The sequence below is a fragment of the Triticum aestivum genome, chromosome 1B (genome assembly GCF_018294505.1).
Source record: "Triticum aestivum cultivar Chinese Spring chromosome 1B, IWGSC CS RefSeq v2.1, whole genome shotgun sequence".
Taxonomy (NCBI): Eukaryota; Viridiplantae; Streptophyta; class Magnoliopsida; order Poales; family Poaceae; genus Triticum; species Triticum aestivum.
The window spans coordinates 408469229-408541317 of NC_057795.1; positions in this window are offsets into that span (position 1 = coordinate 408469229).

Below are 72089 nucleotides of genomic sequence, written 5' to 3' on the forward strand. Positions count from 1 at the left end.
ACGAAGAAGCAACCTTGTCTATCCCACCATGGCTGTCGCCCACGAAGGACTTGCCTCACTAGGGGTAGATCTTCACGAAGTAGGCGATCTCCTTACCCTTACAAACTCCTTGGTTCAACTCCACAATCTTGTCGGAGGCTCCCAAGTGACACCTAGACAATCTAGGAGACACCACTCTCCAAGAAGTAACAAATGGTGTGTTGATGATGAAATCCTTGCTCTTGTGATTCAAATGATAGTCTCCACAACACTCAACTCTCTCACAAGATTTGGATTTGATGGAAAGAAGATTTGAGTGGAAAGCAACTTGGGGAAGGCTAGAGATCAAGATTCATATGGTAGGAATGGAATATCTTGGCCTCAACACAAGTGTGGGTTCTTCTCTCTCAGAAAATGTATGTTGGAAGTGTAGGTTCGTTCTGATGGCTCTCTCCATGAATGAAGAGTGGGTGGAGGGGTATATATAGCCTCCACACAAAATCTAACGGTTGCACACAACTTACCAATCTCGGTGGGACCGAATTGGGAAACTCGGTCGGACTGATTCAGCAATTGATGTGACCGTTAGGATTTTTGGTGGGACCGATATGCAACTCGGTAGGACCAATATGATTAGGGTTAGGGCATAATGTAATCTCGGTGAGACCGATTACACAAACTCGGTGAGACCAATTTTGGTAATAGACACACAGAGGGTTGGTCAGGCAAACTCGGTGGGACTGATTTGCTCATCTCGGTGAGACCAAAATGTTACGAAAGGGAAACAGAGAGTTTGCATTGCAGTCTCGGTGGGACCGATCGCTCATCTTGGTTGGACCGAAACGCTACGAAGGGAAACAGAGAGATTACAATCCCATATCGGTGAGATCGAGATCCCTATCGGTGAGACCGATTTACCTAGGGTTTATGGCAGTGGCTATGACATCTGAACTCGGTGGCGTCGGATAGAAAGAATCGGTGGGGCCGAGTTTGACTTTTGGTTTAGGTCATGTGTGGATGTGAGAAAGTAGTTTAGGGCTTTGGAGCATATCACTAAGCATTTTGAGCAATAAAGCCATTAAGCAACACCTCATCCCTCCTTGATAGTATTGGCTTTTCCTATAGACTCAATGTGATCTTGGATCACTAAAATAGAAAATGTAGTCTTGAGCTTTGAGCTTGAGCCAATCCTTTTGTCCTTAACATTTTGACGGGTCCACTTTTCTCATCCATGCCATGCCAATCATTGAGCTTTCCTGAAATATTTATCTTGAAGTAGCATTAGCTCAATGAAATATATGTTGTTAGGAATTACCAAAACCACCCACAGATAGTTGCACTTTCACCATCAGATATAAATCGGGTGGCCTATATTGCAGGATGGCAGGCACACCATCATCACCAACTCGTCTATACTGTGTTAAAAAAACTCCGTTTTTATAATTATATATGTTATATATATTCCCCTTGATTTTTCTTATGTATAAAGTTGTGATAATAAATATTTTTATATTTCTTTACAGAGGGAGTATCTCTCTGTCCAAAATGTATTTATGTGTAACTAGTTGCTCCTGTCTTTCTACTTCCTTGCGCTGATATGTGGGGCATCCATCGACGGGGTCCCCGTGCCATATGCACCAAATTAGAGTGCACAAATGCACGGTAGACACACCCCGGTCGTAGCGCCGCAGTAATGCCCAATGAGCCATCAAATCACAAAACCCCCCACCTTTCTAGCTTTAGCAGTAAGCTGGATAGACGAAGCGACAATATTTCACTAGGCCTGAATCCCCTTCTCCCTCATCTGCTTGTTTAGAGAAAATCCCCTCTCGGCGATTGCATAGGGTTTTCTCATGGAGAACCAGGTACGAATTCTTCATCCATCCCTGATAAATCAAAGTCCCTTGGTCGCGGGTAATCCTAGGATGGCAGCCGTCGCCGTTGATGCATTTTTCTTCCTACTAAATCTAGTGTGTTTCATTTGCAGTGCCCAAAGTGCAAGAACCCTACAAGCTTCTGCGCCCTCGGTGAGACGCCACACTTGTTCCTTCTCATCCTAACACAGGATTTTAAAATGCGCACGATATGTTCCTAGAATCCTCTTTTCTATCCGGGAGGGTGGGTTTTTTGAACATGCTGTCAACTAATTTGGAAATTTGGATTGCTATATTTGGATAAAAGGTACTAGTACGATGGTCAACACTGACGTGAATGAGGAAATTATTTCTACATTTGGATAGGGAATACATTGTCTTCTCATATTATTTTTCCTGTAGTGCATTATTTTCTCTGCCACAACACATGTACTCAAGATGCTCGGCCTTGCCATAACTGAATACACCAGTTTAATGGTCACAGTGAAGACAAGCCATGGATATAAGTTCCGAGTTGGGTTCATGAACCAAGAAGATTGCTGCTTTTTTGATGGCCGAACTTGGATAAACTATCTCAAGTGTTACGGACTAAAAGTTGGCGCATGAATGTTGATGGAAATAGCAGAACCTGGTCTCATCTTCACTGCGATCTTCCACCCCGACGTTGTTCCAATTGTTCATCCATGTTAGTTTTGTATCTGGTTCTTGCTTGTTGCCTCAATTACTTCTTAATCCACCTATTCTGTCTAACTAATCACAATTTAACTTTAGAATTAGCAACGAATCTCTCACAAAGATGCTACTTCTAACTAATATTTTCTTATAATTGGTGGCACGTGTAGTTTTTTTTCATTGTTAAGCAGGATGCTCGTTTGTTATTCTGTAAGAACTCGGCTGTTACTGATGGCACTGAAGTTGACTGGGACGACATCCACAAGTTCCTACACTTTATTGATCGTCTTGAGGTCCTTGTGGGTAGTTTCAATGGTGGAAGGCCACGTGGAATATGTGCGCCACTGCTGCACTCGTTGAACAGGTCCAACTGTGTCGAGAAACTTATGGTACGAGCTGTTTTCTATTATATATGTTGTTCATGAACTATTGCTTATACACAGTTTTACAGTTGTGGTCTTCTTGAAACAGAAACTGCCTAGTTCTATTGTTCCTATACAGATGCGTGACCATGGTCGGGTCAGGCTTGCGCTTGGTCACACCATGATGTTTATGTCGACCTACTCCATTCGCCTTGGAGGTGAAAAGATACTTATTGATGGGTGGTCTCAAATAATGAAGGCCCGTCCATCTTGGAGAATAGGACAGAAGATTATGTTCTGCTTTTCCATGGCTCTAAAGCAAATATCATGTTTATTGACCACATTGTGAGATGAAGCCGCTTTCAGAAGGTTGTGGATGCACGGGGTGGCGCCTGGGCCTTGTCCTGGGGCTTGGCGGCCTCACCCTTGGTTAACTGTAGGCAAAGTAGCACTGTTCGAGGTGTGCTTTGTACGGTTGAACCTGTATAAGTACTCATACTGCTTTCAGCTATGGTTGTTAAGTGCTCCTACTGCATTTACAGTCTGTCGTGTTTCTTCAGTCCTCTCTTCCTCCAGCCGCCAAAACCAAACCAGCACCGGTGGGGCAGCCTGCTTCCGCCTCCCACGGCTGGTTGTGCCTCAGTGCACACATCGCCGCCCCACCATCTCCTAAATAGTTAATGCTGACCTCCGAGGTCTTGGCGCCGTCCTCCGCGTGCTTTGGTGTGCTCGCCACGGAGCCGTCCTCTCACGTTGTCAACATGGTCAACAAACAACAGGAATCGACAGAAGTACTTGGAGAGGATGACAGTAGGGGCCAACCATGTCAGCGTATGGAAAAAGAAAATGCTTCCTCCTAGTGGTTTCCTGACATCTGGGACCCATGACATTGTGAGCGTATATAGTCAATAGACAAGAGAACAACACAAGATCGGCTAACACCTGGGACGTAGCTGCTCGAGCAGTATTTTTTTGGGACAATTGCATGTTTACCCCTAGTTGGTTCCTACCCACGGGTTTTGCCCTTACTTTTCGAGCTTGCTCAGTTTTGCCCTTACTTTTTCCGTCGAGGTCCCTCGAATGCCCTTTGACCGTTTGACCAAAATTTTGAAAATTCATAACTAATTCATATGAACTCAGAAAAATGCAAACAAAATATCAAAATGTTCAGATAAACATTACCTTTATGTGCATATCATTTGCATTCAGGACAAAAGCACCCTTTAAACTACCTGAGGTAATTAATTTTATTAACATTATTAAAAATAAAAAGGTATAAACACTATTTTTTCATGAATAAAAATTACATGCAAATGTAGGTGATGTTTTCTGAACATCCTGATATCTTATTTGCATTTTTATGAGTTCATATCAACTTGTTATGAAGTTTCCAAGTAATGGTCAAAGTCGTTAGAACATTCTTAACAAGATGATATGAACTGAGAAAAATGCAAATAATATATCTGGATGTTCAAAAAACATCACATACATTTGCATGTAATTTTTATTCATGAAAAAATATAGTTTATGCCTTTTTATTTTTAATAATGTTAATAACGTTAATTACCTCAGGTAGTTTAAAGGGTGCTTTTATCCTGAATGCAAATGATATGCACATAAAGGTAATGTTTATCTGAACATTTTGATATCTTATTTTCATTTTTCTGAGTTCATATGAATTAGTTATGAATTTTCAAAGTTTTGGTCAAATGGTCAAAGGGCATTCGAGGGACCACGACGGAAAAAGTAAGGGCAAAACCGAGCAAGCTCGAAAAGTAAGGGCAAAACCCGTGGGTAGGAACCAACTAGGGTTAAAAATGCAACTGTCCCTATTTTTTTTGTTATTGTTGAGAAGGAGTAGGGTTTCAACTGGGCTGTGGCCCGTCTAGCCCAGGCTTATATTTTATGTTTACCATATGACCAGCCCAACTATTTCTTCTTTGTGAAAATGAGCCCAGTTTATTTTTTCTAAAGAATACCCAATCGAGGCCTACTTATTTTTCTACGCCCTGATGGGCTGCAACTCTTTCAAGACGCCTGCAAATCTTGAAAGTAATATGAAATGGGTTGTAAATATAAAAATAGATGACAAATTGGCAATTACTTTATAATTTCCGAATTTTTCACATTTTTAGATTCTTATTTCACTGGGCTTTAACCTAATTTAAATATATCTTCAAAGTACTTTAAATCTGGCTCGACATTTCGGTATTAAAAATAGTTTGGAACCCACAGAAATATGCGAAATTTCGTTTAAATTTTTAACCCTGGCTCTGGCCAACAAAAAAAAGGACTGCAACAAATTACACAAGAAGTTGCAATGAGCTATATATAAATTATTAAAAAAGAGGGATTGGTTTGACTTGTGGGCCTATTAAGTTGACGCGTATGCAAGATTTTTTTAGTTATTATATACGTCAACAAACAATTCTAGCAGACGTAACCATTGGATGTCAATACAACGGCCGTCGTGTTTCTTCAATCTCTAATCTTCTTGCTCTAGCCGCCAAATCCAGCGCCGGCAGGACCGCCTGCTCCCGCCTCCCGTGGCCGGCTGTGCTGCCGTGCAGGCCTCACCGCCCCCTACTACTCCCACCGCTGGCTAGGGCATCCCCCTACTCACCCACACCCCCTGTTATTCTGCGGCGATGGCAGCCTCACACCGCAACCGAACCAGTGAACCCTCGTACTCCTCTCCGTGCGGGCTTCCACTGCCGCATCTTCCCCGGCTCCGTGTCATCCCCTTCCTAGGTCTTGCAGTTGTCCACCGCCCTGGTTCTCTCGGCGCGGCGTGGTCAACATGGTCAAGGAATGACTTCCATCAGAAGAGTACTATACGTGGAGAGGCTGACAATTGGGTCCACGGCGGCCACAAGGAAGTGCCTCCTTATTATGCGCAAAATAATTATTCCTCCACCTGACAGCAGGGACCCACCGGACGGGCCACCGTATTTCGCGAAAAAAATGTTCCCGCCCTGACTGTTGGGACCCACCAGCTACATCTTCGCACGCAAGGAAGTGCGTCGATATTACGGGCAGAAAAATGATTCGCCCCCTAACTGCTGGGACCCACCAGCTACATCTTTGCATGCAAGGAAGTGCCTGACAGTCGGGACCCACCTAGTCGAAGCGTACATAGCATTGTCATTATGGTCCCGAACGTGTATGTACATACTGGTCGATGTAGAGGCGCGCACGTGTCGTAGTAGAGGTGTGCATGTAGCATGTACACGTATGTACAGCGACCAGGGTGCAAGAAAGAAAGTATGGCCACGTACGTACATATGGGCAGGGTCTTGAATGCCTACTCGCGCATACGTATGGCCAGGGCTCGCGTACATGGCTGGTTCGGAACGGAGAAACTACGTCGCTGTGTGTTCATGGGGAGCCAACCGGCTGGGTCGGAACGGAATGCGTCGTCGTGTTCATCGGGAGGGCTTGCACAGAACAGCCGATGGAAATGAGGCCTGGCGTACCGCAGAACGGAGGAAACGGCCTTGTGTTCGACCGCCCACGGTTGAAACGGGATCATGTTCATCGGGAGGGGTCTGGCGTACTGCAAAACAGAGGAAACAGACTTCTGTTGGACCTCCTACGGTCGAAACGGGGTCCTGTTGATCGGGAGGGGTGTGGCATACCGCCAAACGAAGGAAACGGACTTGTGTTGGAGCACTACGGTCGAAACAAGGGTCCTGTTCATCGAGAGGGGTGTGGCATACCGCAAAACGGGACTCCACGGGATACTGTTCATCTCCACCGTCGACCTCCTCCAGCCTCCACCTATGACTATTCATCCACCGTCGATCTCCTCTAGCCCCCACCTGCGACTGTTCATCCACGGGCTCCTGTTCATCCAGCCTCCACCATGCGCTCCTCCACCGGCTACTGTTCAACCAGCCCTCTCCACTTGGTCCTGTTCAACCACCCCTCCACGGGCTACTGTTCATCCAGCCCTCCACCAGCTACTGTTCAACCAGCCCTCCATGGGTTTGTCCTGTTCATCCAGCCCCAACCGGCTCGATCGGGGTCATGTTCATCCAGAGGCAACACCCCATTGGGAACTGTTCATCTAACCCCCCCGCCAACAACGCTCACTGTTCATCAAGGGAAGGAGGCAACAGGGTTCGATCGGCTTCAGTTAATAGCAGTAGCGAAGGAATCACTCGGGTTCAGTAACGTAGCTAGTGCAATTGCTCGGGTTCAGTTAGAGCCCAACGCCTTGCTCGGGTTCAGTTAGAGCCCAACGCCTCACACACACGCACGTATGTGTATGAGAGAAATGTGCATCGCTTGGCCTGCGACCACCCATCGTAACCGGGAACTCCCTGAAATTTTCCTCGCCCCCGCTTCTACCACGGTTTTTTCCGTCATGGACGGCCCAAAGAATGTCATGCAGCTGCGTCTTCGGTCCGCCCAGGATGAAAAGCCCATTTTCTGTCATGATTTTTTGTCATAGAAGTAGGATCCCACCACATCTATGATGATACCAGGTTTTGTCACAATTATCATCATAGAAGTGTCATAAGTATGATAGGGGAAAAATTCGTTCGGCCCAAAATGTTATGGATGTGTCTTTTTTTTTAGTGTCGCCACATGGCAGCCATTTCCTACAAAAGAAACTTGCAGATGACACCCGTCCTACGACGTATCAAGAGAACAGGTGCATAGCTAGCAAGATAGCCCGGCAAGCCTTGTCGGGCGACCAGTGATGTGACACTAAGCGGTGCATTTAATGCACCCTATCAGCACACAGAGTTAGGTATGATAGCACTGTTTGCTATCATACCAGTGCATAATGACACCTTTCCATTGTGGTGACCCCTTAATCAATAAAAGGAGGCCCATGGTACTTGTAGGAGGGGTTAACTAGTTGGAAAGTGGACGAACCCAAGCCACCATACGCGCGTAGTCATTGCGGCCCCGAGGCAAACCCTGCCGGGCAAGTGTACTACGCATGACCACACTCATTCCACCATCAATTCCCCAAAGCAGGAGTAGGGTCTTACACCTCGTGGCGGCCTGAACCTGGGTAAATTGCTTGTGTGCTCTCTGTCATGCTGCCGCATGCTGATTTGCTCTTTGTGCAACGCGACGTCCCCCCTGCCAAACCAGCAAGGGGCCACCCGGTCCCATAGGTTGCCGCAGACATCCCGCGACAATCTATTTTTAAATAAAATACCTTGAGTTAAACAATGGTCAAATGAGTGTAAAAATACCACTCATCATTCCCTTTTATAGATGTAAAGTAGTTGTATTCATTGTTTCTAGGTAAAGCAAGCGTTCGGTGTCGATTCGGTAGTATCATTAGTAGATAGAACATGAGAGAATACGAATCCTACCTTTAGATCCCTTTCCTTTGACACTCCAAACTTATCACCTCCAATATGAAAAGTGCTACAATAACACCCTGTAATTGGGGATTATCGACCTTCCAAACAATATAACTCAAGTCAAAACACATTGTGCACAATAAGTTGAGCAAGGTTTTTTTAGGCCACCACTGTCAGTGGTTGACACTGATTTTTCCCATAGTTAGTGCTTTCACTTCATGGAAGAAGATATTGATGATAAATATTGTATTAATGTATCAAAATTAATGCATTTATCTCCCTATACAAAATTATTAATTTCTCAAGAAATATATATTTTATACATGTTAAAACTAATGAATTCCTTTGATACAAAAGATATGGTATTAATTATTCACAAATAATGCATTCGTCATGTGCCAAGTGTTATTGAAAAAAATATGTTGTCCCATTTAATGATTGATGTGATAGCTAAAATATTCATATTGAACATATTTTCCTTATTTTATTTTACCCCACATTGATACACAAAATATTGATTTGATGTACAATATTAATCCATTTATCTCACTAAAGATATTATTGATACATAGGACATTTGATTTACCTATCAAAACTAATGTGTTTAATTGATACGGAAAGATTTTCTATGAACAATGTTGTATAATTGTACACAACTAATGCATTTACATGTGCGAGGTGCTATTAATACACAATATATTATATTACCCCTTTTAATTATTGATTTGATGTCCAAGATTTCTATATAGAAGATACTGGATTTATTTTCAAATAAGTACTCGAAAGATGCATCAATAGTCACCTATATAAACACCGCCAAAGTGAAATTTGTAACACATCGCATATTAGAACAACAATTGATAATAGAAATCACTTGCTGGCCTCACAAAATGGCAACCTTCAAGATGAATCTTGGTCCCTTGTTTTTGGCGGCTCTCATGGTCCTGGCTACTATTGTGTCCCCATGCCATGCGAACAATGAGGTTATGATATGTACATTCCTTTCTGAATCCCAAAAATGGAACTTTATTTTCAATATATAATGTTCAATTCTCCATAAAATAGTCTATATTTAGTTATGCTAAACATAAGATGACAAATTACATACCATGTTATAGGACTAACGACGTGTGTTGATTTTGTGCACATACATGCAGATGCAGTACGAGTACCTGCAAGTTGCTATCCTATGAAGTTTCCTAAATGCACTGAAAAGGCATGCTACAAGTATTGCATAAACCCTGGAGGCCACTGCAAAGATGTTGATTATTGTTGTTGCCCTATCGACTAAACACCACTCAACTCCGGAGATGGAACTTTTGGGTTGTCATGTTTAATCTATGACTAAAGAAAGCTTGCTATTTTCTTTCCATCATTGAAATGGATAGCCTTGCTCATGAATTGGATGGATAACATCCCTAAATTCAACATATGAAATACAAGATACATGAATGCACCATGAACATGCACCATTTTGTAAACCTTGTCTAAAATGAATCCGTTAAGAAAATAAGTAAATACTACCCATATAAATTGTTAAAATATCCAATTAAATCTCATGAACATCTCTCTCCTCCTCCTTGGCAAGAGTTTTAAAGGGAATTATCAACTCTTCCCTATTCACTGAGCTGGAGATTAACTTCCATAAAAGTACTCTCGTGCCTATTGGAGTAGAACACAAAGAAGCTATACAGATTGCTGAGGTCATGTGCTGCCCCTATCAACTTTTCCTTGCACCTACCCGGGAGTGCCACTATCAATAAACAAGATTTCCCACAGAGTAATGATGTCGGTTATCCAGCGTGTTCACAAAAGGTTATTCGGTTGGCATGCAACCTTCCTCTCTTGGGGAGAGTACATCATCATGATCAACTCCGTTTTGGCTGCCATGCCAAACTACTGCATTGACTATTTTCTTTGGCCCAAGGAATCCATTGAGAAGCTAAAGAGACCAATCAGAGCTTTCCTCTGGCAAGGGAAAAACTATGCCCATGGAAGTTACTGTTGTAACAGCTCGAGATAGACATTCCAGATGCCTTCCAAGTTTCCATGATAGACGCATTATATATATATATATATATATATATATATGTTTGTTGCATTCATCATCGCATCATTCACATTGGATTGGCACTCCGTTGTTGTCATTTTTTTAAAAACTTGCATGCGTTGGTAGTTGCCGCTTCTTTCCGTTATCTTCGTTGACCGTTTTGGGACCACAGTTGCACATGACACATGGCATCGTTAAAGAATTATTTTCCAAGTGGGATGATACGTCCATTTTGCATCATGTTTGCGTACTGTTATTTATAATGTTTTTATCAAGGTTGGAAAAAGCAGTGGACGTAAGTGAGGCGGTTGGCCATCGCCTAGTGCCTAGGCAATGCCTAAGCGCCCTAGGCGCGACCAAGGTGGTAATATAGTTTTTACTCGTAGTATATTTGTGATTATTATATGGGTGTTGATATTAGTTTAGGGCATATAAATAAGTTAATTACCATACTGCCACTGGAATATAACCCGTTTGGCATATCAGTGTAGTATGTGGCATGATTTCTTGCTTGGGTAGGCAATTCCTTGCTTGCTCTGCCTAGACCTCCATTTATGCCCTAGGCGAGCAATTTGGCCATTGCCTAGCGCCTAGGAGTGCCTAAGCGCCTCCTAGGCACTGCCTTTCCCAACAAAGGTTTTTATGCATAATAATGCTTTTTGGAGTAATTCTAATTCTTTTTCTCTCATAATATGCAAGGTTCACACAAAGAGGGAGAATACCGGCAGCTGGAATTCTGGACCTGAAAAAGCTATGTTAGGCCACCTATTCTGCACAACTCCAAATGAGCTGAAACTTCATGGGGATTTTTTGTCGAATATATAAGAATTATTGGAGCCAATAACTACCAGAGGGGGACCACGAGGTGGGCACAACCCACCTGGGCGCACCAGGGAGCCCAGGCGTTCCTGGGTAGGTTGTGCCCTCCTCGGCCCACCTCTGGCACTCCTTTTCTGGAATAGAAGTCATTTTGACCAAGAAAAAAATAAGGAGAGGACTTTCGGGCCGAAGCGCCGCCATCTTAAGGCTGAACTTGGGCAGGAGCACTTTTTCCCTCTAGCAGGGCGATTCCACTGGGGGAACTTCCCTCTCGGAGGGGGAAACATTGTCATCATCATCACCAACAACTCTCTCATCTTGGGGAGGGAAATCTTCATCAACATCTTCAACAATACCATCTCCTCTCAAACCCTAGTTCATCTCTTGTGTTCAATCTTTGTATCGGAACCTTAGAATGTTGCTTGTGGGTGGCTAGTAGTGTTGATTACATCTTGTAGTTGATTACTATCTTGTAGAACAACACCTAAGCATTGATCCACCCACATATCAAATTATCAAAGTAGCGAACACGAATCAAACCAACATGATGAAAGCGACTAGAGGAAATTCCCATGTACCCTCAAGAACACTTTACTTATCATAAGAGACTGCTTTGGCCTGTCCTTTGCCTCAAAAGGATTGGGCTACCTTGCTGCAATTTTGTTACCATTACTGTTACTTTCTAATTAAAAATTACCTTGCTATCAAACTACTCGTTACTTATAATTTTAGTGCTTGCAGAGAATAGCTTGCTGAAAACTACATGTCATTTCCTTCTGCTCCTCGTTGGTTTCGACACTCTTACTTATAGAAGGGACTACAATTGAACCCCTATACTTGTGGGTCATCAAGGCTCTTTTCTGGTGTCGTTGTCGTGGAGTGAAGCGCTCTTGGTAAGTGGAAATCGGTAAGGAAAAATTATTACTATGTGCTGAAATTTATTGTCACTTGTTGCTATGGAGAACAATCCTTTGAGGGGTTTGTTCGGGGTATCTTCACCTCGACCGGAACCACAATTAGTTACCCCTCGACCTACTACACCTAATGAAAATATTGGTTATGAAATTCCTTCGGGTATGATAGAGCAACTGTTAGCTAATTCTTATGCAGGAGATGGAACCTAACATCCTGATATGCTCTTAATATATGTGGATGAAATTTGTGGATTATTTAAGCTTGCATGTTGATACGTCTCCGTCGTATCTATAATTTTCGGTTGTTCCATGCCAATATTCTACAACTTTCATATACTTTTGGCAACTTTTTATACTCTTTTTTTGGACTAACATATTGATCCAGTGCCCAGTGCCCGTTCCTGTCTGTTGCATGTTTTATGTTTCGCAGAAACCCCATATCAAAAGGAGTCCAAACGGGATTAAAACGTACGGAGAATTATTTTGGAATATTTGTGATTTTTGGGAAGTAAAATCAACGCGAGACGGTGCCCGAGGTGGCCACAAGACAGGGGACCACGCCCACTCCAGGTAGGCGCCCCCACCCTCTTGGGCCCCTCATAAGGTGGTTGATGCCATTCTTTGGCCGCAAGAAAGCTAATTTTTGGAAAAAGATCTGGGCGAAGGTTTCAATCCAATCGGAGTTATGGATCTCAGGATATAAAAGAAACGGTGCCAGGGCAGAATCCGAGAACGCAGAAACGGAGAGAGACAGAGAGATAGATCCAATCTCGGAGGGTCTCTCGCCCCTCCCAAGACATGGGAGCCAAGGACCAGAGGGGAAACCCTTCTCCCATCTAGGGAGAAGGTCAAGGAAGAATAAGAAGAAGGGGGGCTCTCTCCCCTTGCTTCCGGTGGCACCGGAACGCTGCCAGGGGCCATGATCATCACTGCGATCTTCACCAACACTGCCGTCATCTTCACCAACATCTCCATCACCTTCCCCCTTCTATATTCAGCAGTCCACTCCCCCGCAACCCGTTGTACCCTCTACTTGAACATGGTGCTTTATGCTTCATATTATGATCCAATGATGTGTTGCCATCCTATGATGTCTGAGTAGATTTTCGTTGTCCTACCGGTGATTGATGAATTGCTATGATTGGTTAGAGTTGCATGTTTTATTATTGGTGCTGTCCTATTGTACCCTCCATGTCGCGCAAGCGTGAGGATTTCCGCTGTAGGGTTTGCAATATGTTCATGATTTGCTTATGGTGGGTGGCGGGAGTGACAGAAGCACAGACCCGAGTAAGTAGGTTGTTTGCGTATGGGATAAAGGGGACTTGATACTTTAATGCTATGATTGGGTTTTACCTTAATGATCTTTAGTAGTTGCGGATGCTTGCTAGAGTTCCAATCATAATTGCAAATGATCCAAGAAGAGAAAGTATGTTAGCTTATGCCTCTCCCTCAAATAGAATTGCAATAGTGATTATCGATCTAGTAACGTAGTCAATTGCTTAGGGACAATTTCACAACTCCTACCACCACTTTTCCACACTCGCTATATTTACTTTATTGCTTCTTTATCTAAACAGCCCCTACTTTTTAATTACGTGTTCTTTATTATCTTGCAAACCTATCCAACAACACCTACAAAGTACTTCTAGTTTCATACTTGTTCTAGGTAAAACGAACGTCAAGCGTGCATAGAGTTGTATCGGTGGTCGATAGAACTTGAGGGAATATTTGTTCTACCTTTATCTCCTTGTTGGGTTCGACACTCTTACTTATCGAAAGAGGCTACAATTGATCCCGTATACTTGCGGGTTATCAAGACCTTTTTCTGGCGCCGTTGCCGGGGAGTCATAGCATGGGGTGAATATTCTCGTGTGTGCTTGTTTGCTTTATCACTAAGTAATTTTTATTTGCTGTTCTTAGTTGTTTTCTATCTTTAGTTATGGGTAGGAAACGCAATACCCAAAAAATTAGTTGTACCAACTCCACCAATGGTTGAAGAACCACTCAAAATCTATCACACTACTAAAGCTTTTACTTGGATCATCTTCGATCCCTATGTGCTTGTGCTGAAACCCCAACTAGCTTAGTTGATGGCAAATCTTTAGATGAGCATGCTTGTTATGTGAGACACCGTATATCTGAAAAAGGGAAACTTTTACTGGATCAAATTCATCGTTTGCAATGCTATGCTTGGACTTTATGTGAACTATATGATTTTACTTGTTGTTCTGAAAACTCTAAGAAACACCTTACCTATCAATGCTTGTCTTGTGATAATGGAATCGTATCTTCGCATGTTAAGGGTGTTTATAATTACTATGATGTTCAATCAATTGAAGAATTTTTTGCTTTTAAGGGTACTTATGAAATTGCTTCTTTGATTGAAAAGTATGATGCTACTCTCTATAAATCTGAATTTTTTTCCATACTTGAATATTGTTATGATAATTATGCTTCTAATGCCTATGTTAAACTATATATTGAGGACTTATACGCTGTCCAAGAAGAGACTAATACTATGCAGGAGTCTATGGAAGAATAAATTGATGAAACTGTGAGCTCATTGGATGAAAAAGATGATGAGGAGAGTGAAGAACAAAAGGAGGAAGAGCGGATTAGCTACCCGTGCCCACCTTCTAATGAGAGTAACTCTTCAACTCATACATTGTTTAAATTCCTTTCGTGCTTAGCGAAGGATGATTGCTATGATGATTGTTATGATCCCGTTGATTCTCTTAAAATACCCCTTTTTGATGATGCTTGCTATGCTTGTGGCCATGATGACAATATGAATTATGCTTATGGATATGAACTTGCTATAATTCCTTATGTTAAACATGAAATTGTTGCTATTACACCCACACATGATAGTCCTATTGTCTTTTTGAATTCTCCAAACTACACTATATCGGAGAAGTTTGTGTTTATTAAGGATTATATTGATGGGTTGCCTTTTACCATTGCACATGATGATTTTGATAGACATAATATGCATGTGCTTGCTGCTCCTACTTGCAATTATTATGAGAGCGGAACTATATCTCCACCTCTCTATGTTTCCAATATGATAAAATTGCAAGAAACTGCTTATACTATGCATTGGACTTTACTTGGTGTGCATGAATTGTTCTCTTATGACATGTCGATGCATAGGAAGAGAGTTAGACTTCTTTGTTGCATGATATATGTTACTTTGTGCTCACTACTAAATTTCAAATCATTGTTAATTAGAATTGGCTTTGATATACCTTGGGATCCGGGTGGATCTATTACTTGAGCACTATATGCCTAGCTTAATGGATTTAAATAAAGCACTACCAGGGAGACAACCCAGAAGTTTTAGAGAGTAATTTATTTCTATTGAGTGCTTTTATATAGTTTAAAAACAAAAAAGTAAAGAGGGGAACCTAAAACTTTTTCAAAAAGGTAAGTGAAAGTGAGAGAGATAAGCATTGTTGAAGTGGGAGAGCTCCTTGAACTTTGTTCATGCTCACGGGAACTTTGTGAATCTTAATTTCAGAAAATTTTCATCAAAAATAATTATCCCCATGTACAATTCCATTGTATTATAAAAATAATGTGCCAAGGTTTGCCTTTAGGATGTTTACAATGCTTGTTGGTTTGTACAGTGCAGGACAGAAACTTTGGCTGTAGTGCGCGATTTTACATTTTTATCTGGAAGGTCAAACGGTTCTGATTCTTCTTGAACTATCTTGCTGTACAAATTGTTTATTTTTCCTAATTTTGGTAGAAGTTATGGGGTACCAGAAGTATGGTGAATGTTCAGATTGCTACAGACTGTTCTGTTTTTGACAGATTCTGTTTTTGATGCATAGTTTGCTTGTTTTGATGAATCTATCAATTTATATTAGTGGATTAAGCCATGAAAAAGCTATATTACAGTAGACACAATGAAAACAAAATATTAATTGGTTTGCAACAGTAATTAAAGTAGTGATTTGCTTTATTATACTAACGGATCTTACCGAGTTTTTTGTTGAAGTTTTGTGTGGATGAAGTGTTTGATCGAGGAGGTCTCGATATGAGGAAAAGGAAGAGAGACAAGTGCTCAAGCTTGGGGATGCCCGAGGCACCCCAAGTAAATATTCAAGGAGACTCAAACATCTAAGCTTGGGGATGCCCCGGAAGGCATCCCCTCTTTCTTCAACAAGTATCGATATGTTTTCGTATTCGTTTCGTTCATGCTATATGTGCAAGTCTTGGAGCATCTTTTGCATTTAGTTTTCACTTTTCTTTTATGTACCATGCTGGTATGAGATAGTCCTTGGTTGATTTGTAGAATTCTCATTGCACTTCACTTAAATCTTTTGAGTATGACTTTATAGAATGCTTCATGTGCTTCACTTATATCATTTGAAGTTTGGATTGCCTGTTTCTCTTCACATAGAAAACCGCCATTTGTAGAATGCTCTTTTGCTTCACTTATATTTGTTAGAGCGTGGGCATATCTTTTTTAGAAAGAATTAAACTCTCTTGCTTCACTTATATCTATTTAGAGAGATGACAAGAATTGGTCATTCACATGGTTAGTCATAAAATCCTACATAAACTTGTAGATCGCTGAATATGATATGTTTGATTCCTTGCAATAGTTTTGTGATATAAAGGTGGTGATATTAGATTCATGCTAGTGGGTGGTTGTGGATTGTAGAGACACTTGTGTTGAGGTTTGCAAGTCCCGTGGGATGCACGTATGGTAACCGTTGTGTGACAAATTTGAAGCATGGGGTGTTTGTTTGATTGTCTTCCTTATGAGTGGCGGTCGGGGACGAGCGATGGTCTTTTCCTACCAATCTATCCCCTTGGGGCATGCATAGTAGTACTTTGCTTCGAGGGCTAATAAACTTTTGCAATAAGTATATGAGTTATTTATGACTAAGGCGAGTCCATGGATTATACATACTTTTACCTTTCCATCATTGCTAGCCTCTTCGGTACCGTGCATTTCCCTTTCTCACCTCGAGAGTTGGTGCAAACTTTGCCGGTGCATCCGAACTCCATGATACGATACGCTCTATCACACATAAGTCTCCTTATATCTTCCTCAAAACAGCCACCATACCTGCCTATCATGGCATTTCCATAGCCATTCCGAGATATATTGTCATGCAACTTCCATCATCATCATATACATGACTTGAGCATTTATTATCATATTGCTTTGCATGATCGTAATATAGCTAGCATGATGTTTTCATGGCTTGTCCGTTTTTTGATGCCATTGCTACGCTAGATCATTGCACATCCCGGTACACCACCGGAAGCATTCATATAGAGTCATATCTTTGTTCCAGTATCGAGTTGTAAGTAAATAAAAGTGTGTTGATCATCATTATAGAGCATTGCCCCATGAAAAAAAATAAAAAAAAGGAAAGGCCAAAGAAGCCTAAATAAAAAAGGGGGGCCAAAGAAGCCCACCGAAAAAAAGAAAAAAAGAAAAAAAGGGGCAATGTTACTATCCTTTTACCACACTTGTGCTTCAGAGTAGCACAATGTTCTTCATATAGAGAGTCTCCTACATTGTCACTTTCATATACTAGTGGGAATTTTCATTATAGAACTTGGCTTGTATATTCCAACGATGGGCTTCCTCAAATGCCCTAGGTCTTCATGAGCAAGCAAGTTGGATGCACACCCACTTAGTTTTCAGTTTGAGCTTTCATACACTTATAGCTCTTAGTGCATCCGTTTTATGGCAATCCCTACTCCTCGCATTGACATCAATTGATGGGCATCTCCATAGCCCGTTGATTAGCCGCGTCGATGTGAGACTTTCTCCCTTTTTGTCTTCTCCACATAAGCACCCACCATCATATTCTATTCCACTTATAGTGCTATATCCATGGCTTGCGCTCATGTATTGCGTGAGGGTTGAAAAAGCTGAAGCGCGTTAAAAAGTATGAACCTATTGCTCGGCTTGTCATCGGGGTTGTGCATGATGGGAGCATTTTGTGTGACGAAAATGAAGCATGGCCAAACTATATGATTTTGTAGGGATAGGCTTGCTTTGGCCATGTTGTTTTGAAAAGACATGATTGCTTTATTAGTACGCTCAAAGTATTATCGTTTCTTATATCAAATGATGGAGTATTGCCTTGAATCACTCGTGTCTTACTATTCATTCCATGATTAGATATTTGATCAAGATTATGCTAGGTAGCATTCCACATCAAAAATTATCTTTTTTTATCATTTACCTACTCGAGGACGAGCAGGAATTAAGCTTGGGGATGCTGATACGTCTCCATCGTATCTATAATTTTTGATTGTTCCATGCCAATATTCTACAACTTTCATATACTTTTGGCAACTTTTTATACTATTTTTTGGGACTAACATATTGATCCAGTGCCCAGTGCTAGTTCCTGTCTGTTGCATGTTTTATGTTTCGCAGAAACCCCATATAAAAAGGAGTCCAAATGGGATAAAAACGGACGGAGAATTATTTTGGAATATTTGTGATTTTTGGGAAGTAAAATCAACGCGAGACGATGCCCGAGGTGGCCACGAGATAGGGGCCCACGCCCACTCCAGGTGGGCGCGCCCCCACCCTCCTGGGCCCCTCGTAAGGCGGTTGATGCCCTTCTTTGGCCGCAAGAAAGCTAATTTTTTGAAAAAGATCTGGGCGAAGGTTTCAATCCAATCGGGGTTACGGATCTCCGGATATAAAAGAAACGGTGCCAGGGCAGAATCCGAGAACGCAGAAACAGAGAGAGACAGAGAGATAGATCCAATCTCGTAGGGGCTCTCGCCCCTCCCAAGCCATGGGAGCCAAGGACTAGAGGGGAAACCCTTTTCCCATCTAGGGAGAAGGTCAAGGAAGAAGAAGAACAAGGCGGCCTCTCTCCCCCTTGCTTCTGGTGGCGCCGGAACGCTGCCGGGGGCCATCATCATCACCGCGATCTTCACCAACACCGCTGTCATCTTCACCAACATCTCCATCACCTTCCCCCTTCTATATTCAGAGGTCCACTCTCCCGCAACCCTCTGTACCCTCTACTTGAACATGGTGCTTTATGCTTCATATTATTATCCAATGATGTGTTGCCATCCTATGATGTCTGAGTAGATTTTCGTTGTCCTGCCGGTGATTGATGAATTGCTATGATTGGTTTGAGTTGCATGTTTTATTATTGGTGCTGTCCTATTGTGCCCTTCGTGTCGCGCAAGCGTGAGGAATTTCCGCTATACGGTTTGCAATATGTTCATGATTTACTTATGGCTGGTGGCGTGAGTGACAGAAGCACAGACCCGAGTAAGTAGGTTGTTTGCGTATGGGATAAAGGGGACTTGATACTTTAATGCTATGGTTGGGTTTTACCTTAATGAACTTTAGTAGTTGCGGATGCTTGCTAGAGTTCCAATCATAAGTGCATATGATCCAAGAAGAGAAAGTATGTTAGCTTATGCCTCTCCCTCAAATAGAATTGCAATAGTGATTATCGGTCTAGTAACGTAGTCAATTGCTTAGGGACAATTTCACAACTCCTACCACCACTTTTCCACACTCGCTATATTTACTTTATTGCTTCTTTATCTAAACAGCCCCTACTTTTTAATTACGTGTTCTTTATTATCTTGCAAACCTATCCAACAACACCTACAAAGTACTTCTAGTTTCATACTTGTTCTAGGTAAAGCGAACGTCAAGCGTGCGTAGAGTTGTATCGGTGGTCGATAGAACTTGAGGGAATATTTGTTCTACCTTTAGCTCCTCATTGGGTTCGACACTCTTACTTATCGAAAGAGGCTACAATTGATCCCGTATACTTGCGAGTTATCACATGTTTACTCGGAGATGACGCTAAGAAGAAGGTTTTCCCTTTATCTTTGAAGGGAAATGCATTGGCATGGTATAGGCTGTGCGATGATATTGGAATCGATTGAAATTGGAATTTCACCAAAAAATTTATCCTATGCATCTAGTTCATCATGATAGGAATTACATATATAATTTTTGGCCTCGTGAAGGCGAAAGTATTGCTCTAGCTTGGGGGAGGCTTAAGTCAATGTTATATTCATACCCCAATCATGAGCTCTCAATAGAAATTACCATTCAGAATTTTTATGCTCGGCTCTCTCGTGATGATCAATCAATGCTCGATACTTCTTGTACTGCTTCTTTTATGAAGAAGACTATTGAATTCAGGTGGGATCTTTTAGAAAGAATTAAATGCAACTCTGAAGATTGGGAACTCGATGAAGGTAAAGAGTTAGGTATTAAGCTTAAGTATAATTGTGTTAAATCTTTTATGAATACCGATGCCTTTCAAAAGTTTAGCACTAAATATGGACTTGACTCTGAGATAGTAGCCTCCTTTTGTGAATCATTTTCTACTCATATTGACCTCCCTAAGGAGAAGTGGTTTAAATATCACCCACCTATTAAAGAAGAAATTAAAGAACTAGTATTAGCTAAAGATGAAACTATCCTATATAATGTTGACCCAGTTGTTCCAACTGCTTATATTGAAAACCCACATTTCCCTGTTAGGATAAAGGAACACGCTAAGATTTCAACTATAGTCAATGAAAGTTATATTAGAGCACTCAAACCTGTTGAACAAATCAAAGTAACAGCCCAGACCAATGGGGATTTTCCATGTGTAAAATTCTCAATGGCCAGAGGAACCACGTGTCATCTTACCGTTGGGACAGATGTCAACCACTCATTGGACCGAGGCACCTATGATTCGTGGACACGTGGCACAACCCAACAGAGGCACATTTCGATGAAAAGGCCGGCCCATTAGACTTGGTCAAAAGGTAGTGGATCGTCCCACGGAAAGCCTGTTAATGACCTATTTGCATATAGCCCATTTACAACCCACTAACTCACGGGCCATTATGGCCTATCCGAATTAGTCCCAATACCGTCATCTGGGCCATCTAATATGACCCATGACGTCTTTCGGCGCTGACGAGGCCCTTTGTAAATCTGGGTCCATTAAAAGCCCGAGGTGAAACTGGCCCATAAATAACTGTGTATCGCTTTATACCATTAACGACCCATTATTCTGTTGGCCGTTTCCAGTCCGTGTTAAATTTCATCCTTCTAAGGGCCCATTATTCTTGGGATCATTTCTAGAATTCGGTTACTTATGTTCCATTACTGGTCTGTTCCGCTTGTGGGCAAAATTCAGCCCGTGGTTACTGTCGGGGGTTGGGTGCGACATATGCCAAAGGATGGCTTACCATGGTGGGGGCGAGTAGAACGTCGCCGGTGCCTGGAAATGGGATGAGGCGAAGGCATGCACGCCGATGAATCTTACCCAGCTTCAGGGCTCTCCGTGGAGATAACACCCCTACTGCTGCTCTGTGGGGTCTCTGCATGATCACTATGGCAAAGTGAGTACAAGGTTGCTCCTTGAGCTGTTTCCTGGAGGTAGGAGAAGGCAAGGCTAGCTCCCTCCTTCCTATATATTCTGGTCAAGTGCTAAAGAAGCGATCCCCCTTGCATGGGTGCCCTGGGGGGCTTATATAGGCCCGCCCCCTAGGGATACAATGGTAATCCGGCTGGGTGCGGGTCCCAGCCGTCTGTCTCTCGGGCCGCCGTCTTCTCCGCCGACTGCTGGGGCCCGCCGACTTGTGGGCCCCGCCGATAGGCCCGGTACGGAGCCGACAGGTCCTGTCCGCTGCGGGCGGGTCACGCCGGCTATGGATTACTGTAGCCATGCCTCTAATGACGCTGGCTTGGTCATGAGGTCATGGCAACAGTGGCGCCGCCTGACGGACGATCACTGTCGCCATTCCCCATCTTGTCTGGTTAATGGCGTGCGGGGCCCGTGGGAGGGGCCGGCCGACTCCAGGGGGCCGACTCGCAATGGGTCCGTCTTGTGGCGATCTCACCGTCTTCTGTATCCCCGCTGACGGGTGGTACCCGCTGTCTCTGGGCCGTACAGGAGCCCGTCGTGGGCACAGTGTGCCGCCCACGGGGGCTGAGGTCAGGGCAGGCACGGCAACAGTGCCGCGCCGAATGGAGATCTCCAGTGATACGGCTCACTGTAGCCATGCCATCCCTTCGCAAGCGGGGCAGGGATGGGCCACGCGGTGACCGTACCCTGTCCCGTCCATCGTGGCGAAGGCAGGAGGTGGTTGGAGTCGCGGGCCGACTCCCCATAGCCGGCTTCTCTGGAAGCCGTCAGTTAGGAGTCGGCTTATCTCAAAGTTGTCCCTGGGACTCGGCCGCGAGGGGCAGTCGGCGGCCTTGCCGCCGACTTCCCGAAGGCGGCTCCTTATCGTGGGGTCTTGAGGGGCGCAGTCCACCCCGATGTCTTGAAAGGTTCAGGGGCTCGGGTTAGCCTACCCGTGGCCCATTACTCCGACAGTAGTCCCCGAAGCTGGTGAGGCACCGAGGGTGACATGTCGAGGAGTCTCAACAGTTTCATCCTTCTGGTGGTGGAATCTGGACCTTGCTCGCCGTCCTCCTCTAGGCCGACTAGCTGGAGCCGGACTTGCAGAAGGCCGTCTTGCCCCTTAAAGAGTTTGAAGGTCATAGCGGGATCCAGGCAGTGTGCCTGATAAGCTTCCGGGCAGCTGCCCGTTGCGGATCGGTCGCGTGGCGCCACGCGGCAGGGTCAGTCTGGCCATCCACGCGCGCGACGGGACAGGGCGTCAGGCGGGGCCCGCCACTACCGCGCCTCGACACGCGAACGGATCTGTTGCGGCTGAGCGGACGGTTGGGATTCGCACGTCGTAACTGCGCGCAGTTACTTTGTGTGGTAAATTGTGGGGGGCGTGGGGTCCTGGGCATAGTTAATCCCACGTCCGCCCCATCGCCTTCTCAGCCCACGAGCCTATAAGTAGGCACGAGGAGGGGGGCGGCGGAGGACGTGCCCCCATTTCCCCTACTCCCTTCGCTTCCTCTTGCTTCTTCTTCCTCTCGCCGCCGCCGCACCGAACCATGCCACGCCCGCAGTGATGAGCTCTTCCTCCGCCGCCGCACCTCTTGCCGTGCGCTCCGGCATGTGGGACGGCTCCGAGGTGGACGACGACCACATTGAGTTCCTTCGTAAGACGCGTCGCCTCCCCGGCGAGGACCTAGTGCGGGCCTGCGCCGCGCCGGAGAGAGAAATATCGCCGGTGCCGGAGGAGGGCGAGCGGGTCGTATTCCGCTCACACCTCATGCGCGGCCTGGGGCTGCCGGCGAGCGGTTTCTTCCGCTCCTTCTTGGAGTTTCACGGGCTCCAGCCGCGCCACCTTACCCTGAACACGGTGGTGCTGCTGGCTGCCTTCGCCACCTTGTGCGAAGGCTTCCTCGGAGTTCTCCCTACCATCGAGCTATGGGGCAGTTCTTTCAGTCCAAGCTCGGCACGCACGTTGCCGGCGTGCCGGCCCAATGTGGTGCCTTCATCGTGATGCGGAGATCGGTGGCCGACAACCCGTTTCCCACCATCCCGCTGATTAAGTCGGTGAAGATGTGGCAACGGTCTTATTTTTATGTGAAGAACGTCGCCCCAGACGGCGACTGGGTCAATCTGCCGCCTTACGAAGCCGGCGCACCAGCTGGGAGGCTCCCCAGCTGGTCCCACCGGGTCAAGACACTGACTCCCGCTGGCGTCGCCGCCGTCGCGTGACTCCGAGTACTGACGCAGTCGGAGGGTTTGACCGGGGCTGACCTGCTGGCCGCCTTCGTGGCACGCCGAGTCCTCCCGCTCCAAGGCCGACCTCATATGATCTGTCAGATGAGCGGCCACCAGGACCCGAGTCGGATGTGCTCCAAGGACATGCCCCATGCGGAGGTGGCGGACATGGTGAATTACATCGCGAACTGCAATCTCGCGGCGGATTGGCGGTTCGGCAAGGATCCGTATTCACCCGCCAACCCCCCGCCTGATGTAAGTCGTCTCTCTTCTTGTTCTATCTTCTTTTGCAGCCGAATCCGACTTCTGATCTTTTTGGTTTTTCTCGAGTCAGAACCCCCTCATCCAGCCTTCAACTGGCACCGCGGGCCCGGCCCGTCAGTTCGTCTCCGACCGAGTGGAGAGCGACGTCGACGACCCTGACTTGGGGGCCGCGGTGATGGAGGCCAATGCCGAAGGAGGAGGAGGAGGAGGAAGAGGCTTCAGGCCCTCGGCCACCTTTGTCGACTGGCCTGATGACGACGCCGAGGGGGAAGTTGCCCCGTGCCACCAACCAAAGGCCGGCCAGCCGAGCGCGAGTTCCTCCGCCGGCTTCGATGGTCAAGGCAGCGCGAAAAGGCGTCGGGCCGGGCCGAGCTTGCTTGGCGGCCGGTCGAAGAAGTTCAAGGGGGCGGCCGCTGCGACCAAGCGGGAGGAGGCGATCGTGAAGGCCAACCGCTTCCGTAAGGAAGTAAAAAAGCCGCCACTGGTCTCCGCATAAGTGCTTCCGCCTTTTGTCTTGTTTTTTACTGGTGAATCTTGTCCAAATCTTTTACATGCCTTCCTCGCTTTAGGGCTCCCCTTACCTTTGAGAGGGTCGCCGCTGCCTCCGTCATGGGGTCGACAGAGACGTCCGCTACTACTCGGCGGATTGACCCCACCGCCGACCTCCGGGAGGCGACGGAGCGGAACGCGCGGGAGAAGCGCGACGAGGACGAAGCCGCCCGCCTGGAGAAGGCGGAGGCCGAGAAGGCGGCGGCCTCCGCCCAGAGGAAGCTGGATGAGTCCGAAGCCGCTGTTGTGGCAAGGCGGTGAGTTGAGGAGGCCGCGCGCTGCCAATTGGCGTTGCTCGTCATCCCACTGAAATCCGCGCTGCTGCCCCCGGAGTTCACGGGGCAGACTGGGGAAGCCGGTGGCGAGAACCCCGTCATGGAGAGGGAAAGCGGCGAGGCCTCCATGTCGGACACGGCCATGCCACCACCGCCGCCTTCGCCGCCGTGTGGGAGTGCGCAAGGTAAACAGTCGGTAGGCCCGCCGGTGCCGCCGACTGAGGACGAGTCCGTGGTGACGCTGCTCCTTCAAGTCGCCTTACCAGCGCGCCGCCGCCTTGAGAAGGCGATTTCGGTGCCACGCCCCTTGGCGACCGGCGCCGCCAGCTCGGCCATCCCAGACGCTGAGGCGACGAGTGTCGCACCCGTTGGGTGGGTGGGAGGAGGCGGCACAAGCCTGCTGAACCAGGCACTTCTGGACGTTCAGGCGAAACTGTGAGCCGAGGGTGACGCCATCCAGAACTGCACCAAGGCGCATCTGGCGTCGCGAGCAGTCGTCCGGGTATGCTTTAATTTTTGACTTCGTTTTTCCTTGTTCTTCTTTGTGGGGGCGCGCCAGCGCACTCACTGGGTGTAGTCCCCGAGTTTCAGGCCGGCTGCTGAGCAGGCGGCCCGGAACTCCTTCTGGCGAGTTTCAATACTTATCTTTGTCTAAAATTCTTATCACAGGAGTATCACAACCTCCGCGTCACTGCCTTCAACCGCAATGTTGAGGAGCTGGGCAGGCGGACTAACGACTTGTCGGAGAGCCGGAGTGAGTCCTCCTTCTTCTTCGTGGGGGCGCGCTGGCGCACCCACGGGCTGTAGTCCCCGAGATTTGGGCCGACTGCTGAGCAGTCGGGCTGGATCTTCCCGGCGACCTTCTTTGTTGACGACTTAATGTATTTTCCTTTTTATTCCTCAGAGGCCAACGCCACTCTTCAGCAGCAGCTAGGCGAAGCCAACACCGCCTTGCGTGCCAAGGGAGAGGAGTGCAGCAAGCTCGCCGCGGAGCGCGGCCTGCTGGCTACGCAGCTGGCGGAGCAAAGGGAGTTGCTCAAGAAGGCGGAGGATGAGGCAGGGAAGAAAGAGACTGCTCTCCTAGCCGAGTTCGAAAGCGAGCCCTCCTCCTGGACTGACAAGGAGGCACTGCTGACCTCCGGCTTCCATGAGATTGAGGACATCGTCGACGGTGAGTTTCTTTACTTTATTTGAGCCGCTGACTATGGGTCGGGCTGACTCCTGATTTTTTGACTTGCGTCTTTTTTGTCTTGGCAGACTTCTTCCCAGGCCACTCGCAGGCGGCCACTCAGGCCATCGAGGCTGATCGCGAGGCGCGGAGGGCAAATGGTGCAGAGTTTTCCGCCAACGCCCCCCGGACCCTCGATGAGCATCTTCTGAGCATCGAGGCTCGTCTGCGGCCGACCCATCAGATGCTGCGCCGGCTTCAACGTGCCGGCGCCCAGGTGATTGCTGCCCTGTGGCCAGATATGCCGGTTCTGCGCACTCCCAGTCGTACTGCCGACTGGCTGGAGGTCGCGGCTGGTCGTCTTGAGGCCTGGAAGGGTTCCTCGGCCCGGGCTGGAGCGCGCCGGGCCTTGGAATTCGTGAAGGCGTGGTATCCAGGGCTAGACCTGGACTGGCTGGCCGCGTTTCGGTCAGAGGCCCAGGTGGAGCTGATAGCTGTGGAATACGCCCTCGTTGCGCGTGCGTCGGCGATCGCCGACTACGCAGACACCAGCGTCTCCGTCCCTGATCGGGCTGAAGACGGCGGGGAGGCGCCGCCAGAGTGGTTCGGGATGAACTCGGATTATGACGAGGACTCGGCGGAGGTGATTGGTTCCAGCACCGAGGAAGAAGGCGAGGCGGAGGACGGAGGTGAGATGGAGGCGCCAGAAGATGGAGCGGGAGACCAGCCTCAGCTCGACTGCGCCTCCAGCAACGAGCCGCGCCCGACCGAGCCGGCTGCCTCCAGAGACGATCAAGCCGAGACTGTCCGGCCGGCCGCCCCGGCGCCTGACACCGCCGTCTCTTCCGACCCTCCGAACCCGTCTGCCGCTTCCTAGGCTGCCGTCTTGCCTTCATTTTATCTGCTTTAGTAGTCTTTGAAGAACTTGTTAATTCGAACAATTCCACCCGCAGGGTGTATTTTGAACTTCTGCTTGAAGATTTGGCTAAGGGCCTATGTTATGTAAATATTTATCCAAATTCTATCTTTCCTTGCTCATTGCTCTTTTGGCTTTTTCCTTTGCCGCCTTCCCTTAGTCGCCGCCTTGCCAGTCGGACAGCCGTTCTGTGGACCACCTCTGGATCAAATGCTTGGCTACTTTGGGAAGGCAAGTACTTGGCCATTTTTAGAGTCTTTTTAACAAGTTGGATAGAAAGCAGCAAGCCGACTGCTCAAGAGTCGGCTTTGCTAAGGGAGGCTGGAAGCCGGCTTAAGCTATGTTTATGCTTTGAGTCCTTAGCCGTTTTTCATGTGGGCGCCCATTCTTCCTTACTCCTACCCACCAAACAGTCGCTCTGCGAGCTGCAACTTCTGACAAGAGACGGCTTAGGCACCGCACACTACTTGTCCGACTGCAGGAAAAATTTCATAGCACGAGGCGGCGAGTCCCCGGGCCGGCTAGTCGAGCCCGGTGCCAAGCGGCATAACAAAGAGTAGTATACTCGAAGGCATAATTCTTATCATATAGATAACAAAAAAGGGCAGTCCCCGAGCTCGTCTCGGGGGGGGCCGAAGTCTTAGTACTTTAATACAAGGGGTAGCGTGGTACATACTGCATCAACTGTAAAATCTTCGGAGAAGATTTGCATTCCATGGTCATTCCGTCTCTTTGCCGGAGTCGTCCCTCTTGCGTGCTCGGGGTTTCTGAGCGTCGATCAGGTAGTAGGAGTTGTTGCCCAGCACTTTGCTGATAATGAAGGGGCCTTCCCAAGGTGCCGACAGCTTGTGCTGGCCGGCTGTTTGCTGGGTCAGTCGGAGCACAAGGTCGCCCTCTTGGAAAGATCTCAGCCTGACCTTCCTATTGTAGTATCAGCGCAGGCTCTGCTGGTAGATGCTGGACCGGCTGAGTGCCAACAGCCGGCCCTCTTCCAGCAGATCGACACCGTCTTGTCATGCTTCTTCTGCTTCCTCCTCGGTGTACATGGTGACTCGCGGGGATTCGAACTCTATGTCCGTTGGGATGATGGCTTCAGCACCGTAGACGAGGAAGAAAGGTGTGAAGCCGGTTGACTTGTTTGGAGTCGTGCGCAGACTCCAGAGGATGGCTGGCAACTCATCAAGCCAACAGCCGGCCGAACGCTCTAGTGGTTCGACCAGCCGAGGCTTGATGCCGGACAGGATGAGGCCGTTTGCTCGCTCTACCTGACCGTTTGACTGCGGATGGGCAACGAACGCTAAGTCCAGTCGGATGCCCTGTGTCGCGCAGAAACGGGCCAAGGCACCTTTGGCGAAATTTCTGCCATTGTCGGTGATGATGTTGTGTGGTATGCTGTACCGAGTCATGATGTCGGTGATGAAAGTCACTGCAGTCGGACCATTCAACTTCTTGATGTGCTTTACTTCTATCCACTTGGTGAACTTGTCCACCGCGACAAGTAAGTGAGTTAGGCCGCCTCATGCTGTTTTGAATGGTCCCACCATGTCCAGGCCCCAAACCGCAAAGGGCTAGGCGATGGGGATAGTCTTGAGTGCAGAAGCCGGCTGATGTGGCTTGGAGCGGAACTTCTGGCACCCTTTGCACTTTTGGACCAATTCTTTGGCCTCTTCTAGGGCAGTTAGCCAGAAGACACCGTGTCGAAAGGCTTTGGCGACGTGTGCTCTTGAAGCCGCATGGTGGGCGCACTCGCCTTGATGGATGTCTTTGAGAATTGCTTGGCCTTGCTCTGGCTCGACGCAACGCTGGTAGACACCAGTGACGCTGCGCCTGACCAACTCTCTGTTGACTATGGTGTAAGCTGCCGCTCGGTGTTGTACTTGCCGAGCCAAGATTTCATCAGTTGGCAGCTCTTTGTTCACTAGGAACTTGAGGATGGGCTGGGCCCATGAGGGTGCTGCTATTTCTTCAACTGCCAGTACTGCGACTTGGACGAGGGCGGCTGGGCTGGGAGGCGGCGGGCTGGAGTCCGCGGCCGCTTGCTGGATTGATGAAGTCCCCGGGCCGATTGGTGCAGTCCCCAGGCCGAGTTCTGGAGTCTTCAGACTGGTCGCCGCAGTCCCCGGGCCGGGTTCTGAAGTTCCCAGGCCGGCTTCGACTGCGGCGTTCTTGGAGCCATTTGTAAGAATTCTCGTGCCGTCTACTGGGGCTCTTGAGTTGGATCCGACTTCTTCGGGGGGAGCCGGCACAAAGATGGAGTCTGATTCTGGTGAAGGCTTGACAGACGTCTTGAGGAGGCGCCGAAGGGCGATGCCAGACAGTATTGCTTGGCAGGTGGAGCCGATTCATGCCAGGGCGTCTGCTTGGTCGCTGTCATTTCTTGGCACGTGAAGGAACTCGCACCCCTCAAAATATCCGCTGAGTTGCTGTACAAGGAAGTGGTAGCTCGCCATGTTTGCATCCTTGGCGTCCCAATCGCCAGATGACTGCTGGACCACTAAGTCGGAGTCGCCATAACACAGGATTCGGCGAATGCCAAGTTCTTTGGCAAGCCGGAGCCCATGAATGAGCGCCTCGTATTCAGCGACGTTATTGGAGGCGACGAAATGGATCTGCAGCGCATATCTGAGTTTGTCGCCTTTGGGGAAAGTGAGGACAACGCCGGCTCCCAAGCCAGTGCGCATCTTGGAGCCGTCGAAATGCATCCACCAATGGGTGGAGTCGGGCGCTGGCGGCAGGTACTGGGTCTCGGCCCAGTCGACGAGGAAGTCGGCCAGTGCTTGTGACTTGATGGTGGTGCGGGGCTGGTAGTAGATGGTGTAGGGAGCCAGCTCAATGGCCCATTTGGCCACTCGGCCAGAAGCATCTCGGCTTCCGATGATCTCGGCTAGGGGTGTTGTGCAAACCACAGTGATTGGATGCTCCTGAAAGTAAGGCTTCAGCTTCTTGGCGGCAAAGTGCACGCCGTAGCACATCTTCTGGTAGTGGGGGTAGTTCTGCTTGGAGGCCGACAGTACTTCGCTCAGGTAATATACCGGTCTCTGGACAGGTAGCGCCTTGCCTTCCTCCTTGCGTTCAACTACAATGACTGTGCTGACTACCCGGCTGGTGGCGGCAATGTATAGGAGCATGGGCTCTTTAGGACTCGGGGCCGCCAGCATGGGGGGAGTAGTCAACATTTTCTTCAACTGGAGAAAAGCTTCGTCCACCTTGGGGTTCCACTCGAAAAAGGTCGTCTTCTTCATGAGCTGGTATAAAGGGAGAGCCTTCTCGCCCAGCCGACTGATGAATCGGCTGATGGACGCCAAGCAGCCGGTGAACTTTTGCACATCTAGCAGTCGGCTGGGTACCTCCATCCTCTCGATGGCCTTGATCTTTACAGGGTTGCACTCTATGCCGCGTTCAGAGACCAAGAAGCCAAGGAGTTGGCCGGCTGGTACTCCGAAGACGCACTTCTCAGGGTTGAGCTTGATTTGGAATCGGCGCAGGTTCTCAAAGGTTTCCTTAAGGTCTTCCAGCAATGTTCCATGTTTTTCCGTCTTCACCACCACATCGTCCACGTAGACGTGGGCGTTTCTGCCGAGTTGCTTGAGGTGGCACTTCTGCATGCAACGCTGAAAGGTGGCGCCGGCATTCCTCAAGCCGAACGTCATGGTCAGGTAGCAGAAGGCTCCAAACGGCGTGATGAAGGCGGTCTTCAGCCTGTCAGCCGGGTTCAGCTTGATCTGGTGATATCCTGAGTATGCATCTAGGGAGCTCAACAGCTCGCATCCAACTGTGGAGTCTATCACCTGATCAATTCTCGGCAGAGCGAATGGGTCCTTGGGGCAAGCTTTGTTGAGGCTTGTGTAGTCAATACACATCCGTCACTGCTTGTTCTTCTTCAGCACCAGGACCGGGTTTGCTAACCACTCTGGGAAAAATACTTCCATAATGAAGCCGGCTGCGAGGAGCCGGGCTATCTCTTCTCCAACAACTCTTCTCTTCTCTTCTGACAGGCGGCGCAAGGGCTGCCTGACGGGCTTCACATCAGATCGGACATGTAACTTGTGCTCGGCGAATTCCGTCGGTACACCTGGCATGTCTTTAGGGGACCATGTGAAGATGTCTCGATTCTCACGGAGGAAATCGACGAGCTAGCCTTCCTATTTGCTGTCAAGGTTTGCACCTATGGCAGCGTACCTCTCTCGGTGCTCCGGGTCCAAGGGTATCTTCTTCGTTTCTTTGGCTGGCTTGAACGAACCTTCAGCTTCCGACTCCTTGGGGTTGGGCGACATCTCAGGCTGCTTGCCGGCCATCGCCACAACCCGATCAAGAAGCCACTTCTCTGCTGCGATCACCAAGGACTCGGCTAGCCGACTGCTTTCAGCCGCGTAAGCAGACGACTTTCTGTAGTCACCGGCTATGGTCAGAATCCCCTTGGAACTCGGCATCTTCATCTTGAGGTAGGCGTAGTGGGGGACCGCCATGAACTTTGGCAAAGCAGGTTGGCCAAGCAATGCATGGTACGGGCTTTCGAGGTCCACCACTTCAAACCAAACTGGCTCTCGGCGGAAATGATCTTTGTCTCCAAAGAGGATGTCTATCAGGATCTTGCCGATTGGTGAGCAGGAAAGGCCAGGAACAATGCCGTGGAATGCAATCCGGCTGCTCTGAAGCTGTCTTTGCTTGATTCCTAACTTCTCCATGGTATCCTTGTACAGGATGTTGATGCTACTGCCTCTGTCTATCAGCACTCGTGAGAAGCGAGCGGCCCGCCTATCTGTGGCAAAGATGGCACCTAAGACCAGGGCGTAGGAGCCCAGACTCGGCATCACCTCTGGGTGATCAGCTCTGCTCCAACTGATAGGCTTCTCGGACCAGTGCATGAACTCTGGAGTACTTGACGCTACTGCATTCACCTCTTGCTGCTGCTGCCGCCTGCTGCGTCAGATCGTCAGCCACACTGGTGAACACCACATAAGCTCCGTGCTCTTCTGCGTACTCGTCTTGTACTGCGCCAAATGGCCTGACAGCCGGCTGCTGTGGCGGCGGCGGAGGCGGCGGCCTAGCAGGCGGGGGAGGCAGGAGGCCGTCTCCCTTGGCGATTCTGGTGAGCCAGTGGCATTTCCGGGTGGTGTGGTTCGACGGCTTCGCGCCGCTATGGAACTTGCAGGGGCCATCTAGGGTCTGCTCGTAAGAGAAGGCCGGCAACCAGTTGGACTTGCCGCCTTTCTGTCGCTTGGTCGGAGGCTGCTCCTCCGGCTACTGGTCTTCGACTGTCGCAACTTGTCGGCTGCTGGAAGCCGGCTGTGGGGCTTTGCGCTTGTGATCGTTCTGTTGTTGTCGCCGACTAGCGTCCCCAGCTGGAGTTCTGGGAGCCTGAGGGGCTACTTTGCCGGTCGCACTAACTTGAATCTCCACCTTCATGGAGGAGTCGGCCGTGGCGTATTTGTCTGCTATGATCAGCAGCTCGTCGAGGGTCTCCGGCTCGTCGCAGAGGAGCTTGTGCTTGAGGAGGGTGCCTTCTCTGCACCCGGCAGTGAAGTACTCGATGACCTGCACCTCGTGCACGCCCTCGCAGGAGTTCCGAAGCTCGGCCCAGCGCGTGAGGTAGTCACGAGTGACTCGTCGGGGCCTTGCACGCACAAGGAGAGTTGGCGAGGCTCGGGAGGTCGCTTGTACGTGCTCGTGAAGTTGCGGACGACGGCTTCGGTGAAGTCGACCCAACTGTTGATGCTGCGGGGCTGCAGGCTCTTCAACCATGTCCGGGCCGTGCCTTGGAGAATGACCGGAACATACTTTACGGCAACACGCTTGTTGCCGTTTGCTATGTTGACGAACGTGGAGTAGTCAACCATCCAGTCTTCCGGCTTCACGGAGCCGGTGTATTTGGGCGTACCTCGGGGGAGCGTGAACCCTTTGGGAAAGGGCTCGTCTTGGATGCGAGGTCCGAAACAGGGAGGACCCAACTCGTCTTCCTCTTCCAGTGCCAGGGATCGGTGGAGTCGTTCAATCCGATGGCGGGCATCATTTTCTCCGACTCCCTCTCGATGGACAAGGCGGTCGCCGAGAGTCGGATGCTCAACGGGTGGCGGGGAGACTCGTCTTTCTTTGCGAGGAGGAGGAGGCAGATAGTCGTCCCGCCATTCCACTGCTTTTGGGCGGCCGTCTTGGTCGCGCTCGATGGTGATGCGAGTCCGACTGTGGCTGACAGCCGGATCCTTGTCTTTCCTTCCGCGGACACCGCCAGTCGGTGTCTGAGACGTCGTGCCTTGATCTCGGCGGGGAGGCAGGTCGTCGTTTTGTCATTGCGGCGCCTCCGTGCGGCAGCCGGCTTCATTCTGCGCACCAGCCGCATCGAGGAGCTGCTGGACTCGCTCCGTCATCAGGCGGCGCTCTTCACCCTCGAAGTTGTCTAGCTCATCCGCCGCCGCCTGGGCGGCATGGATGTTATCCGCAGGCGTGGTGTACACAGGGCGATTAGCCCCGAATAGTTTGGCGATGGCCATGTCGCGCTGCCGGACCGCGCCTAGGCGGCTAGGCCCGTTGGGGCCGGCGAGCCGCCCACAGCGCGATCCATCTCACGCTGGTAGGCTTCTGACAAGCGTCTCATGCTTGCCAGCTTCTTCGCGCCTTCGACGAGCTGAAGGCCGAGCGCCTCCAGTGTTTCGGCGTCAGCGTCTCCCGGAATAGGCGCGGTCAGGTCTTGCAGAGCCCCGTCGAGTGGGTCATGAGCTCCTTCACCAGAATGCTCGCCATGATCGAGGACGAGAACCTCTGTGACGGTGCTTCCTCCGCTCTCCGTGTGAGGGAGCGGCTCGTCGTAGACCACCACGTTGGTGGGGAACGCGTCGAGCGACGCGGTGTCGGAGTTGACCAGCATTGGGTCGGTGGAGCCTATGGACTCCAAGTCCACGGCAGGCTCGCCGGCGACGTGGAGTTGGTCAAGGAGGCCCGCGAGGAGGCTCTCGGGGCCGCCCGAGCCTGCGTCGGATGCAGGCTCGTCGGAGAGGCGAACCTCGCCGACAAGTTCGGCAAGGCAGCTGGCTGCGCAGGTGATCTCAGCGCCGTTCAGCGCGTCGGCGCAGACTCCGTCTGGCGTGTCGGGCTGGCTGCGCTCGTCAGGGAGAAAAAGGGTTCCCGTCCAGAGTAGGTCTCTGGACGACGGTGCACCTCGCCCCATGGTGGGCACCAAATGTCGGGGGTTGGGTGGGACATATGCCAAAGGATGGCTTATCATGGTGGGGGCGAGTAGAACGTCACCGGTGCCTGGAAACGGGATGAGGCGAAGGCATGCACGCCGGCAAATCTTACCCAGCTTCAGGGCTCTCCGTGGAGATAACACCCCTACTGCTGCTCTGCAGGGTCTCCGCATGATCACTATGGAAAAATGAGTACAAGGTTGCTCCTTGAGCTGTTTCCTGGAGGTAGGAGAAGGCAAGGCTAGCTCCCTCCTTCCTATATAATCTGGTCTAGTGCTAAAGAAGTGATCCCCCTTGCATGGGTGCCCCGGGGGGCTTATATAGGCCCGCCCCCCAGGGATACAATGGTAATCCGGCTGGGTGCGGGTCCCAGCCGTCTGTCTCTCAGGCCGCCGTCTTCTCCACCGACTGCTGGGGCCCGCCGACTGCTGGGCCCCGCCGACAGGCCCGGTACGGAGCAGACAGGTCCTGTCCGCCGCGGGCGGGTCACGCCAGCTATGGATTACTGTAGCCATGCCTCTAATGACGCTGGCTTGGTCATGAGGTCATGGCAACAGTGCCGCCGCCTGACGGACGATCACTGTCGCCAATCCCCGTCTTGTCTGGTTAATGGCGTGCGGGGCCCGTGGGAGGGGTCGGCCGACTCCAGGGGGGCGACTCCCAACGGGTCTGTCTTGTGGCGCTCTCTCCTTCTTCTGTATCCCCGCTGACGGGTGGGACCCACTGTCTCTGGGCCGTACAAGAGGCCGTCGTGGGCACAGTGCGCCGCCCACGGGGGCTGAGGTCAGGGCAAGCATGGCAACAGTGTCGCGCCGAATGGAGATCTCCAGCGATACGGCGCACTGTAGCCATGCCAGCCCTTTGCAAGCGGGGCAGGGATGGGCCACGCGGTGACCGTACCCCGTCCTGTCCATCGTGGCGAAGGTAGGAGGTGGTTGGAGTCGCGGGCCGACTCCCCATAGCCGGCTTCTCTGGAAGCCGTCAGTTAGGAGTCGGCTTATCTCGAAGTTGTCCCTGGGACTCGGCCGCGAGGGGCAGTCGGCGGCCTTGCCATCGACTTCCCGAAGGCGGCTCCTTATCGTGGGGTCTTGAGGGGCGCAGTCCGCCCCGATGTCTTGAAAGGTTCAGGGGCTCGGGTTAGCCTACCCGTGGCCCATTACTCCGACAGTTATAGTCAGCCCGATTGTGGCCGTTAACCCGTTGGGTTGTTTTCACAGCGTCATCGAATACAGCCTATTAACGGCCCGTTATGGTCGGTCCATAAACAGATGACTTCCACTCTAGCCCGTTTACAGCCCATTTTGCGGGGTTATTGGTTCACGAATAGTACGGCCCATGTTTGGCCAAACGATTATGCGACCCGTAGAAGGCCCATTCATTATACGGACCATAGAAGGCCCAATGATCCTACAAACCGTAGAAGGCCCATGGATCCTATGGCCCGTAGGAGGGCCCATGGTCAGTACAGCAGGTAGAAGGACCATGATACAACGGTCCGTATGTTGCCATGGTTATTGTGGCCTAGTTAGAAAAATAGGTTATTGTGGCCACGAGAATAATGCGGAAAAAGAGCTGTAGTGACTACAAGCTAACAACTAAACGAGACAATAAGGAAATAAATAAGCAAGCATCTAATGCTAGGCTATTATGGCTATTACACATATTACATCCACTAAGCATCAAAGTTCGCCACCAGTGCAAATATAGGGAACAAAGCAGCATATTACATACACTGGCCGTCTAAATTGGCCACCAGTGCAAATAAATGTGGTAGCAAAACAATTCCATCACTGAAACAACTTCAGAAGAGATCAAGAAACATTATCCTGGGTATCCACCATGCTGGCAATAAGCTTAGCAAGCTTATTAGCTTTCTCCCGTTTGGCACTAAAATCATCCAACGCTTGCTGTTGCACTAGAAAGCATGCATCTGAATTCTCCAAGGACTTCCGCAGTCCCTCGGCTTCTTGTCGCAGCACAGCTGATCGATGTCTTTCAGCATGTAGTTGAGACTCAACAAACCGAACGGATTCAGATAGTGAGTTTGAATAGCTTGTGCCAGTGGTAGTGGCCAGTAACTCGAACATTAAACCAAGACAGGACTTTGGAGTTGTCTCACTATCTTCAAGATAGTTTTCCTTAGCTATTTTATCAGCTTTGTTGGAGACCAACAAGGATGTCTCACTATCATGTACCTTATCTGCATTACTTCCTTTACCATTGCTTAATAAGGTACTCTTCCCCAATATTCTATCAGCATTCTAAAAGAAGAAACAAGCAGACACAAAACAGGTTTAGCATGTAGTATATGAAACTCATGTCGGTGAACCAGTTTACTAGTAAGGTGGACATGATTAAACTACCAAGTATTCACTGCATTCTCATGCCAAATCAAAATAGAGACATGGTTCAAATCATATCAGTTCAAGACAAAGCATCATTGAAAGAATACAAAGCATGGGAAACTACACGGCAGGCCAAGATTTCATATGGATACTACGGGTCTACATGTACAACAACACTATTGGCTCTGTTGTGATGCTAGTAATTTGCATGATATGAGAAGTCAATAATATACACAATTGAAATTGAAATCAACAAAGCTATTTATAAGATCAAACATGTTAAAGAAACATGCTTAAACATACCTGTTATGCCATTGGAGTTTTGATTGGATCCTTCAATTTAAAATTAAGTTTGTATGAGTAAATATAGTGATACAAGAGCAAAGCTGTATGCACAATAGCAATGGTATCTTAAATGAGAACAATTGTTCTTCAGATTTAAGCACTTCTTCTACACGAACAGAGTACAGTAAGACATGGGATATAGTACTTAAAAATAAAAAAATGAGCTCATAGACCTTAGCACATTCTTGGTTCAGGACCAGTACAGAACAAGGCATTCCCAATCATCGTCCCGTGAATGTGTCTTAGGAGAACATAAGGGATTTTGATGAGTTTCTTTGCCAGTGAAGTATGTTTTCTTAAGGTAATTCTGATACAGCGACCAAGCATTCTGGAAGATAGCAGAGGTATTAGCATAGGTTATCTCATCCTGAGTTTCCAAATCGGTCCGTCTCTGTAGATAAAAATGGGAACATTTGCAGTATTATAACCAACATGGAGGTAGAACATATGGGACAAAGCAAAGTAATTGCCATGAATAACATTACTTACACATAACTCTTGGACGAACACCTGCAACTGGCATTTTCCTTCATCTTCAGTATAATATTTCCATGACGGGAAGATAGCACATAGGATTTAACAACATCAAATGCGATAGATGCTAAACTATGAATGGCTGGTTGTGCTTCCTCCACAAGAATAGGAGTACTAACTGGTGGAGTTGGGGTTCGCCGTGGTAGTACTGGCGCTTTGGGAACTGGAGCTGCCTTAATAATTCCTCTTGTTTGGGAGCTCTATGGTGGAGATGGTGTTATGTCAACATGATCTGGGTTACTATCTTTTGGGGTGGGGGTTAGATTGGGTGAAGCTGGTTCTCTGTCCATCGCAGTAGGGGTACAATCTGCAAGAGCCTTGTTATGTGTGGTAGGGATGGTTCTCGTGCATGTACAACCAGGGTGTTATCTCCACCAAGAGGTAGCATTGTTTTATTTGAAGAGCGCATTTTTACTCCGCTAGATACTGCCATCACCCGCTCCAATTCAAATGGCTGATAAATAGGAAACATAGTTGAGTGTACACACCTTGTATGAGAGACAAATGCAATAGATAGTGTGGAAAAAGAGGGCATGAAATAGTTCACATGTATATTGTTTAACTAAAAGGATAGCATGACATGATTTCACATATATGATGTCTATCTAAAATGGATAGCATAACATGACATAATTCAAAGATATGATAACTAACTAAACAGGATGGCATGATATAATTATATGATGTCTTTAACATACAGGTTCGCATGACATAATTCACATGCATGTTATCTAAGTAATCAGGATCACATGATTTAATTCACATATCTGATTTATATACTAAGCAAAGGGCATTCACATATATGATGTCTGAACTAAGAACATGGTGTTGAATATTGTGTATATGATTACTAAACTATGAAATGCAAGACACCATATCCATGATATGAGCAGTATAACCATGCCAAGTTAGAGCATACACCTCGGTGGAGGAATAGAACTAGTCATCTGTCTCTGAATCCATCTTTTAGGAGCTATCGAGACCTAGCAAGAGATCTGCTTGGACAGGTAGCATTGTCTGCTTTGAAGACCTTGTTTTCACTCCAATTTATCGATCACCCACTCAAATGGCTGATTCACAGGAAGCGTAGTTGAATGTACAAACATTGTCGACAAATGGAAATGTAATGAAGAAAAGGATTGTCAAGATATCATGCAAACATGTGATGCCTGGTTAAATAGGATGGCAGTGCATATTATATATATATTATGGCTGGCTAAAGGAGATGTGATTTCATAATTCTCATATCGATGGTCCACATTTGAGGGGTTGCACAAAAGAGTCATTATCGGGAATGGTGAAGTAGGAATCACCCTCGATGACCAAGACCGAATAGCTACACTATAGGGTTAGCATCAGAAGTGCCGATGAGGTATCACCCTCGGCACTAGATAGTAACTCTGCAGAGTCATACAACTAAGGGGGGTGATGTGCGGTGTCGGGGCCAGGACGTCGATCACGTTGATTGAGTCATCAAACATAAAGCGGGGCAACTGGGACAAGGTGGGGGGTCACTGATGGATCAATAACCAGCCTATACTAAGCAGTTTAGGATAAGCAGGTAAGGTATAAAGCAGGTAACAAAAACAGGCTATGCATTGGAACAGGAGCAATCAAGTACAATAGCAAAATCTAATGCAAGCATGAGAGAGAATGGAATGGGAGATATCGAAATGATCAAGGGGGTTGGGGTCGGTGTCAAAACTGGCAGATCTTGGGTAGGTGGTCCCCAACTATGCGTCTAAGGATCAAGGTAACATGAGACAGGGGACACGATGTTTACCCAGGTTCGGGCCCTCTTGAAGGAGGTAAAACCCTACTTCCTGCTTGATTGACCTTGATGAGTATAGGGGTTACAAGAGTTGATCTACCTCGAGATCATAATGGCTAAACCCTAGATGTCTAGCCTATGTGATTTGTGATAGCCTCTACGGACTAAACCCTCCGGTTTATATGGACACCGGAGTGGCCTAGGGTGGTACAGAGTCAGTTTACAGAGAAAGGAAACTACTCATCCAAGCATCAAGCTTGCCATCCATGCAAAGGAGAGTCCCATTCGGACACGGGAGAATGCTTCAATCTTGTATCTTCATGGCCCATCAGTCCGGCCCATATTACACAGCCCGGACACCCGAGGACCCCATAATCCAGGACTCCCTCTAAGCGGTCCAACCATATCCAGCCCCCAGACCGCAAAGGTCCAAGTAATAGGGATTGTTCTTGAAAGTGCTAGTTATCGACTAGAGGGGGGGTGAATAGGCGATTTTTATCAAAGTCTTCAAAACATGGAAGTTTCGAAGACAAACAATAGAAATGACCTAATTGATATGCAGCGGAAGATAAACTACAACAAGCAAGCCATAGTCAAGTATGCAATAATGTGAAAGTACAAAGACTAATAGCAGCTTGGTAGTAAGGACCAGGATGGAAGATAGTATGAAGACAATCAATGATAGCAGTCAAGCAATGAAGTCAAACAGGTATGACAAACAGGCAATGACTTCACGAAGACAAACTTAAGGTAAGGGGAGTTAGAGGATAGAACCAGTCACTTGTTAAAGACACTGGATTTGTTGGACCAGTTCCAGTTGCTGTGACAACTGTACATCTGGTTAGGGAGGCTGAGATTCAACTCAGAAGACCGCGTCTTCACCTTATTCCCCTTGATCTAAGGACACACAGTCCTCGCCCAATCACTCTAGTAAGTCTTCAAGGTAGACTTCTGAACCTTCACAGACTTCGTTCACCGGCGATCCACAATGACTCTTGGATGCTCAGAACGCGACGCCTAACCGGCTAGAGGATACACAGTCCTCAAGTGTAATAAGTCTTCAGGTCACTCAGACAGAAAGACTTCAGTGATACCTAACACTCTTTGGCTCTGGGTGTTTGGGCTTTGTCCTCGCAAGGATTTCTCTCTCTCAAAGGCTTCGAGGTGGGTTGCTCTCAAACGACAAAAGCCGTAAACTAACTCTGAGTAGCCACCAATTTATGGTGTAGGGGGTGAGCTATTTATAGCCACAAGGCAACCCGACCTGATATGTCTGAAATGACCCTAGGTCACTAAGGAACTGACACGTGTTCCAACGGTCAGATTTCAAACACACACGACAACTTTACTTGGGCTACAAGCAAAGCTGACTCATCCAGCTCTGGATAAGATTTGCTCTCATTGTCTTCGCTCGAAGACATAGGATTTGGGTTGAGCATCACTTCAGTCACTCTGACTTTGTTCACTTGGACCCCACTTAAAAGTACGGTGGTTCCTATGACTCAACAAAGAAGAAAAGGAAACAATGAAACGACACAGTCTTCGCGCTCCATAGTCTTCACTCAATGTCTCCTCATGTCATAGTCTTCAATATGAATATCTTCACATACCACCATTGTCGTCAATGTCTTCATACATTTTAGGGGTCATCTCCGGTAGGTAAACCGAATCAATGAGGGACACTACCTGCGTTATCCTGCAATTCTCACAAACGCATTAGTCCCTCAACCAACTTTGTCGGTACTAGATGCACTTACAATCTCCCCCTTTTTGGTGATTGATGACAAACTGGTTGAAGTTTTCAATGGGAATCAAGTATGTGAAATTGTAAAGGATAGGGTATTGTCTTCATAAGTGGCAAGGGCTCCCCCTGAAGATGTGCATATAAGTAATTTGCTTTTGGAATGCAAATGCACATGGCAGGTTGTACTTGTGGAGATCCTCTTCAACTTATGAAGATAATTCATCATGCATGAAATGATATAACTAAGAGAATGACATGCATAATGAAAAATGGACGTCTGTAGAATGATCTAAGTGCGGAAGTTATCATCGCACATGAAAGAGCAAATAAGTAGCAGACGACCATCGAGTTTAAGTGTTACAACTCAAAGAACAAAATGTATCAAAAGCAAGAGTTGTAAACACTAGGCAAAATATAAAGCAACCGCCCATATGAACCCGCTTGAAGACTATCAAACTCATATGCTTCTCCCCCTTTTGTCAGTAATGACCAAAAAGGTTTGAAGACATAGAGCATCTACTCGTCCTCATGAGTAGGTGAAGCAGCAGGGTTGTCGTTGTTGGTTGGAGGTGCAGACGAACTTGGTGCAGTGTTGATGCGTGCAGAAGTAGGGGGTGGTGAAGTAGCATCGTCTTCATCATCGATCACGTTGGCATTCACAGTTACCGCGGAGGAAGAATAGTCAGAGTCTTCAAGGGATGGATTTCTACATAGGACAGCATTCCGCGGAGGAGTGGAGTCAAAGTTGAATCTTTCAGTGAAGCCATCGTCTTGAAGATCTGCTTCAGCACTGAGCAATGTCAAACTCTTCCATGATCGCCGACAGGTCTCGTGAGCGACAAAGGCATTCTTGGTGGCAAGATTTTGAATGCGATTGATGTCCACCAAGAGGCTTTGCATCTGTCGCTTGAGCCAAAAGTGATGCTTGTCTTGTTTCTGATGCAGTGCCACAAGAAGTTCTCGGTCATTGAGGACGCGAGAGCGCTTCTTAGGCCTTTGGGCAATTGTGCTCTCAGTAGCTTCAGTTGGCGCATGATGAGACAGACGAGTGTTTCCAGCCATCGGATAGACACGACTTACTGCATGGACTCCTTCCATAGGCTGAGTGAAGCTTTGGTGTTCAGCATTTTGGAGACAAAGAGGCTTCTTGGCAGGCTCAGGGTATATGGCTTCAACTGACATATCAACCTCTGGTAGAAAGATCACATGATTGTGAACAGAGGGCTGATAGTTGATAGCAGAGTGTAGCTTGATGAGGCGCATGACCCATGGAGCATAGAATTTCAGGCCAAAAAGGTCAGATCCAGACGCAGCCAGTTATCGGAGGAAGAATTCTTGTGCATTGAAGCTGATGCCATTGAGGATGTAAAAGACCAATGTCTTCATGGCTCCTTCAAGTTTTGCAGCTGATGAATGCCCTTTGATAGGCCACAGAGTCCGTTTGATGATGTGATATATTGTGCGAGGTAGATACTCAAGATCATCAACAAAGAACTCCGTTGGGTATTCAACGTCATGTGGCAGAGGCTTCATCATGCTCAACATCTGGCTCATGTTGGGTTATGGCCTATGGAAGATGCCCTCTAGTGCATTGCGGTGAAGTTGACAATCAGGTTCGTACAGCTCTCCTGGAGTGGATAGGCCTGTAAGCTCAGTGATGTCAAGAGCTTTGGCTTCATGATGAACATTTCCTGTCATCCACTCGAGAACCCATGTCTTTGTATCCCTGTTGTAGCCGCGAATGTGGAGGGTAGCATAGAATTGAAGCAAAAGTTCCTCGTTCCAATGTTCTTTGTTTGTCACAAAGCTGAGCAGACCTGCATCATGAAAGCAGTCAAGTGCTTCTTCTAAGCATGGAAGTCCAACAATGGCTTCAGTGTCGAGGCGCATATGAGGGAAAATGTGCCCTTGATCATACAGAACACAGGAGTAATAGCTTCGCTGCTGATGACTCCAGAAACGATCAGATGATATTCTTGGCCTTGAGTAGGGGTTCTTTGTGCTGTCAAAGAAGGTGTTGTGGCTTTTGAAGCCATTTGCATTGAAGGACCCTGTAGATGTGGCAGTACCTGGGAACCTTGGCAGTCTTGGCTTTGGTTTCTGGACCTGAGGCATATGCTCAATGTGATAATCAAACTGAGACTAGAGACATTAGGCGGAGGGACCGGAATGGGCCATCTGACAGTGATTAGCTGGCCATGGTTGTATGCTTGCTCAATTGTATGGGGCCTTGGTGGCGGAACAGGAGCAGTGACAACAACAGTGGCATCAGGCTGCACAACAGAAGCTTCAAGAGCAGTTGCAGCATTGGCTTTTGGCATATTGGTTGGTGCAGGCTCCACACTAGCTTCAGTGATGACAACGTCATGGGCTTCATTTGTGTTGGTGATGGCAGCCTCAAGATTTTCAACCTCCACTTGATGAGCTGGAGGGTCTGGCACTGGCATGTTCACTTCAGGAACAGCTTCTTTAGTAATGGGGGGAGTAGGGACATGTTCTTCTTCTTGTTCGTCATCGGCTGATGCAGCTGGATTGTCTTCAGCAGCTTTGGCTTCAGACACGGAGATATTCACAGTTGGAGTGGCATCTGGAAACACTTGACGTGCAACAGATTGGTGGTGCACTTCTCCTTCTGGAACACTCGGAAGAGGGGCTTGAGGCCTTGGTCCTTTGCGAAGCCTTTGTAGTACAGGCGACACCTTTGGAGATGGAGTTGGCTGAGCCTCATCCTCTTCAACTTGCACAGATGGTGTGACTTGTTGTTGTTGTTGGGGAGTACTGGGGGAGTCTTGTTGTTGTGGGCGATCAGCCCGTGATGCATCCTAAGCAATTGGCATCAGAGGACGACCAATGCTGATGATTTCACTGTTCGTGAGAACAGGCGATGATACCAAGTTGTGCTCGATCTGAGGAAGAACGTCATCATCTTCAACATTGTCATGGTGACCAATGTCTTCAGCAGCGATGGGATCAACTGCTGGAATGTCTTCAGCTTCATAAGCGTCTGTGGAAGCAGGCTCATGAACAATCATCCGTCGTTCTTGGTGTTCAGATGCAGGGTGAACCACTGAGATAGGTTCAACAACTAAGGGCTCTGTGGGAGCAGCCCGACTCTTCTTGATCTTGCGCTTCTTCTTGGAGGGAGCAGCATCAGAGGCTTCTGAGGTTTTCCTTTTTCTGGCTTCAGCCTCTACAGCCCTCGTCTTCTTTTGTTCTGAAGCGGTTGACATGGCCTTTGGCTTCGAGCCAGTCATGCTGCTTGGGAAGACTATGCGAGTTTCATCCTGCCTCGAAGGTGCAGGTTGGACAGTTGATAGCTTCTTCTTCTTTGCAGCCATTCTAGGGTCGATGTCAGGACGACCAAGAGCCTTGCGCTTCTCAGCCTCATTGTAGGCTAGCACACACTTGTCAGCCAGATTCTTCATGCGCTCTCGAGAGCCTCAAGCTTCTTCACGCTTCTTGTGAAAGGCTTCTTTGAGCTCGTGCAGCATGATCTTGAAGTTTTTGACATCTTGAACGCTAAGCTTGGCCACATGCTTCTTGAACTGAGCCTTTTCATAGTCGATCTTGTGCTTCAGTTCAACGATGCGCCGAGCAATAGCTAGCTCAGAAGCAATAGCGCCATTGAAGGAGACGCTGAGGCCAATGGGAAGTTGCAAATCATCAAAGCTGAGATTTGGTGTGTCAAACCACTCATCAATGAAGTTATGGATGATTGCCACGTCAAAGAGAGGAAAATTATTGAAGATCTATACTTCTTCCTTGCTCTTGATCAGTTGCTCAAGAGCATCATCTGCAAGATCCTCATCGCTGGACAGATCAATGTGCTCTTCACGCAGAATGGCAGCAGGAGTCAATGTCTGATCAGTATTCTTGACGGTTTTCTTTTTCTTCTCCGTCTTCTTGGAGATGTGTGATAGATCTTCAGACTGCACACTGTCTTAAGGAGGTGCAGTGGCCAGTGGCTTCACACGTGAAGCTTTTGGAGGTGCAGCTGATTGTGAAGCCTTAGTCTTTTTTGGCTTCTGCGGCCTTGGAGGAGGAGTTGGGGCTTCATCAGTGTCAGCATCAGTATCAGAATGATCCACTTTGGCACCTTGGACCAAGATGTAAGTGATGAGGCCATCAAGGTTTGAAAAGGGGCCGATGACATTGAGTTATGCATCACGTGAGCCGTCAACACGGGGAGCAGAGGGACCAGGGTTGAAGTCTAATCCCAATGACTTCTTGTTTTCCTTGGCCGATGCCTTTGCATGCTGGAAGTTATGCTTGAAGAGATTATCGTCACGACACCATAGCAATGATGATGGGTCGGCATTTTCAGGCTGAGGTCCATGGACCATACAAGGATAGAAATCATGTGCAACAGCTTCAGCTCTGTTCTTGGGTGGAAGGCCTCGATAGAGAATATCACCCGAAGGACTTTTGATAGCATTCTTCTCAGCATATTCCTGGGTCACGAACTTGTACTTGAACCATTGTTCAGCCCAATATCGTCGAATCCATTGGATTCGGGTCTTGCGCTGATTATAATCCTCTTCAGGATCTGTCTTGTAAATTTCTGCGAGGTCGTCAGGCAAATCTTTTGATGTTCCCCCTCGACGCTGTGCCACCCTTCCTTACTGATTTCTCTGCAGCCATGAACTTCAAACTGAATGGCTTCAATACGTTCAAAGGCTTCAAGGGCTTTCGCTTGCTGGTCAAACAGGAACTAACTTCAGGAGAGTTAATGTGTTGCTGTAAGAATTTTGCAAATGAATGCAGACTATGAGAACCAAGGGATTGTCCCACGGACATGTACCTGTGACAGCATTAGAGATGCGAGGGAAGGGGAAGAGGTCATATGCATTCTCAGAAGATTTGAAGATAAATCAGTTTGAAGACATTGACCTCATGATGCGAAGACATTCACTTATATGTTGAGAGTTGGTTCCAGATTTGTACGAATCCGTGAATAAGTACAAGTGAGGAATCTAACTAGATATGAAGCTTAAGTAAATATACTAGGCAGTATGAGATGCAGACAGAATAGATCTAACATTGTATAGGCAGAAACCAATTTTGGTAAATAGGATGAATCATTGAGGATCAAAAAGATGGTAAAAATAGAGTTATATTTACCACACGAAGAACTGCTAGATGGGATGAATAGGAGACCGAGCAGTTCAATCCACCGTGCCCTAACTTGGCGACGGAGGACACCTACGGCAGCGGCGGAGAGGACGATGTCTGCGGCCGGCGTGAGGACGGTGTCGGAGAAGTCGCGGCAGCTAAGCGCTTCGTCGCCGGTGTCGTCGCGAGCTAGCGGTGGCGCTAGGGTTTTGATGAGGTGGAGAGGTGGAAGAAGGTTTTCTTGACCGCAGGGGACATGTATTTATAAGGAAGTGTGCGGCATAGCATAATTACGCAGGTACCCCTGGCTGTTCACATCTGAGGGGCACGTGGCAAGCATGCAACATACTCAAAGTTTTCCCACGTTCCCACGCCCGCCAGGTTTGTCGGATGGTTGTTCCGGCTTCTCCGGATTTCAACAATAATGATGAATCATTTAAAAAGACTTGATGTTTGTCTCTGTGTCTTGTGCTGACAAGGATGCAGAGAGGACATTTGACATTTTCAACAGAATGCATATGATTTGGACAGATAGAGTTTGAGATAGTAAGCATAGAGAGATTAGGGTCCGATCACATTCACTTAGTTCAAAAGATTCAACAAGGAAGACATAGCTATAAGTGAATGTTGTAGAGGACAGAATACTAGTATATATATGAGAAAGTAATCAAATCAACATAGTGAAGTAAATCATGAAGATAAGTTGAAAGTTGAAGACAAACCAAATGCGAAGATATTGCAACAATAACGCCATGAGTGAAACACTTCAAACCAAGAAATTTGGTGGTGGTGTTACCCACCATATAGGAAGTATTAGACCCAGACACGGCGCACAATTATCGTGGCGCTCCGAAGTCAAATTCCACGTTAATGTATTCACACTCAGAATGTAAGTCTTCATTGATTGAAGATATACTTTACTTCGTGTGTTGCACATCTAAGTCATCAACATGCATAAGTGTTAGGATGTGTGCCTGATCACAGGACATTTGAGGATTCCAAGATATTTAGCTCACACCATAACTTGCAAAACCTTTTCTCATCCAGGGGCTTATTGAAGATATCTGCCAATTGCTCTTCAGTGTTGACGTGAATGATGTCAATATCTTTCTTCATGACATGAGCTCTAAGAAAGTGATGACAAATTTCAATGTGCTTTGTCTTCGAGTGCTGGACTGGATTGTTGGCAATCTTGATAGCGCTTTCATTGTCGCAGAAGAGAGGTACTTGTTTCAGATTGATGCCATAGTCCTTGATAGTTTGCTTCATCCACAGAAGCTGAGCGCAGCAAGAACCAACAGCAATGTATTCAAATTCAGCAGTTGAGAGTGATACATAGTTTTGCTTCTTTGAAGACCAACATACAAGTGATCGTCCCAGAAAGTGACATGTGCCTGATGTAGACTTGCGATCAACCTTGTCTCCAGCATAATCAGCATCCGAGAATCCAACCAAATCAAATCTTGAGCCCTTTGGATACCATAATTCGAGTGTTGGGTGTAAGCCAAATATCTAAGAATTCGCTTCACAGCTAAGTGATGTGATTCCTTTGGTGCCGCTTGGAATCGAGTACACATGCAAACACTAAGCATAATATCTGGACTAGATGCACATAGGTAAAGTAAGGAACCAATCATGGAGCGGTATATCTTTTGATCGAACTCTTTACCATTGTCGTCGGGACCAAGATGGTGTTTGGCTGGCATTGGCGTCGTGTAACCTTTGCAATCTTGCATTCCAAACTTCTTCAGACAGTCTTTGAGATATTTTTCTTGAGATATGAAGATGCCATTCCTTTGCTGACGAATTTGAAGACCAAGGAAGAACTTCAGCTCACCCATCATGGACATCTGATATTGCTCTTGCATCATGTATCCAAACTCATCACTATACTTCTGGTTGGCGCAGCCGAAGATAATGTCATCCACATATATTTGGCACACAAATAGTTCAGCATCATATGTCTTCGTGAAGAGTGTGGGATCGAGGGATCCAGGTTTGAAGCCTTTGCTCTTCAGGAAGTGTTTGATCGTATCATACCAAGCGCGAGGAGCTTGTTTGAGGCCATACAGTGCTTTGTTTAACTTGTACACCATATCAGGATGTTTTGGATCTTCAAAGCCAGGTGGTTGAGCAACGTACACTTCTTCTTCAATTTTGCCGTTGAGGAATGCACTCTTCACATCCATTTGATATTGTAAGTTGTTATGGTGGTTTGCATAGGCTAGAAGTATGCGAATAGCTTCAAGCCTAGCCACAGGAGCAAATGTTTCATCGAAGTCAATTCCTTCAACTTGAGTATATCCTTGAGCCACAAGACGTGCTTTGTTTCTGACGACTTGACCATGCTCATCTTGCTTGTTTTGATATATCCATTTTGCGCCAATAATGTTATGCTTGCGAGGGTCAGGATGCTTAACAAGTTCCCAAACATTGTTCAGCTTGAATTGTTGAAGTTCTTCTTGCATAGCTTGAATCCATTCAGGTTCCATAAAGGCTTCAGCAACTTTCTTGGGTTCTGATATTGACACAAACGAAAAGTGCCCACAGAAATTTGCTAACTGTGTTGCTCTTGAGCGAGTAAGTGGACCAGGCGCGTTGATGCTATCAATTATCTTCTCAATTTGTACTTCATTAGCAACATGAGGATGAACTGGACGAAGACCTTGCTCTAGCTGATCATTGTCATCATTGGGACGATTGTCTTCGGTCTGAGCATTGTCTTCAGGTTGGTTTGGTGCAGAAATGATAAGTTCCTCTTCAGGCTGTGCTTCAGAGGGCATGATTTCACCTGTTCCCATCAGCTTGATTGATTCGCTGGACGGAGCTTCATCAAGTGTACTTGGCAGGAGCTCTCTTTGTGAACCATTGGTTTCATCAAATCGCATGTCCACAGTTTCAACGATTTTGTAGTGATAGAGGTTGAAGACTCTATAAGAGTGTGAGTCCTTTCCATAACCGAGCATGAAGCCTTCGTGAGCTTTAGGTGCAAATTTTGACTTGTGATGGGGATCCTTGATCCAGCACCTAGCACCAAAGACTCTGAAGTAGATGACATTTGGCTTCTTGCCAGTAAGGAGCTCATAGGATGTTTTGCTCAGAAGCTTGTGGATGTAAACACGGTTGATGATGTGACATGTTGTATCAATAGCTTCAGGCCAGAACTTTCTTGGTGTCTTGTACTCGTCGAGCATTGTTCGAGCCATCTCAATGAGGGTTCTGTTCTTGCGCTCTACATTGCCATTTTGCTGAGGTGTGTATGGAGCAGAAAACTCATGAGTGATTCCCATTGTATCCAGATAAAGATCAAGCCCGGTATTCTTGAATTCAGTGCCGTTATCACTTCTGATATGCTTGATCTTGACGCCATAATTGTTCATGGCTCGATTGGCGAAGCGTCTGAAGACATCTTGTACTTCAGTCTTGTACAGAATTATGTGCACCCATGTATATCTTGAGTAGTCATCAACAATGACGAAGACATAGAGACAAGCTGTTGTTGTGAGGGTAGAGTAGTGAGTAGGGCCAAATAAGTCCATGTGTAACAGCTCGAAGGGTTGAGATGTCATCATGATTGTCTTCGAGGGGTGCTTTGCCCTAGTCATCTTTCCAGCTTCGCAGGCACCACACAAATGATCCTTCTTGAAGTTGACACCCTCGATGCCTATGACATGCTTCTTCTTGACGAGTGTGTGTAAGTTCCTCATGCCAGCATGCCCAGCCTCCGATGCCAGAGCCAGCATTCTGAAGCTTTTGCAAGAAGACATACGGCAAGCTGTGGACCTGCTGAGAAATCTACCATGTATAGATCATCTTTCCGATACCCTTCAAAGACAAGAGACTTGTCAGATTCCATTAGTACAAGGCAATGATATTTTCCGAATAGCACAATCATGTTCAAGTCACAAAGCATTGAGACAGACATTAAGTTGAACCCAAGGGATTCAACAAGCATCACTTTATCCATGTGTTGATCCTTTGAGATTGCAACTCTACCTAGACCCAATACCTTGCTTTTACTAGTGTCAGCAAATGTGATGTGACTCTTGTCGGATGGACGTAAGGTTGAGTCCATGAGAAGACTTCGATCACCAGTCATATGATTAGTGCATCCGCTGTCCATAATCCATTTTGAAGCACGAGGTGTCATACCCTACAGTGCAGTTAGGAGGATAGGCGTCACAAGGTATGTTGTGAAGCACAAGCATTTGATGCACACAAGGATTATCACAGCTTAGATCAAGGTTAGAACACTCAGTATTACTAGTAAGCGATTCATATGTGAAATACATAGTAAGACATTTTATCATGCATCCCTTAATGTGTTTTAGGTCCCCAACAATAGTATCGGACGCCTTTGATTGCTGGCTGGAGACCATATTCTGCAAAAAGAGAGTTAATTCTTCTTCACCACCCACATCTTCAGGGGTGGCTTAGAAGCAATGAGTCTAAGTGCAGCATCTGAGAACTTTGGCTTTGAAGCCCTAGAAAATAGCCTTGCAGGAGATGAATGATACTCATATGAATAAGAAGAAAAATTCTTAGTTCTATGAACATAGTGGTTTGAGGACACACGCTCATATTCATAAGTCTGAGTATGATTTCCCTGCAAAACATTAGCGTTAGGGTGACTCAGGTGAGTCTTGTATGAAGCTGTTGGACCATATCACGCCTTAGGTCTGGGGTTTGTCTTCTTCCCTGGTGGTGTCATGATGACATTCACTGGAAGATTCTCAAGACAGCTTTTAGGAACCTAGATCTTCTTCATAGGTGGTCCATTCCTGCAGTTAGTACCAATATACCTGGCAAACACTTCACCATTCTGATTTTTGAACAGTTTATAGTTTGCATCATGATAATAGGATTAGCACAGGTAAAGCCAGATAAGGTGGATGGATCCACTGAAGGTTCCTTTGCAGCAACCCATGTGGTTTTGGGATACTGCTCAGGCTTCCAGTAAGAACCATCAACATTCATTTTCCTCTCGAACTCGACACCCTCTTTCCTAGGATTCCAGTTCAGAATCTGCTCTTTGAGGACATCGCAAAGTGTCTGATGTCCTTTCAGACTTTTATACATCCCTGTTTCAAGCAATGTCTTCAACCTAGCATTTTCATCAGCAATAGTAGTGGTATCCTCCATAGAGGGATTAGTTTCCACATCAGTAGTTGAAGACAATGCAACAGCAGCAGCAGTGGAACATTCAGCAACAGAGGTAGCGTTATCACGCTCAATGCATTTTAGACATGGTGGTTCAAATCCATCCTGTGTAACACTGATTTGTTGAGCAAGTAATGAATCACGCTCCTTCTGAAGATCTTCATAGTCCACTCTTATCTTTTCAAGATCCTGCTTTCTTTGAAGACATTCAGAAAAAAGCTTCTCGTGATCAGACAAGAGAGCATTATGTTGATCTTGAAGGGCGTCAAACTTGGAATGAAGTCTCTGAAGACTCTCAGCCAATGCTTTTGACTGATCCATTTCTTCACCCAACATATCATCGCTCTTACTAAGCATGTTTTGAACCTTTTTCAAGGCTCTTTGTTGTTAAGTGGCAAGGGAAGCAAGTTTGACATAGCTGGGGCCAAATTCATCACCTGATTCATCATCACTAGTTTCAGAGAGGTAGCATTCAGTTACCTTAGCACCCCCTGCCATGAGGCATGGTGAAGATGAAGATGATTTAGGTGGAAAGGTCATCTCTTTAAGAGACTCCTTGTAGTCATCAAGCCAAGGATCATGACGATTAAGATGACCTTCATAGACCTTAGAAAGCCGGTCCCATATTAGCTTCGCGTGATTGAGGTGCATGACGTTCCTGAACTGATTTCGGGACAGACTGGAGCAGATGACATCCTTCCCTGTGAGGTTCAGTAGAGTGTACTTGCAAATGTCATCAGCTTCTGCCATCTTGCATAGATCGGTAAGACCAATCTCAGTGACGGTCCACAACTCACTATCCATAGCCATGAGTCGCTTCTTCATCATGGCCTTCCACCGAGGATACTCATGACCGTCAAAGGTGGGGCAAGATACATTCCTCAATCCTGCAGTCGACATAGCTAAACTCCAGGTGGTTAAACCGAATCACACAAAACAAGGGAGTACCTTGCTCTGATACCAATTGAAAGTGCTAGTTATCGACTAGAGGGGGGTGAATAGGAGATTTTTATCAAAGTCTTCAAAACATGGAAGTTTCGAAGACAAACAATAGAAATGACCTAATTGATATGCAGTGGAAGATAAACTACAACAAGCAAGCCATAGTCAAGTATGCAATAATGTGAAAGTACAAAGACTAATAGCAGCTTGGTAGTAAGGATCAGGATGGAAGATAGTATGAAGCCAATCAACGATAGTAGTCAAGCAATGAAGTCAAACAGGTATGACAAACAGGCAATGACTTCACGAAGACAAACTTAAGGTAAGGGGAGTTAGAGGATAGAACTAGTCACTTGTTGAAGACACAGGATTTGTTGGACCAGTTCCAGTTGCTGTGACAACTGTACATCTGGTTAGGGAGGCTGAGATTCAACTCAGAAGACCGCGTCTTCACCTTATTACCCTTGAGCTAAGGACACACAGTCCTCGCCCAATCACTCTGGTAAGTCTTCAAGGTAGACTAACGAACCTTCACAGACTTCGTTCACCGGCGATCCACAATGACTCTTGGATGCTCAGAACGTGACGCCTAACCGGCTGGAGGATACACAGTCCTCAAGTGTAATAAGTCTTCAGGTCACTCAGACAGAAAGACTTCAGTGATGCCTAACACTCTTTGGCTCTGGGTGTTTGGGCTTTGTCCTCGCAAGGATTTCTCTCTCTCAAAGGCTTCGAGGTGGGTTGCTCTCAAACGACAAAAGCCGTAAACTAACTCTGAGCAGCCACCAATTTATGGTGTAGGGGGTGGGCTATTTATAGCCACAAGGCAACCCGACCTGATATGTCCGAAATGACCCTGGGTCACTAAGGAACTGACACGTGTTCCAACGGTCAGATTTCAAACACCCACGGCAACTTTACTTGGGCTACAAGCAAAGCTGACTCATCCAGCTCTGGACAAGATTTGCTCTCATTGTCTTCGCTCGAAGACATATGATTTGGGTTGAGCATCACTTTAGTCACTCTGACTTTGTTCACTTCGACCCCACTTAACAGTACGGTGGTTCCTATGACTCAACAAAGAAGAAAAGGAAACAACGAAACGACACAGTCTTCGCGCTCCATAGTCTTCACTCAATGTCTTCTCATGTCATAGTCTTCAATGTGAATATCTTCACATACCACCATTGTCGTCAATGTCTTCATACATTTTTAGGGGTCATCTCCGGTAGGTATACCGAATCAATGAGGGACACTACCTGCGTTATCCTGCAATTCTCACAAACGCATTAGTCCCTCAACCAACTTTGTCGTCAGTACTCCAAAACCAACTAGGGGTGGCACTAGATGCACTAACAGTTCTTAGGGCAGTGGGTGGCATATGATTTTGATTGGCGAAAATCTGATAGCCTACACAACATTGTACAAGGGTCTGTGCATGTGCTCGGGCCGTTGGCCAAAAGAACCCTGAGCGGAAAGCTTTGTTTATGAGGGCCCGAGCTGCGACATGATGGCCGTAGAGGCCAGCTTGTATTTCGGCCAAGAGCTGCCGTCCTTATTCTTCAGAGATACACCTTTGAAGGACTCCGGTGGTACTTTTCCTGTAGAGTTCACCTTCATGAACTTTTAGGCTTTAGAGTGTCGAACTATGTGACGAGCCTCGTTCTCGTTATCAGGGAGCTCCTGCTTATTAAGGTAGGCTAGGAAAAGTTTGGTCCATTGAGCAATGACAGCCATGATAACATGAGCGGAAGGTGTCACTTCTGTACCTGAGCACCCGGTGACATCGGAATTGTGTTCGGCTTCTCAGGGTGTGATCGGCGCCGGACTAGTATTTCCACTCTCGTCCTACCATACCACGGATGGCTTGAAGAGCCTTTCCACAAAGGTGTTAGGCGGGGCGGGGTCACGCCTAGCGCCCATTCGAGCAAGGATATCGGTTGCCTGATTACTTTCCCGAGCGACGTGGTGGAACTCAAGCCCCTCAAACCGAGTTGATATGTTGCGTACGGCATTTTGGTATGCCGCCATCTTCGGATCTTTTGCATCAAAGTCTCCATTTATTTGGGATATTGCAAGGTTTGAATCGCCATGCACCTCTAGGTGTTGTATGCCCATGGAGACATCCATTCGAAGGCCATGCAGTAATGCTTCGTATTTGGCTCCATTGTTGGAGTCCTATACATGATTTGTAGCACATAGCAGACTGTGTCTCCCATAGGGGATGTTAAGATGACGCTAGCCCCCAGTCCGGCTAAAATTTTAGATCTGTGAAAGTGCATTATCCAATTGGAGTACGTACTATACTCTTTAGGTTGTTCAGCCTCCATCCACTCGGTGACAAAGTCGACCAGCACCTAAGATTTAATAGCTCAGTGTGGCTTGTATGTTATTTCAAATGGGAGGAGCTCGATGGCCCACTTGGCTATGCGGCCTGTGGCATCCCGATTATTTATGATATCATTGAGTGGTACTTCGGATGCCACTGTGATCGAACACTCTTGAAAGTAGTGTCACAGTTTACGGGATGCCATAAAGACCGCATACGCTATCTTCTGATAGTGTGGGTATCGAGATTTGCCTTGTGTGAGAACCGCTGATACATAGTATACCAGTTTCTACAGTGGGAGTTTATGTCCCTCTTCCCTTTGTTTGATGATGAGCACGACGCTCACCACCTGGTGAGTTGCAGATATGTAGAGAAACATAGGCTCACCCGCACTGGGTGCGGCAAGGATTGGATTATTTACTAACAAGGTCTTTATTTCCTCCAATCCGGTTGTAGCTGCATCCGTCCATTCGAAATGTTCGGTGCGTCGGAGAAATTGATACAGTGGCAGCGCCTTTTCTCCCAGTCTGGAGATAAAGCGGCTCAAGGCTGCTACGCATCCAGCTAGCTTCTATACCTGCTTTAAGTCTGTTGGTATTGCCAATTGTGTCAGGGCTTGGATTTTGGTTGGGTTTGCCTCGATTCCTCTATTCGAAACGATGAACCCGAGTAGTTTCCTAGCTGGTACTCCGAAGACACATTTTTCCGGATTGAGCCATATGTCATATTCTTGGAGATTGTCGAATGTTAGGCGTAGATCATCTACCAGTGATTCAGCGTCTTTAGTCTTGATGACCACGTCGTCGACGTATGCCTCCACTATTTTGCCTATTTGTTTTTCCAAACATGTTTGAATCATGCGTTGGTAAGTGGCACCAGCATTTTTGAGCCCAAAAGGCATAGTGTTGAAACAAATAGGCCCGTACAGGGTAATAAAGGTTGTTGCGGCTTGGTCGGATTCCTTCATCTTGATCTGATGGTATCCAGAATATGCGTCGAGGAAACATAGTGAATCATGTCCCGCGGTTGCATCAATGATTTGGTCAATGCGGGGTAGTGTGAAGGGGTCCTTGGGGCAGGCCTTATTGAGGTCTTTGAAGTCGACACAAAGGCGCCATGACTTGTCCTTCTTTGGTACCATGCCCAGGTTGGCGAGCCAGTCCGAGTGTTTAATTTCTCTGATGAACCCGACCTCTAGTAGTTTGGCTAGCTCCTCCCCCATAGCTTGTCGTTTGGGTTTGGAGAACTGTCGCAGCATCTCTTTAACTGGCTTGGATCCCTTTATGATGTTGAGACTATGGTCGGCCCGCTCGCGTGGGATCCCTGGCATATCCGAGGGGTGCCAAGCAAAGATATCTCAGTTTTCACACAGGAACGCTCGTAGGGCGGTGTCGACCGTCACGTCCATCTGTGCTCCGATGGATGCTGCTTTGTTAGGGTCCGTCGGGTGTACTTGAAATTTGACTATTTCATCTGTAGGGTTCAAATAGGTGGACTTGGGCCTCTTATCGAGGATCACATCCTTTTTGTCCACCGTGGTATGCAGGTTGGTTAACTCTTCGGTCGTGAGGGCTTCGGACAGTGCCTCAAGGGCCAAGGATGTTGTCTTGTTCTCGGAGCGGAGTGCTATATCCGGATCACTGGCAAGGGTGATCACTCCGTTAGGCCCAGGCATTTTAAACTTCATGTACCTGTAATGGGTATGGCTTGGAAACGTGTGAATGCGTCGCACCCTAGAAGGGCGTGGTATCCGCTATTGAAAGGGGCCATGTGGAAAAGCAACTCTTTAGACTTGTAACTCTCCGAGTGCCGAATACTAATTCCAGTTTAATCTTCCCCAAACATCATGCTTCTCGGCTGGGGACAATTCCTCGAAAAGTGGTACTGCTTTGCTCGATACGACTCATGTCCATCTGCATCTTGTCGAGCGTATCCTCGTAGATAAGGTTCAGTCCGCTGCCGCCGTCCATGAGCACTTTGCTGAGTCGAAAGCCGTCCACAATTGGGTTTAAGACCAAGGCAGATGGTGCTCGGACTAATCGGTCCCTTGGTTCATCGGCGGCGGTGAAGGTGATCGCCGTGTCATTCCAAGGATTAACTGCGGCTAGTCAATTAACTTCGGCTAGGTCACCGTATGCCCTTTTGCGCCAGTTACTTGAAAAAAAGGTCTCAAAGATCGAAAAGACATTGAAATCGTCATCCTCCAAAGAGAGTCTCTTGGGAGTAGCATTGGTGAGTATGGACTCACCGCTTTTGGCCAACTGCTGGACTACCCAGCATGTCCGAAGACTATGCATCGATTCAGTGTTCGGCGTTGTGTGAATCTGACAGGGTTGTCAAGCAGATCGTCAAGGACAGTTCTATGTCCCATGAAGGGCTTGTTTTTACTGTCCATAGGCTTATGATCAGGTGTCCCGTAAGGGTGCACCCTTCTTGCCCATCTGGTGGGTTGCTTGAAGGCTGGAGTTCCCACCGGGTTGTCTGGGCCTGCCAGGCGCTTTCCATTGCATAGTACTTTTGTACTATGAGTGCCAAATCTGCGAAGTGATGTATGTGGCGGTGATTGAGGGCATTAAGAATTCCCTCATTCGTATAGTTGCGGCACAAAACTGAAACCGCGTTGTCGTCACAACACTCTCTAATCTTGTTTTTAGCAAGGAGGAATCTGGCCCAGAAGTGGTGGACCGTTTCTTGAGGTTGCTGCCATATGTACATTAGGTCACAAATATCTGGAGGACCTGAATTACGTGGCGAATATTGATTGTGGTGGGTGGGTGGATTAAAATCTACGCCCCGACCCACAGTAGAGTCCGGAGCTTGAAGAATCTCCTATTTCACCAGTCCAAGATCAGGAAGTTCCTAAGGGCTTTCGGGCTCAATGCTTGATCCTGTGTTTGACAGACATGTTGTCTCCCGCTGAGGTTGGGAAACCGGCTCAGAGATCCAAACATATCTGGTGCTTAACTTAGGGCGATATGCAATGTTCTCAGCTTGTTCCTCAAAAATCACTACCTGATGGGGGATCTGTGGGGACTTGATTTCCCTCTGATCAGGTTTAAGCCCGATCCGATCATAGTTTGTTGTGACCCCTAGGGCGGCGATGCAATCTAGCAGCTCGTTCAAGGAAGCGGGATCTGCCGGACCCATCTTTTTGGACTGTTCGAGATTGATACAGACAAGATGTTCAGCGATTGTGGGTGCCGCCGCTGGCTTAATGGTCGGGCGAGTGCCTATGGTAAAACCGCCGAGCTGGAGGACCTGCCCTGAGGGTAAGGCCTCTCCAGCAGCAATATCGTCATTGATGACAAGATGATCCATCGATCCTATCGCCGACAATATAGAGGAACTCTCAATGAAAGCACCAATGTCGGTGTCAAAACCGGCAAATCTCAGGTAGGGGGTCCTGAACTGTGCGTCTGAGGATTGAAGGTAACAGGAGACAAGGGACACGATGTTTACCTAGGTTCGGGCCCTCTTGAAGGAGGTAAAACCCTACTTCCTGCTTGATTGACCTTGATGAGTATAGGGGTTACAAGACTAGATCTACCTCGAGATCCTAATGGCTAAACCCTAGATGTCTACCCTATGTGATTTGTGATAGCCTCTACGGACTAAACCCTCCGGTTTATATAGACACCGGAGGGGCCTAGGATGGTACAGAGCCGGTTTACAGAGAAAGGAAACTACTCATCCGAGCATCAAACTTGCCATCCACGCAAAGGAGAGTCCCATCCGGACACGGGAGAATGCCTTCAATCTTGTATCTTCATGGCCCATCAGTCCAGCCCATATTACACAGCCCGAACACCCGAGGACCCCATAATCCAGGACTCCCTCAGTTGGCTTGCCTCGAAGCTCTGCTGAAAAGGAAGAAGTGTCGTCGTCGACGTAGTCAATCACAAGGGCATCAACATCGGTCTCAGGGTCTACCGGAGAGAAGAGAGGGAAGAAACACTAAATAGCAAGCATACAAAAGTAGTAGAAAGCATGACATGGCGATATGCAGAGCTAGGGTTGACCTAACATAGTGCTACACGTCGCAGACGGAGGGGGAAAACATCTGATGATGATTTCTCGGCGTTAGACGGATTCTGGACAGATGAAAGAGATGGGACAATTCCTTGTTTAGCATGCTAGGAGCATGTGACAGATTAGCGAACCACGCATCCAGGTTCATTGGATTTTTCTGAGCAACTTTCATATTTAAAACTTTTTCATCCAAGCTACAAATTATTTTCTTCGTTTTTCAAAGATTCTAGTACTTTCTAGATTTATTTAAATTAACAGGAATTTCCAGAAAATGGGATATGATGTCAGCATGATGTTAGGGTGATTTAAGTAGTCAACTGAGCCTGACTGGTCAAACTGACCAGTGGGTCCCACCTATCATAGAGAGAGGACTTAACATAGTTTATTTAAATCTAATATGATGTTAATTAGCAGCTGGGCCCCACGTGTCAGCGGATAATTAGGTTAACTAATTAAGTTTTTATTTGAAAATGTTTTAATTTGACTATTTAAGTGGTGGGGCCCGCACATTAGTGGCACAGGGGTGCCCAGTCAGTAGTTGACTGGGTCAAACCAGTCAACATGACCCACCGGGCCTGCACGCCAACCTTACAGAGGAGGCCACGCGGCGCCACGTCGGATGTCGGTGTCAGAGTTACTCCGGCGACCATTTCACGCAGCGGCGCGCATCGGGGGTGGTCGCAAATCGACGTCCAGCTACCATTTGGCGCGCGGTTGGGCTTGTCCGAACGAGCGGAGCGAGCCGCATCGAACGGTGCAAGTCTAGCAAGTTGGGGTGGTCGGATTCGTCAGCGGCGAGCTCGCGGGCGGCACCGGAGTTCGGTCACGACTGGGATCATCACTAGGGGGCACAGGGAAATGCGCGCAGGGGCTCGCTGGACTCCTTGGAGCTCCAGGAGCTCGGTAGCGAGCTCAGACTCGAGCTGCGGCAGCAGTGGCTATGGGGGTGAGCATGGCTACGGCGGCGGGTACGGTCTTGACGAAAGCGATGCCTGCGAGTGAGGAGAGGAGCAGGGAAAAGAGGGGATTGACGCGGGTGCTCACCGAGGAGCTCAATAAAGGCTCGATGAGGGCTTAGTAGCAGCAGAACGGCTACGTTTGTCGCAGAAGCGCCGTCGATCGAAGCAAAGGGGGCGGGTCGATTCGCCCTCTGCAGCGGCTCCCAGCTCGCGTTTGTGGACGGAGACGAAGTGGACGACAACGGCGGAGGCGAGGGACACGACAGTGAGGCGAGGCGGTGGCGGTGGCCGCGGTGGCGATGCAACACGGCGCCGGTGGCGCTCGTGAGGAGCGAGCGCGTGAGGGAAAGGGAGAGGCAGACAAGGGGAGGAGGGGGAAGTGGATCTGGGTGAGTGGGCGGGCGAGTGGAGGAGATCCTGAGGCGTCGGGGGATCTTATCCTCTCGCCGATGACGCCAACGAGCTGGTCGGTTGCGACCGTGACCGCGCGGTTAATCGAACAAGGAGGGGGAAGATGACAGGGAAGAGTGGGGGCAGGGCGGGGGGCTGGGCCGCTAGGTTGGTCCGGTTTGTGGGCTACGGCCCAGTCTGGCCTGACAATGAGGGGGGATTTTCTTTTTATTTAATTTTTGTTTTTCTTTTAAAAGCTTTTATGTTTTTCCGATTACTGTTTAAAACAAAATAGCTTCATAATAAACAAAACTTGAACCTATATTATTATTTTAAAATTGGCTACTGCCACAATTAGCTCGGTAGTTAAATAAATTAGTTTATCATTTTCATAATTAATAAACATTTATTTTAATTGCATTTAGCCACTGATTTAACTAGTTTAGGGCACTTAGCCATTTTGGAAAAATGTTAGTTCACTACCAATATTACCAAAAGAATATTTGGCACATGCTGAACATTTTAGTTTTCATATTTGAGCAATTTAGAATTTCACTTAACATTTGAGTTGGAAATCAACTGGAATTTGAAAGAGGTATTAGACAATGATGATCAAACAATATTTTAGCAAAATGATTAGCTTAACCCCAAGGGTTACTCTAGCATGACAGGGGGGGTGTTACACAAATCTCCTTGGGAACTAGTCTAGATGTCATGTGCGTTTCACCAACGCCGAGGTGTAGGTCAGCAGGAAAGATGCCGAGTTGCGAGTCGAAAAAGATCTCCCGAGCTGAATTATTATGCAGGGCACCTGGATCATGAGGATGTCCCGCTTCCTGAAAGAAAAACATACAAATAGCTTAAAAGTGCCGTAAGCTCAAAAAGTCAAAAAATTATGTAAAAACTTGACATCTGAACTAAATCAAGCTTTTTGGTAGCAATTCAAAAATTGGTCTTAAAATAAACTTTTCCTTCCATTGTGCTTTAACATGACACATCCGATCTCTAAACTTGAAGTAGGCCAACGTTCAACTTCAACCTCCATATCTCGAAGGCGGAGTGCTTTTCAGAGGCCAATTTAGTGAATTAGACTCGAGCAGCTTTAGAGAGAAACCAGGCTATCCAGCTATTGACCATATACTTGAGTTGAAAAAGGACTGTCAGAAAAAGACTTCACAACGACTTAGAAGAAAAAATATTTATTATAAAAATGGCTCATATAAATTCAAGAGCCCCAGTTAACCTAGGCAAAGAAAGTTGTTTTTAACAGCCATTGTTTTTGACAAACAACTCTTTTTAACACAAATATAATGCTTGGTTGAACCGAACATAAATTAAAAATTGAAAAGGTTGAGCATGAAAGCTACTTAGCTGGTTAATTTGCTCGGTGTAGTTGATGCGGGCTGAGCTTGTGGCGGGTCGATGTCCCAGCCCCCAAGTCGGTCTCGAGGTTCCCGAGCAAATAGTTTGTCTTGATGAAGTGGCGACATAGAGCGGCCAACATGGTGAGGTGAAGTCCCTGGTCCAGCCGAGGTAACGGAGTTGGCTAGATGGTGACACCGAAGTCACCAAAGTAGGATGATGAAGAGATGGCGAAGCCCCAGTCCAGCCAAGGTGATGGATCAAGTCAGTAAGGTGATATTGCAGCCCCATGCCAGCCGAGGTGTCAAAGCAGGTCGACATAGTGTACATCATCTTGAATAAGCAATGGTGCGGCAATGCCGAAGTAGGTCGAAACTTATGACAGGGTCAATGCCGGCCTGAGAAGTGACCGCACGGCGATGCTGGCGTGCCCGACCCGTGCAATCCATGGGGCGATGATCTTGACTTGATGATTATTTGTCCATCACGATGTCGAACTCTTGGTCATCTCATGTAGGTGATGATCCGAGGTGGTTGTCGTCGGCCCGATGGAGTGAAGACGTAGGTCGGTAGCTGTGGAGCAACGTGGTCGGGCCGGTTTGACATCGGCGCGATGGTGAAGATCGTCTCGGAAAGGACTCAAAATTTGTGGGCACGTGATTGAAAACAACACAGAATATCCTAAAAAAATCCTTCAAAAAGGATGTCCAATATTCCGTTCATGAAAAACGATGAATTCGGGTCGGATTCGCTTTCGCGCAGGAAATAGATCCGAAAATTCATGCACTCCTCGGACACGTCCTGGAGTTTGAACAGTCAGATCGAGCTGAAATTGTGAGAAGTGATCGAGATGGGAATTCCGCAGCTGATAATCGGTTAGATCATCCAGTGGACGTCCGAGATGGATGCTGGACTCCTCGCCCCAAATTCATCCAGAGTCTCATCGATATTTGGTAGGGCTCCGGTAGATCGAAGATCGCCGGAGATTCCTCCATCAATAACCTCCGAACATATGACATACGAGCTTTAAATTGGGGAGGCTAGTTACGAGCCCCCGGTTAGTGTTCGACATCAGATGAGGTCAAGCCATTAACACTTTGGCCAGTTTTATGAAAGGCTCGTAACTAACACGGGGTGACTGTCGGTGTCAGAACCGATAGATCTCGAGTAGGGGGGCCCAGGTTGCGTCAAGAGATTGGTGGTAACAAGGAGTTAGGGGACACAATGTTTACCCAGGTTCGGGACCTCTTAAGGGAGGTAAAACCCTACTCTTGCTTGATTGTATTCATCGAGTATGAAGATTACAAGAGTTGATCTACCTCGAGATCGTAATGGCTAACCCTAGATGTCTAGCCTATGGGGATTCTGACGATGATGTTGTTGGCGTTCTGGGAACGGGGGTCCCCAGACTTGCCTGCCTGCGGCATGCGGCGTGGCTCGAAGGGGGCCCAACACGGCCCATCTTCATCAACACAGGCTCAAGACCCTCGCGAGGGGCCAAGCCTCGCGGGGCGGACGACACGGAGCTTCCTCAGGCACGGCCTCGTCAGGCTGGCTCACAAGGAGGCGGAGAGTTCAAGGCGGGGTACCTCGCGAGGTGCCCATGACGCAAGCCATGACGACCAAGGGCGCCAGCCGAGCGCCAGCCCGTGTAGTGTCCTTCTTTCCTCTTTGGTGCAAGGGGAGCAAGCGCGTGCGAGAGCATCAAGCAAAGGCATCCATTTCGGTGCAACAAGACCAAGACCAGTCCAATGGCAGGATGGAGGTCACCATGGAGCCCAAGTCGGCGTCACCACTAGAGCCTTTGACAGGCGAGGACCAACTTTAGTCAGGATAAGTGTACTAGATGTTCCCCTTCAAATTGGCCAATTGTTGGCGCCCTTCCCGCTCAATATTTGGGAAGAGGCCCAGGGCCTTCGCCTATAAATAGGACTAGCCACCCACAGGGGAGAGGGATCGAGAGAGATAGAGAGATCTAGAAGGGATCCAGAGAGGAATCTGGGGATAAGATAGGCATCTAGAATCAACCCTTCTGAAGGGACACACCACCACAAGAACAGACCCTCGCGAGGCTGTTCTTCCTTGTATTGTTCATCATCAGCCCAAGAGGCAATCCACCACGCCACACACTGGAGTAGGGTATTACACCACAATGGTGTCCTGAACCAGTATAAACCCTGTGTTTCTTGTGTTGTTCTTCTCGTAGTTTAGATCTTAGCGATTCGGTGAGGAACAGGTAGGTAGAAGGAGAAACCTCCGCGCGCACCCCAGTGTTCGAACCTGATGGGTCTGCCGGAACCCTAAATCTGACAGATGTTAGCTTCCCTCTACAGACTAACCCCTCCAGTTTATATACACACCGGAGGGAGGTCTATGGTTTGTACAAGGTCAGTTTATCAGATAGGGAAACCTCCGGACTCTATTCTTCCCTTCCATGCATTGAGAAGCCTCATCCGGACATCAGCAGATAATCTTCAGCTTCATCCTGCATGGCCCATGCAACCCGGCCCACACTCCTGGGCCGGACACCTGAGCACCCCCGAGTCCAGGACTCCCTCAGTAGCCCCCGAACATGCCTTCAATGATGATGTCGTATGCAGGCATAGGTCTTCGGCTTTGCAAGGCAGGTTCTTCATTGTATTCCGAATTGAAGATAATCCGGTATAGGTTTCCACGCCCAGTCTTTATGGTTTCTTCCTGGTGTCGCCTCGATTTCCATGCGTCTGAGTGAATGCGACGGTCCGTTATCCTTGTTTTTTAACATTCTTGGCAGACACAAGCCATGCCTATAAAGCAAGGTGAGATCCTTAAACCGTCATCCCACATCACACCAAAAGCAACAGAGCAAACCACGGAAAACAAGCCATGGCAAATGCCCCTGGTTTCTCTTCACGTCCTCATGGCCCTCAAGAGGGGGACTGGCAGAGTTGCTCCATATCTCACCTCCATCTCAGTCGACTCCAAACACAAGGATATCTCCCTCCCCCAGATCTATTCTCCATACGGGCGGGGTTAACTACTATAGGTGCCGATACATTGGCGGAAAATTTCCCCAATCCCAGCTGATACGTCTCCAAAGTATCTATAATTTTTGATTGTTCCATGCTATTATATTATCTATTTTGGATATTTAATGGGATTTAATATGCACGTTTATATTATTTCTGGGACTAACCTATTAACCGGAGGCCGAGTGCCAGTTTCCGGTTTTAGACTATTTTAGAGTTTTGCAGAAAAGGAATCCAAACAAAATGAAACCTTCGCGATGATCTTTCTTGGACCGAAAGCAAACCAGAAGACTTGGATTTGAAGTCAGAAATGCCACGATATGTCCACGAGGCAGGAGGGCGCGCCCGGGGGGGGGGGGGGTAGGCGCGCCTCCACCCTCCTGGGCCCCTTGTCGCTCCACCGACGTACTTCTTTTGCCTATATATACTCTTATACCCTAGAAACATTAGGGGGATCCACGAAACCACTTTTCCACTACCGCAACCTTCTGTCCCCATGAGATCGCATCTTGGGGCCTTTTCCGGCGATCTGCCGGAGGGGGAATCAATCACATAGGGCTTCTACATCAACACAATTGCCTCTCCGATGAAGCGTGAGTAGTTTACCACAAACCTTCGGGTCCATTGTTATTAGCTAGATAGCTTCTTCTCTCTCTTCAGTTATTAATACAAAGTTCTTCTCGATGTTCTTGGAGATCAATTTGATGTAATACTCTTTTGCGGTGTGTTTGCCGAGATCCGATGAATTGTGCATTTATGAACAAGATTATCTATGAATATTTCTCTGAATTCTTATATGCATGATTTGATAGCTTTGTAAGTCTCTTCGAATTATCGGTTTAGTTTGGCCTACTAGATTGATCTTTCTTGCAATGGGAGAAGTGCTTATCTTTAGGTTCAATCTTGCGGTGTCCTTTCCTAGTGATAGTAGGGGCAGCAAGGCACGTATTGTATTGTTGCCATCAAGGCTAAAAAGATGGGTTTTAGATCATATTTCTTGAGTTTCTCCCTCTACATCATGTCATCTTGCTTAATGCGTTACTCCGTTCTTATGAACTTAATACTCTAGATGCATGCTGGATAGCGGTTGATGTGTGGAGTAATAGTAGTAGATGCAGAATCGTTTCGGTCTACTTGACACGGACGTGATGCCTCTATTCATGATCATTGCCTTAGATGTCTTCATAATTATGCGCTTTTCTATCAATTACTCAATAGTAATTTGTTCACCCACCGTAATACATGCTATCTAGAGAGAAGCCAGTAGTGAAACCTATGTCCCTCGGGTCTCTTTCTATTATATTACATCTCTTTTCCATTATATCGCCTCTCTTTAAATCTAGTTTACTATTTTGCAATCTTTACTTTCCAATCTATACAACAAAAATACCAAAACAATTTACTTTACTATCTCTATCAGATCTCACTTTTGCGAGTGACTGTGAAGGGATTTACAACCCATTTATCACGTTGGTTGCAAGGTTCTTGATTGTTTGTGCAGGTACTAGGTGACTTGTGCGTTGTCTCCTACTGGATTGATACCTTGGTCCTCAAAACTGAGTGAAATACTTACGCTACTTTGTTGCATCACGCTTTCCTCTTCAAGGGAAAAACCAACGCAAGCTCAAGAGGTAGCAAGAAGGATTTCTGGCGCCGTTGCCGGGGAGATCTACGCCAAGTCAAGCCATACCAAGTACCCATCATAAACTCTTGTCCCACGCATTACATTATTTTCCATTCGCCTCTCAGTTTCCTCTCCCCCACTTCTAAAAATATTTTCTAAAACCTTTGCCTTTTCTTTGCCTCTCTTCCGTTTGTCTCTTTTCGATTGCTTCTTGTGTGCTTGCATGTTGGATTGATTGTTTTTCACGATGGCTCAAGATACTACTAAATTGTATGACTTTTCCAATACTAAGAACAATGATTTTATTAGCACTCCGATTGCTCCTACTACCAATGCTGAATCTTGTGAAATTAATACTGCTTTGTTGAATCTTGTTATGAAAGATCAATTTTCTGGCCTTCCTAGTGAAGATGCCGCAACCCATCTAAACAACTTCGTTGGTTTGTGTGATATGCAAAAGGAGAAAGATGTGGATAATGATATTGTTAAATTGAAGCTATTTCCGTTTTCGCTTAGAGCTCATGCTAAAACTCGGTTCTCTTCTTTGCCTAAAAATAGTATTGATTCATGGAATAAGTGCAAAGATGCTTTTATCTATAAATATTTTCCTCCCGCTAAGATCATCTCTCTTAGGAATGATATTACGGATTTTAAGCAACTTGATCATGAGCATGTTGCACAAGCTTGGAAGAGGATGAAATTAATGAGACGTAATTGCCCTACACATGGTTTGAATTTATGGATGATTATACAAAAAAATATGTCGGATAGAATTTTGCTTCTAGAAATCTTTTAGATTCGGCCGCAGGAGGCACTTTTAAGGAAATCACTTTAGGAGAAGCTACTAAACTCCTAGACAATATTATGGTTAACTATTCTCAATGGAAAACCGAAAGATCCACTAGTAAATAGGTTCATGTGATTGAAGAAAATAATGTTTTGAGTGGAAAGATGGATGAACTTATGGAATTGTTTACTAATAAAAGTGTTTCTTCTGATCCTAATGATATGCCTTTGTCCACTTTGATTGAGAATAATAATGAATCTATGGATTTGAATTTTGTTGGTAGGAACAATTTTGGTAACAATGCGTATAGAGCAATTTTAATTCTAGGCCGTTTCCTAGTAACTCCTCTAATAATTATGGTAATTCCTACAACAACTCTTATGGAAATTTTAATGAGATGCCCTCTGATTTTGAGAATAGTGTTAAATAATTTACGAGTTCTCAAAAGAATTTCAATGCCTTGATTGAATAAAAATTGCTTAAGATTGATGAGTTGGCTAGGAACGTGGATATAATTTCTCTTGATGTTGATTCTTTCAAACTTAGATCTATTCCACCTAAGCATGATATCAATCAGTCTCTCAAAGCCATGATAATTTCCATTGATGAATGCAAAGAAAGAACCGCTAGGATGCGTGCTAAAAAAGATTGTTTTGTGAAAGCGTGTTCTTCTAGTTTTCATGATAATAATGCTGAAGATCTAAAAGTGATTTATGTGACTCCTATTAAATCTTTTTTTCAATATTAATGTTGATAAAGATGGGACTGGAAATGATTCAACTTTAGTTAAAAGGCGTCCCAATTATTCGAAGTTTTTAGATCTTGATGCAAAAATTGATGAAAGTGGGATTGAAGAGGTTAAAAATTTACATAGCAATGAACCTACTATTTTGGATTTCAAGGGATTTAACTATGATAATTGCTCTTTAATATATTGTATTTACTTGTTGCAATCCGTGTTAAATTCTCCTCATGCTTATAATCAAAATAAAGCTTTTACTAAACATGTCGTGGATGCTTTGATGCAATCTTATGAAGAAAAGCCTGAACTAGAAGTTTCTATCCCTAGAAAACTTTGTGTTGAGTGGGAACCTACTATTAAGATTAAGATTAAAGATTATGAATGCTATGCTTTGTGTGATTTGGGTGCTACTATTTCCACGATTCCAAAAACTTTTTGTGTGATGTGCTAGGTTTCCGTGAATTTGATGATTGTTCTTTAAATTTGCACCTTGCGGATTCCACCGTTAAGAAACCTATGGGAAGGATTAATAATGTTCTTATTGTTGTAAATAGGAATTACGTGCCTGTAGATTTCATTGTTCTTGATATAGATTGCAATCCTACATGTCCTATTATTCTTGGTAGACCTTTCCTTAGGACAATTGGTGCAATTATTGATATGAAAGAAGGAAATATTAGATTCCAATTTCCGTGAAGGAAAGGCATGGAACACTTTCCTAGGAAGAAAACTAAACTGCCTTATGAACCTATTATGAGAGGCACCTATGGATTGCATACCGAAGATGACAATACCTAGATCTATTCGTGTTTTTATGCCTAGCTAGGGGCATTAAACGATAGCGCTTGCTGGGAGGCAACCCAATTTATTTTTGTTCTTTGATTTTTTCTCCTGTTTAGTAATAAATAATCCATATAGCTTCTGGTTAGATGTGGTTTTATGTTATAATTAGTGTTTGTGCCAAGTGGAACCTTTGGGAAGACTTGGGTGAAGTCTTTGCGATCTTGCTGTGAAAAACAGAAACTTTTGCGCTCACGAGAATAGCTGTCATTTTTTATAGAAGAGTGATTTTAGGTTGATTATTTTTTAAGATGATTAATAGAGACATTCCTCACGTCCACCAAATTATTTCCTAATTTTTATAGTTACATAAGTATTCTAAAGTTACATATTACTACAGACTGTTCTGTTTTTGACAGATTCTGGTTTTCGTGTGTTGTTTGCTTATTTTGATGAATCTATGAGTAGTATCGGGGGGTATGAACCATAGAGAAGTTGGAATACAGTAGGTTTAACACCAATATAAATAAAGAATTAGTTCATTACAGTACCTTAAAGTGGTGGTTTATTTTCTTATACTAACGGAGCTCATGAGATTTTCTGTTGAAGTTTTGTGTTGTGAAGTTTTCAAGTTTTTGGGTAAAGATTTGATGGATTTTGGAATAAGGAGTGGCAAGAGCCTAAGATTGGGGATGCCCAAGGCACTCCAAGATAAAATTCAAGGACAACCAAAATCCTAAGATTGGGGATGCCCCGTAAGGCATCCCCTCTTTCGTCTTCATCTATCGGTAACTTTACTTGAGGCTATATTTTTATTCACCACATGATATGTGTTTTGCTTGGAGTGTCTTGTATGATTTGAGTCTTTTATTTTTAGTTTACCACATTCATCCTTTTTGTACACACCTTTTGGGAAAGACGCGCATGAATCGTAATTTATTAGAATACTCTATGTGTTTCACTTATATCTTTTGAGCTAGAAAATTTTGCTATAGTGCTTCACTTATATCTTTTTAGAGCACGGTAGTGGTTTTATTTTATAGAAATTATTGATCTCTCATGCATCACTTATATTACTTTGAGAGTCTTTTAGAACAGCATGGTAATTTGCTTTGGCTATAAAAGTACTCCTAATATGATAGGCATCCAAGATGGATATAATAAAAACTTTCATATAAAGTGCGTTGAATACTATGAGAAGTTTGATACTTGATGATTGTTTTGAGATATGAGGATGGCGATATTTGAGTCATGCTAGTAGAGTAATTGTGAATTTAAGAAATACTTGTGTTGAGGTTTGCAAGTCCCGTAGCATGCACACATGGTAACCGTTGTGCAACAAAGTTGAAGCATGAGGTGTTTCTTTGATTGTCTTCCTTATGTGTGGAGGTCGGGATCGCGCGATGGTTAACTCCTACCAACCCTTCCCCTAGGAGCATGCGCGTAGTGCTTGTTTTTGATGACTTGTAGATTTTTGCAATAAGTATGTGAGTTCTTTATGACTAATGTTGAGTCCATGGATTATATGCACTCTCACCCTTCCACCATTACTAGCCTCTCTAGTACCGCGCAACTTTTGCCGGTACCATAAACACACCATTTAATATCCTCAAAACAGCCACCTACCTACCTTTTATGGCATTTCCATAGCCATTTCGAGATATATTGCCATGCAACTTTCCACCGTTCCGTTATTGTGACACACTTCATCATTCTCATATTGCCTTGCATGATCATGTAGTTGACATCGTATTTGTGGCAAAGCCACCATTCATAGTTGCTTCATACATGTCACTCTTGATTCGTTGCACATTCCGGTACACCGCCGAAGGCATTCATATAGAGTCATATTTTGTTCTAAGTATTGAGTTGTAATCCTTGAGTTGTTAATAAATAGAAGTGTGATGATCATCATTATTAGAGCATTGTCCCATGTGAGGAAATAAAAAAAAGAGGCCAAAGAAGCCAATGAAAAAAATGAGAGAAAAAGAGAGAAGGGACAATGCTAATATCCTTTTTCCACACTTGTGCTTCAAAGTAGCACCATGATCTTCATGATAGAGAGTCTCTTATTTTGTCACTTTCATATACTAGTGGGAATTTTCGTTATAGAACTTGGCTTGTCTATTCCAATGATGGGCTTCCTTAAAATTCCCTAGGTCTTGGTGATAAAGCAAGTTGGATGCACACCCACTTAGTTTCTTTTGTTGAGCTTTCATACATTTATAGCTCTAGTGCATCCGTTGCATGGCAATCCCTACTCACTCACATTGATATCTATCGATGGACATATCCATAGACCATTAATATGCCTAGTTGATGTGAGACCATCTTCCTATTTTTTGTCTTCTCCACAACCACCACTCTATTCTACCTATAGTGCTATGTCCATGACTCACGCTCATGTATTGCGTGAAAGTTGAAAAAGTTTGAGAATACTAAAGTATGAAACAATTGTTTGGCTGAAATCGGGGTTGTGCATGATTTGAATATTTTGTGTGACGAAGATGGAGCATAGCTAAACTATATGATTTTGTAGGGATGAACTTTCTTTGGCCATGTTATTTTGAGAAGACATGATTTCTTTGTTAGTATGCTTGAAATATTATTATTTTTATGTCAATATTAAACTTTTGTCTTGAATCTTTCGGATCTGAACATTCATGCCACAATAAAGAAAATTACATTGATAATTATGTTAGGTAGCATTCCACATCAAAAATTCTGTTTTTATCATTTACCTACTAGAGGACGAGCATGAATTAAGCTTGGGGATGCTTGATACCTCTCCAACGTATCTATAATCTTTGATTGTTCCATGCTATTATATTATCTGTTTTGGATGTTTAATGGGCTTTAATATGCTCTTTATATTATTTTTCAGACTAACCTATTAACCAGAGCCCTAGTGTCGGTTTCTATTTTTTTTGCCTATTTCAGAGTTTTGCAGAAAAGGAATACCAAACCGAGTCCAAATGGAATGAAACCTTCGCGATGATATTTCTTGGACTGAAAGCAAACCAGAAGACTTGGAGTTGAAGTCACAAAACGCCACGAAGTGTCCACAAGGCAGGAGGGCGTGCCTAGGGGGGTAGGCACGCCCCCACCCTCATGGGAACCTCGTAGCTCCACTGATGTACTTCTTTCGCCTATATATACTCTTATACCCTGGAAACATCAGGGGGAGCCATGAAACCACTTTTCCACCACTGCAACCTTCTGTACCCGTGAGATCCCATCTTGGGGCATTTTCCGGCAATCTGCTGGAGGGGAATCGATCACGGAGGGCTTCTACATCTACACCTTTGCCTCTCCGATGAAGCGTGAGTAGTATATCACAGACCTTCGGGTCCATAGTTATTAGCTAGATGGCTTATTCTCTCTCTTTGATTCTCAATACAAAGTTCTCCTCGATGTTCTTGGAGATCTATTTTATGTAATACTCTTTTGCGGTGTGTTTGCCTATATCCGATGAATTGTGGATTTATGAACTAGATTATCTATGAATATTATTTGGTTCTTCTCTGAATTCTTATATGCATGATTTGATATCTTTGCAAGTCTCTTCGAATTACCAGTTTAGTTTGGCCTACTAGATTGATCTTTCTTGCAATGGGAGAAGTGCTTAGCTTTGGGTCCAATCTTGCGGTGTCCTTTCCGAGTGACAGTAGGGGCAGCAAGGCATGTATTGTATTGTTGCCATCAAGGATAAAAAGATGGGGTTTATATCATATTTCTTGAGTTTATCCCTCTACATCATGTCATCTTGCTTAATGCATTACTCCGTTCTTATGAACTTAATACTCTATATGCATGTTGGATAGCGGTCGATGTGTGGAGTAATAGTAGTAGATGCAAAATCGTTTCAGTCTACTTGACACGGACATGATGCCTATGTTCATGATCATTGCCTTAGATGTCTTTATAACTATGCGCTTTTCTATCAATTGCTCGGCAGTAATTTGTTCACCCACCGTAATACATGCTATCTCTAGAGAAGTCACTAGTGAAACCTATGCCCCCCGGGTCTCTTTTCTATTATATTATATCCCTTTTCCATAATATAGTATCTCTTTAAATCTAGTTTACTATTTTGCAATCTTTACTTTCCAATCTATACAACCAAAATACCAAAAATATTTACTTTACTATCTCTATCAGATCTCACTT